We start from the raw sequence: 72,089 nt of genomic DNA, 5'->3' as shown, positions 1-72,089 counted from the left end.
ATTATTTCTTAAACCTTTATGCACATTATTCACCATCATGTAATTGAAATTATTTCCTAAAATCAAAAAGCTACGGGCACACACATTTCTCTTCTATTATTTATTAAACAACTAATTTGTTAGGCATATTTTCTTTTAACCATATTTTTGATTTGGTGTGATGTGGTTTTGCCTCGTCCCGTCATGCATTTTTTATTAGGTGTCGTGGGGCTTCGTCCCGGCCCAACCCGATGTTTTTTTTATTTGGTGTTGCGCAGCTTCGCCCCGTCGCGATGCCTTTTTGATTTGTTGTACGCCTCACCCCATCACTTCGGATTTTTGATTTGGTGTCGCGCGGCTTTGCCTTACCAGATTCCGCTACTTAAGATTTTACATAAACAATGAGTAAGAGTTTGGTATTCCCTCTAAGTCTCTAGCTGATTTGTTGATATAAAATGTGCATTCACGTAATTTACATCATCCGTAACCCCTATTCATTGTTTATGTAAAGTCCTAAGTGACGGGAACAAAAATATGAGGACGTTCTCAAAATATTATGGGATGATCATAAGCTTGTTGCACTTGTTACGGTTTGGTTTGCTCTTTTGTACAACTCTAATTTACATCTAAATCCAACCCAAATCACCAAGTTTGAGCCCATTAATCAATCCAAGGGATAGCCTGGTTTGTGCCCCATTTCTAACCTTATGAACGTCAAGCCAAAAGAAAGCATCATTTAAACCATGCTCATGTAGTCATCAAAAGACTAAGATATACAATTGCTTATTTTTACTCGACAATTTATTTCCCTCACGTATATAAGAGTTGTAGAAAACATAAATGGATTAAAAAATTTCCACAGCTTTTGGTGGATCACCTGTTTTTTTCATTTACACGTGCCCTTTGCGTTTCTTTTTTTAAGTTTTCCTGATAGTACCTATATATTTATCGTAGTCACCCTCGTCTCCTTGACTTCACCATCACTATTTTCAAACAATGTTTGCATTTCGTCATCGCTATCTTCAACCAACGATGACAATTCGTCATCAATCTCCTCACCGCGTCTTCATTTTCAAGACTCGCAGATAAGGATCAGCGTCGACCATCTCTTCGTGCCACTGGGTGCAGGTGTTTGCCAAGGTGCGCAACTCGTGCTATATATAGTTCATGCATGTTACGAATCAAAAACACTTTTATATCATACTTGGACAACATAATAACAGTATGCGCTCCAACTCAATTAAGAGGAAAAGAAGTATAGAAAACATCTCACTCACCAGGACACACTATAATCGGAAATACATGGTTAGAAAACCTTCAATTTTTTCCCTAATAAAATGGCTAGGAAAACCGAAAACACTTCCTTGCATGCACACAACACTAAAGCATAAAGAAAGCACCCAACAGAGCCTTTTAGCACAAACTCAAAGCCAAGTACAACTTGAAGGAGGTTTCTAACTAATATGAAGCTGCGAAGCAATCAACATTTAGGAGTTTCATTGTTGTTTCTACCCACATCCACACCGGAAGCAATTATCAAGCTCAACAAATTAAATCCAAGATTTTCGTCCTTCTTTCAGATTACGGCTCTTTTTTTTTCTCCCAGCACACAAATAAATTATCACCCAATTACTGAATGAAGTGAAACAAATTTATGCTGGATGTACTGCAGTATTTAGGGAACTGCAATTTTTGTTGAGAAAAAAGATAAGTTTTCCTGTCAATAATCTAAAGAATCCATCAAAATCGTTATACGACCTTCTAAGCTATAAAAAACAGACGTTCGCAGGCCGGACATATATATGAATAAGGTTAATTACAGATCATCTATCTTTTTTACGGTGCCTATTATGCATAATTTATAAGCATACCTATAAATATTCAGAATAGAGCCAGACCAGGATAGCACTTTATGTAGGAGGTGTAGGTGGAGGAAGGGAAAGAGGCACTTCGATGGCTGGATTGCTGGCTATAATACGGACCTGCCAATCTAGGTAAGGTAATAAGACCTCGAGAAGTTTAGGTTCTTGTTTGCCCATTGGACCTCATAACATAGACCAATGATCATGCCTAATCTCCACAATCAGACAATAAATCAATAAACTAACCGGTGCACACATAATATCTAAATATATTTTAAATGGCAAACTCAGGATCGTAACCCCATTAAGAAAAGAACAAACTGCACGCTTCTAAAATGGTTCAGGAGTTGAGACCTATTTTCTAACACTATAATGCTATAAGCAAATCTTTCCGAGTTATTCTTTAAACCTTGTGCGTAATTGTAAAACGATAAGGAGAGAAGTAAAACCTGATCAAAGTACTATTGCTTGTAGATTATGCTTATATTTCAGAAGAGAACATGTTGAAATCATCTCCATCAATTATCTCCCTTTTCTCCTTCTGGCACTTATCACTTTCCCTAACCCTGCACTTATCAATTTCATAAAAATAGAGAACCATTTTTCTGGATGGATCAACTCATGCTCAATCCTGACATACATATGAACAATTGAGAATGTAATTTTACTAATAGTCAACACCATGCATGGTCAGAAATCTAACTACTTTTATATAAGAAACTCTAATGATAAATTTTAGCAGGGTAGAATAAAATTTTAGAGTTTCTGAACTCCAGTTGATGAATATTCGGTTGTAAACATGTTTAGTTATATTCCGATTGTTTTTCATTCGGAAAAAATATGTGTCTTCTTACTTCCGAATTTGTACATTCGGGTTATAGATGTGCACTTTGTCTTCCGATTGTGTAGGATGGAAAATTTACAGCTTCTGAACTCCAATTGATGCATATTCGGTTGCAAATATGTTTAGTTAGCTTTCGATTGTTTTGTATTCGGGAACAATATGTGTCTTCTTACGTCCGAATGTGTATATTCGGGTTATATTTCCATACTTTGTTTTCTGATTGTATAGTTTGTAAATATTGTTCCTTTCTTTGTTGTTTAGACAAAGTCGAGAAGGGAGGAAGAAAGTGACAGCTAGTGCTAGGAGGGAAAGGAGTGCCAAAGATAATTCAAGTGCTCAACAAAGCGAACAAGAACAAAGCAGTCAACAAGAAGTGCAACCAAGTGTTGAACAAAGTGTAGAACAACAAGGCAGTGAACAACGGGTGCGACCAAGTGTAGAACAACAAGGCAGTGAACAAGGGGTGCGACCAAGTGTTGAACAAGCCGCTCAACAAAGTGCAGGACCAAGTGTTGAACCAGTTGATCCAGTGCCAAGAGTAGAAGAAGAAGGACAACCAAGTGGTACCCAAAAATCCAAAAAAGGAAAAGATGGTGTAAAGAAGGATATTGCTAAGAAAGCATCACATCTTGTCCCTCAGCACTTGAAGAAGAAGGGTATTCCAGCAGGCACAATCCTTGGGCTACCAGCGGATGGAGGAAAATTGCTATTTGGATACAAAGACTCATGGGCCAGAGAAATATACGAAACCGAGGTAATAAAATTACTATTTTTTATTAATGTATTGTCTATGTGTTATATCGTAATATTTGTATTAAGGATTTTTTTATGTACTTTAATAGGATCATCAAGATGTGGTACGTCTACTCAAACCTACCGCCGCACCAACAAAAATGCTTGTGTGGCCTTTATCCGGTGAATGTGAAAGGTTCAAGTCAATTGTTGCCAACTCGGGGTTAGCTAATGTCGTCGAGAATTCATTGTTGGAACATGATCATGTGGCCATATCGCCGTTCGTGGAGAGAATGTATCCTGAGCCCGATACTTTCCATATGCTGTTTGGGGAGATGACGATTACCCCGGATGATGTTGTGGAGATTCTTAACCTTCCCGACCAAGGGACAGCTGTGAAGTTTAACTACAAAAAGCAGTTAAGTTGGGCACAACTTTATTCTCTAACTAAAAAGTGCTTAGGTTTGGGATGAATAGACAACAACAGCAGAGTTTAGGAGGCATGCAAGTTACAGAACAAGACAGATCAACATTACAGCTTTGATGAATATGTTCCGAGGCACCTTGGAGAAGGAAAAGAATGGAACGTTAACTGATGAGCAAGTGAACCACGCTGCTACTGCATATCTCCTTTGTGTATTGGGATGTGGCATATTTCCCAATACTTCTGGCAACCGGATCGACGCCAACCTTATACAACTTTTGGATCCTTTCCATGAAGTCGGTGACTATTTTTGGGGCACGGCATGCCTAGCATTCTTGATGGAAGAGTTGAGAAAGGCTTCGAGGCTAGGAACCTGCCAAGTTGCCTGGAACGTGGTTCTATTGCAGGTTTTTTATTTAACTCTATAACTCACTCTATAGTTATTCGGTAGACAATACATATGATGCATATTCATAACTCCAAAGGACGCATATTCGGTAGGAATTGATCCATCTTATTTTCCGAATGTTGGTTATTCGGTGGCTAGGTACTTAATTTTTTTCCCGATTATATATAATCGGAAATATTCTTTTGATATTAGAACCGAATATACAGGCCAGAAAAACGATAGGTTACTGAACTCCAAATGACGCATATTCGGTAGGAAATGATCCATCTAATTTTCCGAATGTTTGTTATTCGGTAGCTAGGTAATTAGTTTTATTTCCGATTATATATAATCGGAAATATTCATTTGATATTAGAGCCGAATATACAGGCCAGAAAAACTATAGGTTACGGAACTCCAAATGACGCATATTCGGTAGGAAATGATCCATCTAATTTTCTGAATGTTTTTTATTCGGTGGCTAGGTACTTAGTTTTATTTCCGATTATATATAATCGGAAATATTCATTTGATATTAGAGCCGAATATACAGGCCAGAAAAACTATAGGTTACTGAACTCCAAATGACGCATATTCGGTAGGAAATGATCCATATCTATTTCCGAATGTTGGGTATTCGGTGGCTAGGTACTTAGTTTTATTTCCGATTATATATAATCGGAAATATTCATTTGATATTAGAGCCGAATATACAGGCCAGAAAAACTATAGGTTACTGAACTCCAAATGACGCATATTCGGTAGGAAATGATCCATCTAATTTTTCGAATGTTTGTTATTCAGTGTCTAGGTACTTAGTTTTATTTCTGATTATATATAATCGGAAATTATGTTTGGAAATTACTACCGAATATACACAATCTATTTACTAAAACTTGGTTTCTTATGTATATATGCATGGATTTATGACCACTTTCCTATCCTGAAGTTGGCCGGAGAGAACCCGGGGTGGTGCAAAGGTACTCCTAGAGGAACAAAGTATATATTTGAAGACAATCGTTCTAGGACAAAAGAGCAGCAGTTGATTCACATGAGGGAGATTTTGGACCAATTGAAGGCCTCGGACGTATGCTTTGATCCATACAAGGAAGATCGAGCCAGTGGGCATATAAATGTTCGGTCGGACTTGTCCCTTTTTTTGGACCATTGTGGCACCCCACAGGATATGTGATGTATAACCCCTCTAGGATGATGCGACAACACGGGTATATACAACATCAACCTCTGGAGAAAATGGGGGATTACTACAAATTGGAGTTGGAGTTGTGCTCTTCTAGTGGTGATAATCTTACGATTGTTCACACAAGCCCACCTACTGTTCTTGATAACTGGGATAAGAGGAATGACTTCATTATCGACACTGGTAGACGAACCACCCGAGGTGATGAAAATTCTCCAGACTATATGAGTTGGTATAACAAGGTATCACATCCTTTGGTTATCTGTGAAATCAAATCCAACACTACTGCGGCGGGTTCAAGTTATAATTGTATCATCAAAGACAAATCAGCTGGTTATGATAGACTGGTGCGTGTTCTTATATTTTTGTTCATTTTATATTATTCCTATAAATCTTAGGTAATTACCGTTTGATGTTATGTCATTACGTATAAAAAACAGGTGAATAGGTTCAAGCGTGTTTCCAAAAATGTTAACTGCATGCCCGAAGAGCGGAGATCCCATGCCAGCTGAGAAGATCAAAGAGGCTAGAGATCTAGTTGATAATATGGATAACGAAGATTATGCTGCCCAATTTGGGGAGAAAGTCACGAAGAGGCATCCTCCCAAGGTGGCAGTATCAAAGACGGGTAAAAGAACTCGAGCTTCATCGAGCGCTGAAGCTGCTCAAACCCGTGGTCGTGCAGGACTGGGAGGTAGTCACGGTCGTAAAGTAAAGAAGAGCAGATAAATGACAATGATTTTTGTTGTACATTCGGAAATTTGTTTGGGTAACTATGTTAGACAAGTTCAAATGACAATGATTTGTGTGGTATATTCGGAAGTTTTGGTAACTAAGTTAACTTCCGATTATTTCAATTTCAAAATTTGAAAAGTATCAGTTTTTTCCAAATTCTGATTTTTGGGCCATCCTACATTCGGGACATTACAAAAAACATTATCCTCCGAATATTACAAGTTCAAAACAAACCACGCCATGGCTCTAGGTGGTTCCAAGGGCCAATATAGAAGGTTAGACAGCCCATATTCGGAAGTTTTGGTAACTAAGTTAACTTCCGATTATTTCAATTTCAAAATTTGAAAAGTATCAGTTTTTCCCAAATTCTGATTTTTGAGCCATCGTACATTCGGGACATTACAAAAAACATTATCCTCCGAATATTACAAGTTCAAAACAAACCACGCCATGGCTCTAGTGGTTCCAATGGACAATATAGAAGGTTAGACAACCCATATTCGGAAGTTTTGGTAACTAAGTTATCTTCCGATTATTTCAATTTCAAAATTTGAAAAATATCAGTTTTTCCCAAATTCTGATTTTTGGGCCATCGTACATTCGGGACATTACAAAAAACATTATCCTCCGAATATTACAAGTTCAAAACAAACCACGCCATGGCTCTAGGTGGTTCCAAGGGCCAATATAGAAGGTTAGACAGCCCATATTCGGAAGTTTTGGTAACTAAGTTAACTTCCGATTATTTCAATTTCAAAATTTGAAAAGTATCAGTTTTTCCCAAATTCTGATTTTTGGGCCATCGTACATTCGGGACATTACAAAAAACATTATCCTCCGAATATTACAAGTTCAAAACAAACCACGCCATGGCTCTAGGTGGTTCCAAGGGCCAATATAGAAGGTTATACATCCCATATTCGGAAGTTTGGGTAACTAAGTTAACTTCCGATTATTTCAATTTCAAAATTTGAAAAGTATCAGTTTTTCCCAAATTCTGATTTTTGGGCCATCGTACATTAGGGACTTTACAAAAAAAATTATCCTCCGAATAATATAGTCGTGTTTAGAAATACCAACTTAATCGGTAGATAAAAATTTAAGTTTGCCACCGAATGTCTTATTCGGGGGGAATACGTGAAACCCACAATTTCCATCCCCATCAACCTCGTCGGTCGACAAAACAAATAAAACGATAAGTGGAGGGAGTTGTTCCAAATACTCTTTGTATATTGTATATGTGGATCGATTTGGTCTTCCATTAAGATCTCTAGAGCAACGAAGAGTACCTTTGTCCTCTTTTATAGTAAGAATTTCCAGTGGTTGGGTTTGTTGCGAGGCGTTCATTTGCTCAACAACTTCTTCGACAACATTGGGTTGACTTACTTGAGAAGGCTCTGTAGCGATCTTTGGCCTTACTTGTCGGGTGGTTGGTCCACTTTGATCATTTCTTGGACGACCTATTCGTCTTCCGTATGTACTTACTATTCTTTCCCTCGTGACTCTTTCGCGTCCCACCTCGCTCACAAATCATTTCAAATCGAGTGTCACTAACATGATTATTTTGAACTACCACGCACATGTTATCTTTTTCCTTGTTCATAATCCATTCCTTTGCCTCCTTCTTACTTCCAAATTTCTAAACGTGCATAAAACAAAACAAATCTAATAAGCATAACCATTTAAAATATAAATTTTGAAAAAAAGAAAAAAGTAGTAATGAGTATACCAAATCGTTTGCATAGTATAGGGAAGTGTCGGGCCTCAAATAGAAGTCATCAACAAACTCTTCAACGGCCTGATGAGTGCTAAAAAGTGCATATTTCTATATATTTTTCTTGGCATTTAACTCATCTTTTGTGCATTAATTCTACATTTTATCCCATATTCTGTATTTTCATTGTTTTCAAGAATAAATATTTTTATTAATTAATTTTGCATTTTTAGGTAATAAATAAAGTTTGGATGAATAGCTGAGCGAAAAGAGCAGAACAGTAGTGAAAAGCCGGGAGGAATTACACAAGGAAGCCGCGAAGAATGTTGTGCACAAGACCAAAAGGCTAGAAGTGGGCTTGAAGAGGAAGAATTGTTCTTAAAGAAGATATGGGCTTGGCATACCCAAGGCCCAAAACCCTCACCCAAAATCCATACCCGTTTTCCCTTTCTAGCCGTTAGATTGGATCATCTCAATATCCTACGGTCGCAGCATCGCCAGTACATCAAAGTCTGAAATTCCTGACCAACACTACATCACCTAACTCCATCTTGAGCCGTCAGTTTTGTTGTATCAGGCATCCGACGGTCGCTCCACATCCATTCACATCACGTCATTGGATCTTTCCCTCATCCTATCATCCTACGGATTCCCCTCACAAATCATCAAAATCCGCTACACCCGACCAACACTCTAGTACCTAATGCCTATACCTTAACCAAACATACCCTCCATCATTCCCATCGACTTCTTCTCTCCCATTCCTCTGCAGAAACACCTTCTCCCTCGCCAGTTCCATTAGCACCACCATACCTCTGCCACAACCACCAAAAGCCATCATGGCTCTCACCAATCGAAACCCATCATTATCCTACCCTTCTACCTACCTATTTCACCATTCTCTCTTCCTTTTCAGAAACCCTAGAGGAGAGATTAGTGAAATATGTCGAGCTAGAAACAGAAATTGAAGGCATGGGAAGGAGCAGAGAAGGGAGAAAAAGCATGGGTTGAAGACGGACTCGTCTTATCACGTTTGGTAAGTTCGAAAATCAAAACCCTAGTCTACTGTCAATTTGGGGGTTTTTTGTATATGAACCCTAATTCTGTTGAGAGAGAATTGGGAGGAGGAGAGTCAGTGAAATAGGGTAAGTAATTAAACCATTCCCCTAATTTGTCGAAACCCTAGGTCCACTGTGTATTTTGGGAATTTGGGGAAAACAGGGTCTAAACCCAAATTGGGATTTTTGGGTATAAATAGAACTGATGTAAGTGTTGTTGAGAATATCTCTGGACTAGCCAGTGTATCCCCATGAGGGCTGGACTAGCCAGTTCCTCTTGGGTAGATTTTTCTTCCCTGTTTTGTATTTGTAGATTTAATTTTAATTTTCAATTTTAATTCCAAATTCAGTTTTAGTTTATCTTGTTTCAATTCAGTTTGTTTTATGTTTTAATTCACATTTCATTCTAGTTCACATGTTAGTTTGTAGTTCTCTGTTTAGTAAATGTTTTGTTTTTGTTGTTGTTATGTGAGCTCACATGTGTATGTGTATAGCTAGGCTGAGATGATGCCTTAAGTCACTGTTAGTGGTGGAATGTTAGGTTATAATTCATGTAAATTGAGCTGATTGAGAAATGGAGGAATTTAGTGCTCAACTGTGCTTGTGATTGATTGTGCTGTCAAAAGACAGTCAATGCTAGGAGTAAACAGTTGAGCAAGCTTCTTCTCCTTCCATTCCATTTATGTATGCCCTGGAACATAGGCAGGCTTGAACCTTCACCTAGCTCCATTAGGGACAGGGATTTAACATAGAATTACACTATCTGGCTAGGTCACAAGGTGGATTCATAACCTAGTTGTGTTGTTTCTCTGTTTTGTATCTGTAGTTTTGCTCCCCTGCCATTGCCCTTGGCTTAGGCCTTGGTTTATTACACTGTCATTTTATTGTCTTTGCTTCACTGTTTATCTCCATTGTTGTTTGTTGTTTTATGCCTTTCTTATCGCTTGCTGTTCACTGTTACTTTGTTAGTTTATTCTTTTTCTTACTTGTTTCCACTTGTTCACTTGCTTCCACCTTGGCCTAGTGCCACTGCTACATTTAGTTTGCTCCACCTCCCCTACCATCTTCTTATTTCCCTGGCCTTGCTGCCAGTTCTGCTCAGTTGCCCTGCAACCCTGCCTGCTTACCTTCCTCCCCTGCTACTGCTGCTGCTTCTTCTCCAGCCCAGCCTTGTCTGCTGCTGCTCCAAACAGTTAGCTTAGAACCAAAGGCTAAAAGTCCAGATTCATTACAAAGCCCAGTTCAGTCTTGGGTTAATCTAGAAGCCCATTGACACTCAAAGCCCAGTGCACTTCAAAGGCCAAGCCTAGTGCACTTCAAGACCAACTGAGCCCAAGCTCAGTTCACTTCATTGTCAAACAAACCTATAATCCAAAGGTACCCAAAGCCCAAAAGGCTTCATAGTTAACCAACAACAATTTAGGAGCCCAAAATAGCTAGAAAACTGCAAAACACTCCCAGTCTCTGTGGATCGACCCGTACTTGCACGAGCTACAACCGACGACCGTGCACTTGCGGTATTACTGTAGGCCCGTTTTTATTACGCTTCATTTTTACACGTTTTTCCGGGCCCACCAAGTTTTTGGCGCCGTTGCCGGGGACTCGGGTTTGTTTCTCTAGTAGTTTTATTAGCTATTTTTGCATTTCACTGCATAGCATTTGCATCTGCATCTGCTTCACTTCATTTGCTGTTGGACCTGCTGTTCTGAACCAGTTTTTCCTCTGCTGGGACGCCACCAAGGAAAAGAACCAAAGCCCAACTGGGTTTTTGCAACAATATCAGAGCAGCTGGGCTGTGCTTAAAAGGTAACCCATTTAAGAGAACCCGAATTGTGGGCTTCCAAATTTTAATTGTGGGCTTGTAATAATTTTTGTTTCTATTTTGGTCTTGTAATAATTTTTACTTTATTTCTTTTTCCTTTTTATTTATTTATTATTTTGGGCTTGTAGTAATTTTTTTATTTCTTTTTTCTTTTTTTATGGGCATGTAATTATTTGTATTGTTATTTTTATTTTCTTTTGTGGGTTGTGATAATTTCTAATAGTTCAAATTTTTGAAAAAAAAAAAAGTTTTCCAAATGTTTCCCTAAAAACCAAAATTTTTCTTTTTCCCATCAAAACCAAATGTTTTTCTCCCATAAAAACCAAAGTTTTCCAAATGTTTCCCTAAAAACCAAAATTTTTCTTTTTCCCATCAAAACCAAATGTCTCCCGACAAAACCAAATTTTTCCCAAAAAGTCCAATCCCATTAAAAACCAAATTTTCTTGTAGATAATGTGTTAGTTAAATTTCCTTTTGTATATATTTTGTGCTCATCCATTGTGACTACGAATATGTTGGAGTTTTGCCTTGGATAACGGAATTTTTTTTCTGCTTTCGCCGAAATCGGGTATTCTCTTTCCTTTTTCTCTACTTAGCATGTTCCTCTTCATATGTTGCATTATAATTTTGTTATCTTTTGAAATATTGAGGACAATGTTTAGTTTAGGTTTGGGGGTATAGAGTAGATACCACGATAATATGCCATAATTGAAAACAAGAACTCCTTCTTTTTGAAAAAAATTAAAAAATTGAAAAAAAATAAAAAATAGAAAAATCATAAAAATGGAGCTCATTTACCTTGAAATGTTGACTCTTGTGCAAATATGTAATTTTTAGGAGTCTTAGTCTAGATATTTAGGCACCCTGATTGTAGCACAATTCACATAGTGATAAGAAATTTGCACGCGCACGATCTACCAATACATGTATAGCCTCGATCTTCAAGGTGTTTGATAGGAAGTTTGATTGCCAATCACTTTAGAATACTGAATGAGACTTGACTAGCTTGTTCTTTGGTTGGTTGGGATAGAAGTTGGAGGATACGTTAAGAAAAGCAACCATAGAATTTGACCGGATGCATTCGATAAGGGCCACCTCTTGCTAAGAGTCATGTAATTATGTTTTTCTTTTTGTTCATGTATCAAAAGTGTCACTATGTTGTAAAGATCAAAGTTATTTCTTACAAAAAAAAAAATCAAATCAAATCAAAAAAAAATCAAAAAAAAAAAGAAAAAGAAAAAAAAAATCAAGTATTATTCCATGTTTTGTCATGTTAAAGACAATGTTCTCTCTTGTTCCAAAAATAAAAGAGAGTAATCAATGTAAATAAGAGTCATGTAAAGAGTCATCTTTTTGTTGTAAATAGTCTTGTAATAAGCAAGGAGGGTTCAGCCATCGATGTATAACGCGGGTAAACTGAAATATCACCAACTCATTGGGTGAACATTCACAATTCTCGTAAAGCCGGACAGCTAGCTTGGCTTAGAATTCGGTTCTTAGCCTAAAAACTATCTCTTGGTGGTTAGTAGTCATAACTTCAGGTCATTCTAGAAACATGTGTAGATACACTTTACACTCTTATCACATGTCTTTTTTTTTGTTATCAGTGCTAGGATTGTGCCTTTGATAGCTAGATTGACATCTCCATTTTGCTGTGAGCTTAAACTGTCTTGCACATGTCACATTTGATGGAATATGAGCTTATATTTTGACCTAGAACTTTGTAGGTACGTTCTAAGCAAACCTTCACGAGACTTAACTCGTCCACTAGGGACACTTAGTGGTTTAAAAGGCTTAGTGCATACGCTAAATGCATTCGAGAGACCAGCGACAGTGGTATAGGTAGGATTTCCTTAGTTTTGTTTTACTTGAGGACAAGTAAAATTCAGGTTTGGGGGTATTTGATGAGTGCTAAAAAGTGCATATTTCTATATATTTTTCTTGGCATTTAACTCATCTTTTGTGCATTAATTCTACATTTTATCCCATATTCTGTATTTTCATTGTTTTCAAGAATAAATATTTTTATTAATTAATTTTGCATTTTTAGGTAATAAATAAAGTTTGGATGAATAGCTGAGCGAAAAGAGCAGAAAAGTAGTGAAAAGCCGGGAGGAATTACACAAGGAAGCCGCGAAGAATGTTGTGCACAAGACCAAAAGGCTAGAAGTGGGCTTGAAGAGGAAGAATTGTTCTTAAAGAAGATATGGGCTTGGCATACCCAAGGCCCAAAACCCTCACCCAAAATCCATACCCGTTTTCCCTTTCTAGCCGTCAGATTGGATCATCTCAACATCCTACGGTCGCAGCATCGCCAGTACATCAAAGTCTGAAATTCCTGACCAACACTACAGCACCTAACTCCATCTTGAGCCGTCAGTTTTGTTGTATCAGGCATCCGACGGTCGCTCCACATCCATTCACATCACGTCATTGGATCTTTCCCTCATCCTATCATCCTACGGATTCCCCTCACAAATCATCAAAATCCGCTACACCCGACCAACACTCTAGTACCTAATGCCTATACCTTAACCAAACATACCCTCCATCATTCCCATCGACTTCTTCTCTCACATTCCTCTGCAGAAACACCTTCTCCCTCGCCAGTTCCATTAGCACCACCATACCTCTGCCACAACCACCAAAAGCCATCATGGCTCTCACCAATCGAAACCCATCATTATCCTACCCTTCTACCTACCTATTTCACCATTATCTCTTCCTTTTCAGAAACCCTAGAGGAGAGATTAGTGAAATATGTCGAGCTAGAAAGAGAAATTGAAGGCATGGGAAGGAGCAGAGAAGGGAGAAGAAGCATGGGTTGAAGACGGACTCGTCTTATCACGTTTGGTAAGTTCGAAAATCAAAACCCTAGTCTACTGTCAATTTGGGGGTTTTTTGTATATGAACCCTAATTCTGTTGAGAGAGAATTGGGAGGAGGAGAGTCAGTGAAATAGGGTAAGTAATTAAACCATTCCCCTAATTTGTCGAAACCCTAGGTCCACTGTGTATTTTGGGAATTTGGGGAAAACAGAGTCTAAACCCAAATTGGGATTTTTGGGTATAAATAGAACTGATGTAAGTGTTGTTGAGAATATCTCTGGACTAGCCAGTGTATCCCCATGAGGGCTGGACTAGCCAGTTCCTCTTGGGTAGATTTTTCTTCCCTGTTTTGTATTTGTAGATTTAATTTTAATTTTTAATTTTAATTCCAAATTCAGTTTTAGTTTATCTTGTTTCAATTCAGTTTGTTTTATGTTTTAATTCACATTTCATTCTAGTTCACATGTTAGTTTGTAGTTCTCTGTTTAGTAAATGTTTTGTTTTTGTTGCTGTTATGTGAGCTCACATGTGTATGTGTATAGCTAGGCTGAGATGATGCCTTAAGTCAATGTTAGTGGTGGAATGTTAGGTTATAATTCATGTAAATTGAGCTGATTGAGAAATGGAGGAATTTAGTGCTCAACTGTGCTTGTGATTGATTGTGCTGTCAAAAGACAGTCAATGCTAGGAGTAAACAGTTGAGCAAGCTTCTTCTCCTTCCATTCCATTTATGTATGCCCTGGAACATAGGCAGGCTTGAACCTTCACCTAGCTCCATTAGGGACAGGGATTTAACATAGAATTACACTATCTGGCTAGGTCACAAGGTGGATTCATAACCTAGTTGTGTTGTTTCTCTGTTTTGTATCTGTAGTTTTGCTCCCCTGCCATTGCCCTTGGCTTAGGCCTTGGTTTATTACACTGTCATTTTATTGTCTTTGCTTCACTGTTTATCTCCATTGTTGTTTGTTGTTTTATGCCTTTCTTATCGCTTGCTGTTCACTGTTACTTTGTTAGTTTATTCTTTTTCTTACTTGTTTCCACTTGTTCACTTGCTTCCACCTTGGCCTAGTGCCACTGCTACATTTAGTTTGCTCCACCTCCCCTACCATCTTCTTATTTCCCTGGCCTTGCTGCCAGTTCTGCTCAGTTGCCCTGCAACCCTGCCTGCTTACCTTCCTCCCCTGCTGCTGCTGCTGCTTCTTCTCCAGCCCAGCCTTGTCTGCTGCTGCTCCAAACAGTTAGCTTAGGACCAAAGGCTAAAAGCCCAAATTCATTACAAAGCCCAGTTCAGTCTTGGGTTAATCTAGAATCCCATTGACACTCAAAGCCCAGTGCACTTCAAAGGCCAAGCCTAGTGCACTTCAAGACCAACTGAGCCCAAGCTCAGTTCACTTCATTGTCAAACAAGCCTATAATCCAAAGGTACCCAAATCCCAAAAGGCTTCATAGTTAACCAACAACAATTTAGGACCCCAAAATAGCTAGAAAACTCCAAAACACTCCCAGTCTCTGTGGATCGACTTTTACTTGCACGAGCTACAACTGACGACCGTGCACTTGCGGTATTACTGTAGGCCCGTTTTTATTGCGCTTAATTTTCACACATCTCCGGGCCCACCACGGCCTGCATATGAAGGCAACAAATTATTATACAATAATCAGAGGTTATAAAATAAGTCAAACTTCCGAATATTCTATATTCGGAATCCTATCGGTTACCCAAAACACCCGATTTATGCAAATGAATGTACACAGTTTACTGAGTGCAAAAAATGATATAATCGGAAGCTAAAATATATAGTAAACCAGCCGAATATAAATAACCGGAAGATAACTTTAATTGATAAACATCCGATTTTCAAGTTTTCGGAAATTTTATTTTGAGGCCACTGTTATATTCGGCAGTCAAATAATGTTAAACTATTACCGATTGTAAAGGATAAGAATACTGAGTTTTGAAATTTTCTGAGGAATTCGTTTTTGGAGCCATTCGGGGGGAAATAACTCTACATAACTACCGAATGTATATATTTTTGGAAAACCAGTTTGGGGTTTTTTCTCATATTCGGCAGTAAACTAGTATCTTGAAACTACCGAATATACATATTTGGTACTCAGTGTGTTATATTCGTAAGTTTATTCTAGAAATTATCTACCGAATCTGGGTAGTTCATGGCATTCAATGCATGCAATAATCGGTTTTTCTTATTTACAAAAGCATGCAAATCGAGTATTTGAGTTTCTTAACACAATACCTGTGTTTTACATGCATCGTTAGCTTCAATATCGGGCGATTCTCCATTTTCTTCCATGAAAGGGTCGTCTAGGTTTTCCTCTCCACAAAAGTTTGGATCATTCAACATATACCCCAAATCGTCTTCTCTAAACGGTCGTGAACCCTCAACATTTTGTTCTTCGCCATGATTCTCACCTTCTTCTTCATATCCATCCATTTTTGTAGTGATAAAATGGGTTTTCCCTTTTTTACTTCACCTTCTTCTCTATAACTCTAACAACTCAAAAATGAAAAAGAAATGGAAAAAATGAAACATAAATCATTCTAATACTGCACCGACTACAATCGGAAGTCTGGGTAATATTTTGGCTTCCGATTGCAATCGTAGGATAACAATGTTATCATATCCTCCGAATATGTAAGGGTAAATTCGTCATTACGAATTACGCGAGATAAGGGCTGGCTACATTTTCCCTTTGGGTGACCTTTTTTGTTTTATTGTTGGCCCCTAAATCCTTTTGAGTGGCCCCTAAAAACGCCAGGTAAAAAATACCAAGTTTTAAGAAAGTTCTAAAAATTGTCTTTGTGGATGCTTCACAAAAAAAAGCTCCCATTACGAAGAAGGGATTAAAGGAGAATCAAAAGATGTTGTATTTGTAGTTAGGGTTTTAGGTCGTCAGAATGAAAAAGTTTAAGTATCGGAAGATAGGATTATGATTGGTTAGCCCAAAATTATAACTCGATTTATAGAGAGAAAACCCATATATTTTGGGAACTGGATTAGCGAGATTGAATAGCAGAAGAAAAACTCAAGAAAAAGAGAACAGACCGAGGAAGAGGAGCGACAGAAGATTAGGGTTATAACCCTTGACCAATAGAGTATTTCCAAGTGTCCTCTTCAGGTCTCTCAGCGATTGTGTCCCTCTCAAAATCTCTTCTCTCAGTGATTGTGGAAACTATTCTCTCAGCGGTTGTGGCCCTCTCGAAATCTCTTCTCTCAGTGAATGTGGAAACTATTCTCTCTTTGGTGAGCGTCACTGTTCAACATGGGGCTCGTATGATTTAGGATTTTAGAGGAGTAGAACCTGATCGAAGTACTATTGGTTGTATATTCTTCTTATATTCAAGAAGATAACATGTTGAAATCATCTCCATCAATTATCTCCCTTTTATCCTTCTGGCACTTATCACTTTCCCTAACCCTGCACTTATCAATTTCATAAAAATAGAGAACCATTTTTTCTGGATGGATCAACTCATGCTCAATCCTGACATACATATGAACGATTCAGAATGTAATTTTACTAATAGTCAACACCATGCATGGTCAGAAATCTAACTACTTTTGTATGAGAAACTCTAATGATAAATTTGAGTAGTTAGAGCTTATTTTTGCTATAACCACTACCAGATTTAAAACTCCCATTACAAATACAGGGGAACAAAATACCAAGTTTTAAGAAAGTTCTAACAATTATCTTGGTGGATGCTTCACAAAAAAAAGCTCCCATTACGAAGATGAGATTAAAGGAGAATCAACAGATGTTGCAGTTGTAGTTAGGGTTTTAGGTCTTGAGGGAATGAAAAAGTTTTTGTATCTGAAGATGGAGTTATGATTGGTTCTCGCAAAATTATAACTCGATTTATAGAGAGAAAATCATATTTTAGGGAACTGGATTAGCGGGATTGAATAGCAGAAGAAAAACTCAAGAGAAAGAGAACGGACAGAGCAAGAGGAGCCACATAAGATTAGGGATATAAACCCTTGACCAATAGAGTATCGCCAAGTGTCCTCTTCAGGTTTAACGTGAGAACTCTTCTCTCAGCGATTGTGGCCCTCTCGAAATCTCTTCTCTCTGTGATTGTGGAAACTATTCTCTCAGCGATTGTGGCCCTCTCGAAATATCTTCTCTCAGTGAATGTGGAAACTATTCTCTCGTTGAATGGTGAGCGTCACCGTTCAACATGGGGGCTCATATGAGTTAGGATTTTAAAGGAGCTAGATAAAATGATGATATCCTAAAAGAAAAACCCATTTAGGTTTGGTAGCAAATGTTTCTAAATAATGAGAACCCTGTGACCAGCACAATGGAGTCTCATCCTTCTCTTCATAGGGGAGACCCGGGATCATTTCCCGTTGTAAACACAAAACAGGTGCAGTTGGAATATAGTTGGGGTTTAGGTGGTCCGGGCTGGCAGTGGGGTCATCCCGTCTGGCTAGGCCTAACCGAGGGGTGAGGCCCAGCTTTCACTGATAAAAAAAAAATGTTTCTAAATGATGTTAGTATGTCACCACGTTTTTTTTTGAAGCGCGATTGGGGATATGGAAACTAATTGGGGGATATGAATTACTTCCCCCAACCAAAGGTGTCTGCTAAGGGGTGTTCTTTGGGGAGAAAACACTAAAACACCTTAGATTAATTAAAAAACATTATGAAAAGGCTGTTATACCCTTTCTACTTAAATTTAAAATCTAAAAACCAAATCATTTATCCCCCATGCTCTCTCAGTTCCGGAACCGTTCTTCATCGACGATTAATCGTTCAATCAAAAATTTCTTCGTCGATTAAAACCAACCCATAAGATGCCTCCACAAAATAAATCAGAATTGATTACTCAATAAAAACAAGAAAAGAGGATTGCTTTGATTGCTCAAGAGCAAGAACACGAAGAAAAAGAGTTATCGGACGATCAACTACTCAGAAATATGGCTTATGTGAGAAGGTAAGTCATTTAAAACTGTTTAATTAGTGTTTCAATTGATTTGTAGATATGGGTTTAGGTCAAAATCGCGAAACCCTAACTGGAAGTGTTGAGTTTTAGTGGTTCCGGCATTCAGTTTAGTATGAATGCCACGCCGTAACTATGTAACGGCCTTCAATTTAGGATGAAGACCACACCGGAACTTTCGGCATTCGATTTAGGATAAAGACCACACCGGAACTATGTTTCAGCATTCGATTTAGGATGAAGACCACACTGGAAACTTGTTACGGCCGTTAAAATTAGGTTGAATACCATGCCGGTATAACTTCTTAATACTTTACACGGAAGCCCCAATGAAGACATGTCGGGACAAATACACACATCACCTGGTTTGCCGTAGTTTATCTCTTTTTCCATTTTTCTAATCATATGTTGTATTTCCCAATGCATGACGTTGAATTCTATTCCTTGGAGAAAATTACCATATCGAAAATTTGATGCCATCCTTTCCATTGAGCTTTTCTCAAAGGCCTTCTTGATCCCATCGATATCAGTCTTAAAGTATTGCTCCATTACCTCGGTGACCGTAACCACGTTTCCTGGGACGGACTGGATGAGATCTTTAAATCTCCCATGAGCGGACTCCGCTATGCTAGTTGCTTCATTCCCGTAGTGTCTATACCGATTTTTCCATGCGCACACAAATTTTTCCTTGAACTTATCAAACAATTTATCCCGACAATATGAGACGGCACTTGGATACACTTCGTTATATTTGGCAACAAACATGTTCAATCTCTTTTCATATATATCCTCGGTAAGAGACTAATAAACTTTCTCCCAATTGTTTAGAAATTCCAAACACCTTTTATTATTTTCATCGTGTTCTTTTTCCAGTCGCTCTTTAATCTTTCCTCTTTCATCTTCTTCTTCTTCGGGTGATAGTTTCTTCTTGCAAACATCTTCCTCTAGTTGAGCAACCATTCTCTTCTTAATATCCTCCTTAGAGGGTTCAAACAAAGCATGACAATGTTTTATCACATTTTGACCTATATGATATGTACATAGGAAATTTTGTGCATCCGGAAATACGTCGGATATAACATTCATTAGTGCGTCATCTTGATCGGTTATGATGACCCTCAGAAATTGATTTTCCGAGAACAATAATTTCCCAATGATAATTGTGATCCCTCTCGTTTTCCATTAAACACCAAGCCAGTGTGAATGATACGTTGTCTGATGTTTTTCCTACGATGTTGAACAACGACATGTTGTATTTGTTTGTCTTGTAGGTGCAACCCATCATAAGAACACCAGAACATGTATGAGACAATTGTGAAAGCAAAGGATGCGCAATGAATATTTGAAGGGTCTTTTCATTTGGCCCTCTTTTAATGATACGCGTGTAGTTGTGATCCTAAACTATCTTCTCAAATTATTGCATAACGGTCCTCCCTTCCCATTCCACCCTTCTAATGGTTGCTTGTGCACTGTAAATTGTACTTACGGAAGAAACGTTCCGATTATCCTTTTCCTTGAAGCCTCTGAGAATCACTCTTGGTTTGATATATGCTTTGGTCATTATCTTTACATCCTAGAATTCACGAGGTTTTAGCTTCGCAACTAGGGAGTAACCAACAAAATCTTTCGGATCCCGGTGGTTATGACGGCCAAACCACACCGTACAATCTCATTCCTTTTCTTTGTCTCTTAGATAGAATACAAGCTTAAAGGGGCAATTATACTTCCTCGTATGAGTCTTGTATACCCTATTAGTCTTCTTCAGATATACATAACCCTTTCTCTTATGGCTATCTTTCTTCTTGTATTGCCCACTTCTCTCACAAACCATCTCAAAACGATTATCTAAACGTTGGGTATTCCTCGCCAACACACACATGTTCTTAAGAGCCGTCTCTTTTTCCCAAGCAATTGCTTCCTCTAGAGTTTTTATGCCCTACATAAGGACAACAAAGGGAGATTATAAGGTTAATTACAAGCAATCCCCACATAAAGTTCTAAAAACTAGGTATTTGGTAACATAACGGAGGCATTTTATAGTATTCGGATGTATCCGGACCAAGCTTGGAATTTGTTGGATCAATGTATGTCACAATATAAGGAATGCATGAAAAGAAAACTGAATTAGTTCCAAATAAAATTAAACTATTATGCCGGGCACTAGTTCCGGCATGCTCGACGACCGTATCGCCAAAACAATCGAAGCCGGAAATATGTGACGGCATTCTCGATTAATGTTCCGGCATTCCGGAATTGCACTTGAAAAAGAGGATCTAATTTTTAACAGTACTGGCATTGTATTTTTTTGAACATTAATGTCGGGATTCGCCACGCCGGCTTGCTCGATATGTAAGGTTCCAAGCCAGTACTTTGTGCCGGCTTTGTCCGTAGTTTACATGTACCGGCGTGTTCGATAATTTAATTACCACGCCAGTATTTAAGTTCAAAAATCTTTAACTCCTGGATGTTTTTCTTTGTGCACTTTATGTGACGCAAGGTTAGTCTCCCTTCCACCGTCAAATCATACACCTCCCGATCCATGAACCATGGTCAACCAGTGTTAAAAGAACAAATGAGGATATATTGACAACTGGCCCATAGACCGCCTCCTAGTTAAACTTAAAACACTCCATGTGTAGTTCTTGTTACGCCCCTTAACATCCTGTCAATAAGTGTTAAAAGAACAGATGAGGATAATATTGACAAATCGTCATTTGTCTTAACCAAAACAGACTACTACCTTTTTTTTTTTCCTTCCGTCTCCCTTCCCTTCTCTAAACTTTGTTGTGCAGTCTTCTCTACCGCTTCATTAATAATAATTTTTTCCAGCTTTCAGCCACACAGATTGTCTACATCGTTTAGTATGTTATCATGGTGAGGAAGAGATTGAGAACCAACTCATGCTCCTTAATTTCATTGTAACTACTGGAAATCCAGTAGTACACCCAAAGGAAAGTATAACCAAAATCTAGGACATTGTAAGTTGTATAAAGTAGAAAATCTTTATTGATGAATTAACCAAAGAAACAAAATACAATTTCTTGAATATAAGGAAACCCTAATCTCACTCTCTAAGCTAAGCTCTCTTCTCTCCAAAATCCGATCCTTCATGCCTTGCCCAAGGACCTCTATTTATAGGCCAATTAACCCTAATGGAGTACAGCTTATTTTACTTCCTCATTGAGAATCTTCGTCAGTGACTTGTCAAATCAAGTCAGAATCACCATCGTTGACTAATTGGCGAAGTAAAAATCATGTGCGAGATAATGTCTCTTGACGAAGTAACCCATTAGGAGAATATGATCTACGAAGGATCAATGGAGTATCCAACAAGATATCAACGACGAAACTGAAAGGGAGAAGTACGGTAACTTGGTTGAAAAGATAAATCGCGAAGTAAATATATTGGGAGCAAGAAAAGAGACAGGTGTCCCAACAAACCCATGTGAAGGCAGCGAAAGAAGGGGAAAAAACTTTATGGAAAATGCCCTGGGAGAAGTATAAAGCGCTCCCGAGAGAACTTGGAGAAGTAAAATGAGATGTACTCCATTAGGGTTGATTGGCCTATAAATAGAGGTCCTTGGGCAAGGCATGAAGGATCGGATTTTGGAGAGAAGATAGCTTAGCTTAGAGAGTGAGATTAGTGTTTCCTTGTAGTCAAGAACTTGTATTTTGTTTCTTTGGTTAATTCATCAATAAAGATTTTCTAGTTTATACAACTTAACATTTCCTAGATCTTGGTTACTTTCCTTTTGGGTGTACTACTGGATTTCCAATAGTTACATTTTGGCATCCAGAAACAGGGAACTTAGATTGGGGATTCATCCTCGTCTAAGAGTTTGAGAGAAAGAAAAACCATTTAGAGATCATAATAGCTTGAGATCCAGGCGAGTTGTTTTGTGCAGAAAAGTTCAGTAGATTTGGTAACTTATTCGTGTCTGAGATCTAAGATCCGGAAGAGAAAGTTGGTGAGGCGGCAGACGAAAAACCAGATTCAACAAGGATCGAACGATGGCAGGAAAACCAAGACAAGCGAAACCCCAAACGGTGGTGAGAAGGAGCAAGCGGTTGGAGGCTCATAAGGGAGGAGAGAAAGGAGAGGTGTCCATAGCAGATGAAAGACGAGAAGTCATAAGGAAACAAAAAGGCAAGCTGAGCGTAGAAGGTGAATCCATGATGGAACCAATCTGAATCGTGAAAGCCGGGACTATTACGGAAGGGGAAGAGAATCGAGAAGAGGTGGAGAAGAACGGTGGTGATAAGGACATGATATCGAAAGAACCAAGTAAGACACTACGTCGAGAGAAGAGGCAAGAAGGAATGGAAAAACGAGGCAGTCAGGCGAAACGAGAGAAATACGAACGTGGCAGCAAAATGGAGGTTGGATTCTCACAAGAAGAAAACGCTAATTCAGAAATGATAACAGCTTCGTCTCGGATAAGGACTTTATATCGGAAGCAAAGTCCTTATTAAAATTACGAGGAAGAGGACGAACGAGGATTGCAGAAAAGAAGGTTGCTAGAAGGACACAACCGGGAAAGAGATCTAAGGAGGCTGCTAGTGGAGGCGAGAGATGAAAATCATAAGATAAGATACGAAGAAGAAGAAAGGAGACGCGAGGATGAAAGAAAACGCAAGGGGCGATAAAGAGACATTGACGAATCAGCAAGAGGGATTATGGAGCATGAAATCTTACATGAGCTATGAAGATTGAGAATTCAGATGGGAAATTCGCAAAGGACAGATAAATTGCAACGGATGGATGAAAAGGTCATGTTGACCTCTATGATTCATGCAGGGATGAAAGCAACGCCAAGAGGAGAGCTGAGGCGGGTTTTCCGAAAGCAGGAAAAGTCATTACGAAAGGATCGAAAGACACGAAGTGATAAAGCCGGAGGACACCAGCAGAAGAGCTTAAAGTCAATAAAGCAGGGAGTAAACGCATGGACAGAGTTAGAACTCCCAAGGCTTAACACGAATGTGGAAAGGATATGGGAGGAAGTGATACTGACTGAGGAAGTCCCTACACCACCAAATTTGGGAATATAACCAGCTCATGGAAATAAGAGTCACGAGTTCTGTAGATATCATAGTTTTCACGAACATTATACAAACAATTGCAGGAGCGTCAAGGAGATCTTAATTCACCTCATGGAACAAGGGAAACTCACACATTATATAGAGGACCGGGAATTAACACCACCGCCATGACATTATGGGGACCTGGCAGAACAGCACCAAGTCAAAGAAAACCAGGGAGGGAAGCCGTTTGGCTGCAATTTTGCAGTACATTTGAAGGAAGATTTTCTCAACTTCCAGGATAACGTTCTCTCAAGGATACACAAGGTGGACTATGAAGGGAACGTGATATTGCCGGTAGAAAAGAAAGAGCCACTAGAAGAATGGCAAAAGAGAGACATATCTTTTTCAGCACAGGATGCACCAGAAAGAGGAATTCAACATATTGACTCATTGGTCATCACCCTAATCGTTTGTAAACATTCGTTAAGGGAAGAAAGACTACGACTTAAAGGAATAGCATGGGTCGTGGACAAGATATTGGTAGACATGGGGAGTTCAGTAGATGTCCTCTTTTATCATACGTTCAAAGTTTTGGGGTACGAGGATTCTGACATGGAGCCTTCGGCATATACATTATACGGATTCAATGGGGTGGCGACAAAACCAAAAGGCGAGATACGTGTGAGGATATTTGCAGGAGAATTAGAGAGAACGGTTACCGTTTATGTGGTTGACGTGGAGTCACCCTATAATTACCTCATGGGAAGACGATGGATCCATGGGATAAAAGGAGTCGCATCAACTTACCATCAATTGTTGCGGTTTCCAAGCCTAGTGGGATCGGAGAAATACGTGGAAATGGCGCGGACACGGAGGAAATCAACAAGAAGGATATAAGAATTACGAAGGAAGGTTGAAAAGAAAGAAGGAACGAAAGAGGAAAATACTTGAGTTGGAAAAAGAGTAAGACCTGAGGGTATAAATGGCAAGAGCTAAAGAAGGATGAGCAATACCCAACGAGATACCCGAAGAGGAGGGAGAGCTTGCGAAATCAGTAAAGGAACCAACACCACTAGGAGAGCCGGTCTTGAACTTTACCGTGGTGGAACCAAAAAACGATATAAACTTGGGGAGTGATGATGAACCTAAGATTATAAAAATTGGGATGAAAATGGAAGAAGAAGCAAGGCTAGTTGAATTGCAAAAAGAATATGGTGACATATTTGAGTGGAGCATGGAGGAAATTCCGGGAATTGATCCACGAGTGGCATGTCATAGACTGGAGCTAGACCCGACAATCAAGCTGATAAGACAACGATAAGGAATATCACAACGACTTATCATGAGCAAATGGTAAGGAACTTCAGAAAATGATGGATGCAGGAATCATTAGGCCAGCGAAGTATCCAGATTGGATTGCGAACATGGTAATCGTGCCCCAAAAGAATGGTGGTATAAGAATATGTATTGATTTTAGCCACCTGAATATCGCATTCCCCAAAGATAGCTTTCCCTTGCCAAACATCCCACAGATGGTAGAACCGGAATCTGGATACAGAAGGTTGTCGTCCATGGATGGATATTGTGGATACAATCAAATACCTTTGACCGAGGAAGACCAGGAGCACACAACTTTTCTTCACTCCCAGAGGGCTGTATTGCTACACATGAATGCCATTTGGACTAAAAAACACAGGGGAAACTTACCAACGGATGGTGGAGAAAATATTCGCAAAATGGGTACACACGAAGTTGGAAGTTTATGTAGATGACATGTTTGTTAAAACAAAGGATTCGGGGGATCATGTGGACGATTTGAAAGAAATTTTCAAACAGATGAGGAAATACAAAATGAAGGTGAATCCAATAAAATGCATCTTTGGGGTTGAATCGGCGAAATTCTTGGGCCACATAGTTTCGCGAAAAGGCATAGAAGTTGATCCAGCAAAGGTCCAATCCATATTAGAAATGCCCTCACTCGCCACCATCAAGGATGTGCAGAAGTTAAACGGACAGTTGGCAGCATTGGGAAGGTTTATCTCGCGGTCGTCGGATAAATATAAACACTTCTTTGACATTTTGAACAAGGAGTAAAGTTTGCATGGACTCAAGAGTGTGAAGAGGCATTAAAGGGCATAAAGGAGAACCTTATTAAATTTTCAATCTTACAGAAACCAGAACCCTGGGAGGAGTTGTTGGTTTGTCTTGCGGCAACATCAAATGCTCTTAGTGCAGTTCTACTTCGAAACGAAGAAGGGGTAGAAAAGCCAATCTTTTACGTCAGCAAAACCTTCAACTCTGCAGAGAGGAATTACCAAAGATTGAAAAATTAATACTGGCATTGTTTTACGCATCACAAAAGTTACAGACTTATTTCCAAACCCACAAAATTAAAGTCCTTACCAGAATCCCCATAGAATCAGTCTTGAAGAATTCGAAGAGAGTCGAAAGAGTAGAGAGATGGAATACCCAGATTGATCAGTTTGGGTTAAAGTATGAAGTACAGACTTCTACGAAGTAACACATAATCGCAGAGTTTCTCGCCGAATTTTCTTCGGAAGAAGATGAGGGCATAGAGGAAATGATGGATGTAGCAGGAGAGTCATCTCAGGAGGAGGGAAATATTCGTCGACGGAGCCTCAAACAGTTGTGGAGGAGGTGTAGGGATAATATTCACTTCGCCCACAGGGACCAGGATAGTGTTCTGCTTCCGGTTGGAGTACAAAGCAACAAATAACGAAACTGAGTACGAAGCAGTGACACAAGCTTTAAGGATTGCGATATAAATGGGGTTAGACGAAGTACGAATTACCAGTGACTCACAGCTAGTGGTTCGTCAAATCGAAGGAAGATATAATGCAGTTGATCCGGTGATGCAAAGTTATCAACAACTCGTGAAGAAATATTCAACGAAGATACAAAGAATTATTTAGAGAAACATAGGCCGAGACAATGACAGACATGCGGAATCCCTTTCTTTTATAGCTTCAATGATTGAGGATTCAAAAATCGGGCATATCTTGATTGAGCGGTTAATGCAACCCTCAGTAAGCAGAGAGGAAAAGGATCCCAAGGTGATGATCATAGAAGAAGGGGATATGGAAATAAGCAATGATGATTGGCGAGCCCCCGTCTATAAATATTTGATGAAAGGATATCTCCCACGAGATAGGCAAGAAGCAAATAAAATTAAAAGTAAGTCCACGAATTACGAGTTGCGTGAAGGAATCCTGTACAAGAGATCGTACTTGGGTCCGATGATGAGATGATTTTCGCGGAAAGAGGGGATAGAAATCATGAAATCAATACACTATGGGGACGCTGGTAACCGTAGCAGAACCAGGTCACTAGCTCTCAAAACCAGGATACAAGGGTACTTTTGGCCATACATGCACAAAGACGCGAAAGATATCTCCACGAGGTGTGAAGCATGTCAGAGATTTGGGAAAAGAATACATGCACCATCCACAAGCTTAAACTCTGTGTTGAGTGTATGGCCCTTCACCATGTGGGTAATAGATATCATGGGACCATTTGTAACCGGGACAAAGCAAAGGAGGTATCTGATAGTAGTAATAAATTATTTCACGAAATGGCCCTAGATCTTGGTTACTTTCCTTTTGGGTGTACTACTGGATTTCCAATAGTTACATTCATTACGATGGAGATGAGTGTGAGAGTAAGTTGATGCCTAATTCTAGTATCTATTGCACTAATTTTGGGCTAATTAATCGGGTGCGGTTTTGACCTGACCCGGTTCATCATCTCTTACACCCGCGATTACCGGGACGTGACCTGACCTGAAATCCCTGTACTTTACTGTTTACCTTTGTTTCTTTCCAGATTTGTTTTTCTTTATTTTATTTACTTACCTCAGAGAAATGATGTTTGGATTTTTGGGTTATTTGTTGTTGTTTCCTTAGATTTGATAGATATATAAATTGCTCAAATTGATCATTTTTTGAACTTTGAATTTTTTATATTTTGTGAAATTCTTAGATTTAACAATTCAAGTTAAAGTCAGAGTTGTTGTTTCTCGCTCAACCAATTGATAGTGGTGGTGCTGGTTTCTTTGAATTGAAGGAGTGATAGAGGTGGTGTTGCATCGGTGACGGTGTTCTACGCGGTAAATCTGGACGAACGACTCATTGATAATTAAGTATGGTAATTAGGTTAGGGTTTTGATAATGATTTGTGTATGATGTTTTAGGTGGCGGTGCCGGTTACGGCGGAGGTGGTGGTGAATGAATGGCGTCGCGGAGGTGGTGGCGAAGGAATTACAAAGAAATCTGAGAAGAGGAGGAAGAAGAAGAAAAAAATAGGATTTTGATGGATTTGATTCCACATTTTCGAATAAAGGGATGGTGCACAAACATGAAAATTCTCAAAAAATTCAACAGAGGCTTTTAAGGCTTGTGAATTGGGGTAAAAGTAATGTGGTATTCATCGAATATGTCAAGAAGTGATCTCAACTACCAAAAACTTTGGACATCACCGGAAATTAACTAAGGGACAAAATCCACCAAAATATCATACAAAAGACCAACCAAAACGCATCAACTTAGCAAATAATCCAAACTATGATAGCAAGATTACCCGACAAAATTGGAGAAGAGATATGATTTTATTCCGCTCAAACCCATATTTTATAGATTTTACTTCAATACCTAGATTTTATTCCTTTTAAATAATTAAAGATAATATCTTTTTATGGCAATCATTCCATTATTCCATTTTTATACCACGACGTTTAAGAACTAAAAAAATGGAAGAAAATAACATTTGCTTGCAATTCCTCAACAAATAATGCCATAATCGGCAATAAATAGAATATATTCAAACCATTACAACTTCCTCCATCCCGCAGTTAATACATTAAAACCATAAATACATTCAAACCATAAGATACTACTCCCTCCGCGCCATATACTGAACTTATTATCAACCTCTCATGTACTTGGATCTAACGGTACAGAGATTTAGTCAAAGATTAACTACCGGATTTTCAGTCAGGAGATCAATTTCATTAATCAATATATTTATTATCAAAATACTATAATTAATGAATAAGATATTATACCAAAATTTTCTATACATATCTATATATACATAATCTTATGACCAGTCTTCTACATCAACCTTATTACATTTGTGCGTTTCATTGGATAATAATGTCTAAATTTATCGACTTAGCATGTTGGGTTCTCATATTAACAATTTTCATAAATGGAGAATTACTAGAAGGAAGAGCGGTTTCGAATGTGGTCGACAGATCAATAGTAAAAACCATTAAGGTAAAGTGTATTGTTTTTAGTTACAGTAATGTACGGTGTACATACACATTTGATCTATGTAGGTACTCAATAACATTAACATATGGTAATACTTACCTTATTGTTTTTTTTTTATATTATAGGCCGGAAAGAATGAGATCATCGACTGTTATGATATTTACAGACAACCTAGTCTTAATCATCCTTTGCTTTATAATCATACAATACAGGTTATACTTACTGTTCTCTTACATACATTATCTTATACTATATGTTTTCAAACTCTATTAATGTTGATTATTTCATTTTTATTATTATAAACAGATGACCCCAAGTTCGTACCCAAAAGGAATGAAATCGAATAATTTTGGGACACTTCAACTTACACAAACTTGGCAGAAATATGGATCATGTCCTCAAGGATCCATCCCTATTCGGAGGAAAGGAAAAGATCACCTTTTGCATAATTATCGCCATCCAAAATCATCACCACATAAGATAACTAATGCATTGCAACCAAACCTCATCCCTGCACAGATCCATGAGGTATTATATTCAGATATCTTTATTTAAATACTTGTGTAAATGTACAGTGATAATTTAAAAATAATTGTCTTTATATACATTATACAGTATGCGTCGATTAGTGTGCATGGCAACCTATTAGGAGCACAAGCAAAAATAAATTTATGGAGACCGGTTCTTGAAATACCTGCTGAATTTAGTATATCCCAAATTTGGGTTATCGGTGCAAGAGAAAACATTTTCGATACAGTTGAAGCCGGATGGATAGTAAGTATTCATCAAAAACTATATGTAAACAAATCTACATTCTCTTTGTACGTTAATTTTTTTTCTTTGTTTTTAATTAGGTGGGTCGCGGTGACAACCTTACTAGATTTTTCATATATTTTACGGTAAGTATTATTAATTCTTTTGTTATATGGAATGGCCTATTAGATCAGCAAAAACACATTTATTTTTGTAAGAATGATATTATCTCAAGAAAATCGAACCATTCGATAATATTATATCTTTCAGGCGGACGGATACGGTTCAACAGGTTGTTACAATCTTAACTGTGATGGTTTTGTACAAACATCATCAAGTATTGCTCCTGATTGCAGTTTCACTGAGTTATCCACTTTCAAAGGTAGTCAAAAAGATGCCACCTTCGGTATTCACAAGGTAAGAAAATAAAAATGATCAATTTTACATATTGTATTATCAACTTACTCCAACAACAAACGTTGATATTTGACAGGATCAAAGTAGTGGAAATTGGTGGGTACAAATACAAGGTACTCAGGTCGGTTACTACCCAAGTTCTCTCTTCAAACAGTTATCAAATATGGCAACAACTGTATCTTGGGGTGGAGAAATCACTAATTGGAAAGATCAAAGACGACATACTAAGACTCAAATGGGTAGCGGTCATTTACCTTCCGAAGGTCATTTAGGAACATCAAGTTATTTTAATTGGGTTCAACTATTTGACCAAAATAACACGGCCAAAAACCCGGAAAACATTGAGAAACTTATTACGAATCCAACCTGCTATGATTTGGAGATTGATGATACTCATCTTGATACAAATGGTTATGGTTTTTATTATGGGGGTCCCGGTTATAGTGATAAATGTCAATAATCCAATACAATGAATTGGAAAGTAATTCTTCATTTTCTAAAAATTTCATACATTTATAATAATGAAGGGGAGGGTGGATTCACTATCAACACTATTATTTGTAGGATCTCATGTTTTATTTACAAATGGATTTGTTTTCCGGGTGACCAAAAATTCAATTTTGTTTTTTTCTTTGTGTTTCAGTCGTATTTATTGGGTTGAGTTATGAATATAAACTGCTAGTGATGATTATCATTTTTTTTTCTTTCAAAAGTAAGGTTGAAATTGTATAAAAGAAAAATGTAATAGGACCTAAAAGATCCCCATTTTGAAAGTTACAGAGTTACATTCTATCGATCATAACTTTCGAATGAGTGACTAAGTCTTTAAAAGAGTAACCCTGGAACTATTTTCAACATTCCCCCAATGGAATATGAATGCCTTTACCTCATGATACAAATGGTTATGGTTTTTACTAATGATTTCCCAATTATAATGATATATATCAATGGTTGAATGCGTAGCATTTAAAAAATATCTCTTTCATTTTATTTGTTTTGAAAATTTCATACATCAAGGTTATTAATATTTACAAAGTTCATTTATCAATGCATGCATGAGACGAGTAATAATATAAGGCAACTGATACAACATTAGCATCAATTATTATCAATTTGATTACAGGGAAGGAAACAATTAGCATTTTTCGTTTGACTAACCAACTCTGCAAGTGTTGATAAATAAGTCATCAAAACAGTCCAGGAAACATAGGATCAATGTTTTCAGGAAGGATATTAAATCGAGCATTCTTTTATACAATAAAGAAGCTTACAACGGTGAAATTGTTACAAAATCAAATTTTATACATCCAATGGACATATGAAAACGGAGACGTACAAACTAATAGCAGAGTTAGATCCGTATGTTCTTCGAAGAACAAAACCATCCAAGGTGTTGGGAAACAACATCGGAACTTAGTGCTTTCAAACATTAAATCAACCAAGTCCTTGTCTCAGCTTAATATCTCTACTGCTTTTATAAATTCGCAATGCATTTGTATGCAGCTACCAACAAAAGACAAACCCAATCAAAAGTAATTCAATGCAGGCACTCATCCTTTACTCATGAGGATTCAGATAAAAGAAATAAAATCCAACCAACTAGCAGAGAATCAACTCAGCATCATCCCTGAGACAGTACTGATAATCACTGAATTCACACTCTTAGACAGTTGAGACCAAAGTATAAATACAATTTCATAAAACAAATAGGATTAATGAGAGGGATCTCCTCGACGCTAGTCTCACTGAAACATCCATATACAATTCTTTTTAAGAAACGAGAGGGATTTGAGATCATAGGTTAAAGATTCATTCACTTGTAGGAAATCAAAAATGAGAAATTTCTGATGAGAAGCTCATGGTCGTCAATCTGGAAGACACTTAAGAACTGGGAAAGACAGAATATTAAATCTATGAAGAGAGCCACTGTATAATTCAACATAATTTACCGAAGGCCTTTTAACTGATTGCACAAAAACAATATGGATATAAGAGATATATTCATCCGAAGTGAGATTATAAAAAAAGAAACGCGGAGAGAATACCTGTTACTTGTGCATCAATTTAATTAGCTCTTCAACGTCATAAGGATCTCCTTGTGTCTCGTCTCTTTGAATAAAATCAATGTAGAGTTCTTTAAGGAAGTGGAGGGATTTCAAATCATAAGACAACGACCCATACAATTGAGCGCAATACTAATTTACCAATAAAAGTGCATCCTCGTAAATCTCGCAGAAACTTTAGAACTGGGCAGTCCACCAAAACCAATGTATAGTTCCCGGAAGCCTTGAAATTGATTGAACTATTTCATTGACAACATTTGAAGATTACAATTGTTGTGGGGTATTCTTAGTGGGAAGACTACAAGCTCCTCTATATTTTCCAAAAAAAAAAAAGAGATGTAAGAGAGATTCGGCATTTTCCAATTTAGTTCAATAATTTTCTGACGATTTTTTCCAATTTTAGGAAAGGAAAGAATTTCAAACAAGTTGTTGCATCCATTGACGTTTCGATATTGAATGAAAGGATTCGAATAACATAACTCTTTTAGAAGGAACATATCAGTAAGACTGAGTTGAAGTAACGAAGAAAATCCACCAGTATCCAAACTCGTCAAAGACATTCTTATAAAAGTAACAAACCTAAGATGTTGGAGCTTCCCAATAAGTGTTGTAAGTTGTTTAATTTCTCTGCAGTTTCCAAATTCAATGTATTACAACTTTGGAAGAAAAGATGAAACACACATCCATGTGGTAAGTTCACACCCCATGAAGTTAAGAATATTCAACCTTCTCAAACTATTGTTACGCTAGAAAGCTTCAAATACTTGAAAACTGCACGACTTACTCCCATGTCATCCGCAACATTTATTCATACCAACGTAGTTGCAATACAAAAAGTTTTTGTTTTCCTTTCAAGTTTGGTCTCTCAGCATTTACTGGGTATTTTACGTTCTGAAGATGATCAATAAATACTGCCTCAAGAAAGTTTAGATTTCCTAAATCTGCAATCCCCCATTACTGCATTCTGGTTGTTCATTAAATTTTCAGGAACTTTATAAGATAAACCTTGAAGCAACACTAATTTCTCTATACAAGTGGGTGTTTCTTTCTTAAAGTAGAAAAACATTCTAAGGTTTTTCCAATGTCTGCAGATTATACAACTTATGGATGGACTTATCATTTGTGACTTCACTGAGGTCAAAAGAAGAAAGGTGAAGGTACCTTAAATGCCTCAGTTAAACACTGGAATACCGCAATTTTGATAAATCTCCGCCCAGACTACCAAAATGTAACACATGTAAATGCTTATTACTTGAGAACCTTCTAAGGTCCAAACAACTGCTTGGTTTAAGGATGATAATATTCCGCAACATCTTCACACTAGTCTAGGTTTCTGGAAATGTTGTTGATAGCTCATCATCAAATATTAACTTTAAACGACAACCTTTAAAATCATTTTTAAACTCAGTTTGCTTGACAATTGCAAATTGAAAAGCCGGGGTCTGATAGACACATATTTGTGTTTTAATTAATCCTGATAATATATATTGTTGGTGCTCATTTTTGTACTAATTTACGTTATTATTTTGTTTTTGTAGGTAAATGAATAAAATGGGCTGGCGAGAAAAACAACTAAAATTGAGCTTACATGCAGAGAATATGAGTTATTGGATACCGTGAAGAAAATGGACCCAAACTTGAATGTCAACATCATTTTCTAATAATATTTTTTTCTAAAAATAAAAGTGAAAGAATGTTAAATGCCAACTTCATTCACAAAGATGCTCGAGTGGGACACATGCACATGCGTCAGAGAATTATGGAAGTTTGAAATACAAAATAGAAAGAAGATTAATTAAACATAAAGAGAATAAAACATAATTTTCGTGGGTCCCACGGAAATATCATTTCTTTCCTTTGGAGATCAATCTCCATGCATGTGACATTATGAGCCATATAAACAAAATAAGTGAGAATATTTTGTGGAGTAAAATCAAATATATTATGTGTGACATAGATGACGTGGCATATTCTTATTGTCAATTTTTGTTGCTACTTGCCACATGGAAAAATTCTATTGGGTTGATGATGTAATAATGAGAATTAAAATGGTAGGTAGGATTCTTCTGGACCTATATATACGGTGATATTCAATCAAGGAAGGGTAGGCCGGAGTCAGAGCACAGTAGAATAGTTTAAGATTTTATTTCTTTTGGTTGTTCTTCTTTGTAATCGATAGTTAATTCTCTCTACTAGGGTTTTGGAAGAAGCCTTATTATGTAGGAGGAGTTTTAACTTCTTTTCTATAATAAATTTTTTTAGTCCTTATTCTCGATTTGTCACGACAAGAAAAGGTTCATACCATGGTGATCCCAATTACTATTCACACGTGCACAAGTCATACGAATGGGTAAATGAGCAATATTATAATTGCCAAAATGCAAGTTCTCCGTCTTTGGAGGATTTAATGAAACAGTTGCAATAAAATAATTCTTATGATCCTAGTCTTTCTTTAGAAGATTCACTCAAGCAGTTGACTGAAAATTTAAATAGGAGAGACATACTAAGGGAACAATTTTATGAAGAGTCACTCAGGTATAACTTAGATACGAAGGAAAGAATTGCAGCTTTAAGTATTGCTCTAAATGAACTTAATTACAAATTAGATAAGGTTCAACCATCTTCATATGATGATGATGAGGATAGTGTCGATGAAGAGTTTGAAATATGTAGTCATAATGACGAGGAAATTGTTACACCAATTGAGCCTTATGATGATAATGTTATTTCTAGTTCAAATCCTAATAATATTAATGATTATTCACCTATTCAAAAGGATGGGGATTTGTCTAAGGATACAATTGTTTTAGACGGTGTAGTATGTCATTGTGATTATGAAGCTGATGATGGTTTAGAGAAAAGAGTTTATCCCGATACTAGTATTTTAGGGTCTAGCGATTCAGAAATAATAGTCTCTGCTAAGGATAATAAAAATGTAGAACCACATGATTACAACCTAGAACAAATAAAATACCATTTCCAAAATCTGATAATTTAGAAATTAAGGAAATTGTGACTAGTTTATCCAAGGATATTGACAACTCTAGGTTTGGGGGTAAATATCAGTTTCCCCGTGGTTTACCCGTGACTCTTGTAAAGTCCCCTAACTTGGGACTTGACGTATGTTCCTCTACTATATTAAAAGACTATCTTCATGCACGTTTTCCCGAATGTAATTATGTCCAAAAAGAAGCTCAGTTGATAGAACCCCATCCTCTGGTTGATGTGGTTAATCCGGTCCATGATACCATAATTGACTTTGTTGTCCCACCACAATTTTATTTACCAAATGCGGGAGTATCTCAATTTGAAATGTGTCATTATATAGTTTTTGGAACTAAACCTAATTATTTTAGGAAATTAGAATCGTCGACACATTTTATTAAAAATGGCCACCACTTTCATTGTGGTCAATTGTGTGAGTCAAATCTAATTGACTTAGAAGATCCCCAATTATTCAGGTTATTATTACGTGTTTCTAAGTTTTTATTTGAGTTTTTCCAGACTCTTAAACATGAACTTTTGGATCTTAGATATGAGGAAATGTATCCCATGAAAATATTTTATCTAGACCTTTTCATAGAGCCTGAACCTGAACCACAACTAGATGTAGTGGTCTTAAACAGGAAACTAGACAAGGGTATGCTTAATTTGTTCAATTCATGTTTCAGATTCCTTTTATTTGTGGTAGCTTTATTTGGTTTTAATGACCCGCATATGTTTCGGCTACTACTTTATGATTTTATGTGGTGACTAATTTATCCCATGTCTGGCGGAAGACTTTAAACTTAGCACTTCTTGGGAGGTAACCCATGCTCATGCAACAAGGTAATATCTTTCCTTATCTCCTCATTTCTTTGAAAGTGATAACAGTTTCTCCGTGTCCATGCTTTTAATTTTATTTTTAGAACATTGAGGACAATGTTAGAATTAAGTTTGGGGGTATAGGAGAAACTTTTTAGTTGCATTATTAAACTTCTAGTGTCACATAGTATTCAGTTAGCTAAGTTTACATACTGTTTCTCACTGAAAAGATGGAAATTCGAATTGCTAGTGATAACATTCTAGTGAGACATTAGAGAAAAAGACATTGAGATCATTGACACTCAGGAGAGAAAATTTACCTTTTAGAGGGTAATCGTGATGGACCTAACCATCCATGATGGGAAGACAATTAGGTCAGAAGGAAATGCCAGAAAGACAAAGAAACCTCGCAATGTAGTCTTAATTACTGGATTACGACTCTCTCTCAGTAGAAACTTATCATCATCAACAAGCGAAGCGACATCAAAATCTATGAAGAAAGTTTAAGGTTTATAAGCAACAATAGAAAGAAAAGCAAAATTCAAAATCAAAGTTGAAGACTTAGAACAAAGAAAATCAAACGATGTGAGTTGTTGAAGTTCATGATACCAAGATATTACAAGTTGTGAAGATCCAAGTGCAAAAGTCCTTGTCTCATGGCCATGTAGATATTAGTCTTGTTATTACTGTGTTTCAAAAAAAAAAAATGTTGTTAGTTTTGTTCAATAAGGCCATAGGGAATTAGAAATCAATAAGGAAGTTTCAAGCAAGAAATCGAAGGCAAGAGTTAATTGTCAAGGTTCTACGAAGTTCAAGAGTTTATCATCAACAGTTGAGGCCGAAGAAGACGTTGTTTTTACCGAGCATTATGAGAGAGTCAAAGAGAGATGCATATTGGTTGCTTTGTTAGTCCGCTTTCCATCTGGCGCAAGATGTTTCTAACACTGGTTCAGCTTGTCACACGTAATTTGTCCAGCTGTGTAGCAGATGTCCCTCTCATCTTTATCTCTCTCCTAATCTTATCCAGCTGTAAAGCGGATGCATCTCATAATGTTTATCTAGCTGTGTAGCGGATATCTTTTTATCTAGCAGTATAGAAGATGTGTAGCGGATATCTCTCCCCTTTTCTTTATTCAGCTTTTGAGCGGATACCTTTAATTTCTTTAGCATTCTAGTTACTTGGTGATAGATTGAGAATATGTATGTCATCATACCTTTTTGAATACTTGTGACCAATTTGGAGTAAAAGGTTTTGTGGGTAACCTCTAATAAACCCTCTCGAGACTATAACTCGGCCACTAGGGACACCTAGGGATTTAAAGGCTCGTTGCACATGCTAAGTGCAACCGCGATGCCTGCGACAGTGAGTTAGGATTCTTATTTTCATTTTATTTTTTCTCGAGGACTAGTAAAATATAGGTTTGAGAGTATTTGATAGACACGTATTTTTGTCTTAATTAATCCTGATAATATATATTGTTGGTGCTCATTTTTGTACTAATTTGCATTATTATTTTGTTTTTGTTGGTAAATGAATAAAATGGGCTCTGGCGAGAAAAACAGCTAAAATTGAGCTTACATGCAGAGAATACGAGTTATTGGATACCGGGAAGAAAATGGACCCAAACTTGAATGTCAAATGGAAGAATGTTAAATGCGAACTTCATTCACAAAGATGCTCGACTGGGACACATGCACATGCGTAAGAGAATTATGGAAGTTTGAAATACAAAATAGGAAAGAAGATTAATTAAACATAAAGAGAATAAAACAGAATTTTTGTGGTCCCGTAGAAATATCATTTCTTTCCTTTGGAGATCAATGTCCATGCATGTGACATTATGAGCCATATAAACAAAATAAGTGAGAATATTTTGTGGAGTAAAATCAAATATATTATGTGTGGCATAGATGACGTGGCATATTCTTATTGGTGATTTTTGTTGCTACTTGCCACATGGAAAAATTCTATTGGGTTAATGATGTAATAATGAGAATTAAAATGGTAGGTAGGATTCTTGTGGACCTATATATACCGTGATATTCAATCAAGGAAGGGGAGGCCGGAGTCAGAGCACAATAAAATAGTTTAAGATTTTATTTCTTTTGGTTGTTCTTCTTTGTAATGGATAGTTAATTCTCTCTATTAGGGTTTTGGAAGAAGCCTTATTATGTACGCGGAGTTTTAACTTCTTTTCTATAATAAATTATTTTAGTCCTTATTCTCGATTTTTCACGATAACAAAAGGTTCATACCATGGTGATCCCAATTACTATTCACACGTGCACAGGTCATACGAATGGGTAAACCTTAGGTTTTGTTCCGTCTTAAGATATGAAATCAAGGTGAACAAGAACCAATTGATAATTCGGTCTTATATTCCGAAGAACAGCCTAGATTAATCAATCGCCTCTCTACAATCCTTCCGAACTACACAGGCGGTTTGTCGAGGAATCACAAACAGTGATACGAAGATGTTTGTGACTTCTTTATCTTGCCTATCGGAGAACTCTCACGATCTCAAGCCAATCAATCGATTATACTCGTACGATAGAAGATGCAAGATCAGATCACACAACTACGATAAAAGTAGTATCGGTTAAGTCGTTAACCTGGTTTTAGAGAAGAAAACCAAAGGTTTAAGGAGAATCGACTCTAGCGAGCGCACTAGTATCACACAGAGGTGCGGGGATTAGTTTTTCCCAATGCTAGATGTCTCCTTTATATAGCCTTCAAATCAGGGTTTTGCCTTAGTTACAAAGCAATCCATATTCACTGTTAGATGAAAACCTGATTTAGAATCAAGCTAATATTTCTCAACCGTTAGATCGAAAACTTAGATTGTCACACACACTTGGGTAGACGTTTACTGGGTTTGCGAAAACCATGCCCAAACGTGTACGTGTATGTTGGTTCAACATAGTAACCCAAAAGGTTAACCATATGAGCATTTTATATTAACCTTGTTCTTCTTCACCATAACTAGTTCAAGTGACTCAAATGAACTAGTTAAAGAGTTGTTCAATTGTTCTGAGATCTTATGTAACTACACAAGACAAAATTGAAACAAAAATGATTCGATTCGATTAGAATCGGCTCATGAAAATTATATCCACGGTTTGCATAAATTCCTTAGTAATTTAATATTTCATGTTCAGAGCACATCTTTAGATCATAACCTCTTAAGTTCACAAACAAGTTCGCGGACTTAAGTAACCCGGTTGAGTTTTCCAAACTCAACAGAAATTCTCGGAAACAGAACTTCCGCCAGTTCGCAGATTGGGTTCGCGGACTGAGTTCGCGAACTTAGCACACAAACGAGTTTTGGAAAATCCAGCAGAAATTCTCGGTCGAGAACTTCCGACAGTTCGCGAACTGAGTCTGCGGACTGGGTTCGCGGACTTGGCAAGCCAATTCCACAATCCTTCTGATTTCTCTTGATCAACAAAGTTCGAAAAGTTCGGTTCAAGGAATACATGGTTATATAATCTAAACTCTCATTTCAATCATTGAGACATTCTCAGAGGATGCTATGTAGCCGTTATTCACAGACCGATTCACGTCAGAGCAATTCTCAAAGTGATTGAAACTTTTCATGACTTTCGTCACTAGGTGAAGATAAACTTGATCAAAGAGAAACGCTTTACCAACACACGATTTCGAGAATAAAATAAGAAATGAATGCTCAGCTCTTAATGTCAAATGTGTATGATCTAGTCTATATAGCATACAACTTTTTGTCTCATAAGAAGTAGAAGATAGAAGAGATAGACTTTTGAGTGATAGATAAGTTCAAGTCTCCACATACCTTTTTGTTGATGAAGTTCCACGGTTCCTTGAGTAGATCTTCGTTGTTGTATGATGAATCTCCATGAAGTCCTTGAGCTCAACTACATTTTTTATCCTAGTCCAAGACTTAGCTATGTAGGCTAGAAATCAAGACTCATAGTTTTGATCACTAACATTGACAAACATGCTTGAGATAGAAACGCATGCGAGGTCTACCGAGCTATGCTCTAACACAAATTCATGACTTCCAACAACAGCTTTTGCAAGATCATGGACTAGATCATGCATCTTGCATGCCGTGATGTCATCCAACAGATTCCTTTTCACTCCTTCAAAAAATAAACTCGAAGCCAAACTTTCAAAACATCCATCTCCAATGTCTTCCATCGAACTTCAGTTTCCCATGTTAGAAAAATACAGATTTCCTTCGGCTAATCGCAGTTGAATCATATTTTATCTGTTTATCTTCCAATATTTTGGGAATGATGGAGCAGTAGGATAAGCATCATTTCAGTTGAGACGAAAAGTTATCATATAGCTCAATTTCAGTATTGATATGAATTTTCTTTATCTTTCTGGTGTGTATTCCAAACATCATTTCCTTTATAGAAAACCAATCACATTCTTTATTTCTTGAGTGCATTAGACTTCCAAGGAATTTTGCAACAAGTGGTAAAATGAAAACGCGGGGGTATAACAACCACACTCAATATTTCGTTCGGAAATATGTATGGAGTAAACTTTAATATAATTTCGAGAGCACCAACATAAATGTGAGACTCAATCGAGAAAGATATCAAAGAGCTTTTATCTCTTCATCAATACAATTTAGTAAATCAGAAAGACAGAAATCCGTGAGACTGATTGATATGAGAATAACTTGGATGGTACCAGATACCAATGCCCTAGTATAAATCAATTTCTATCCAACAATCAAGATCGTATTTATCAACTGATTGAACTAGGCACAACCTGTGATATTTCAATTATATAACAAAACATAATGCGGAAAAGAAATGACACAAACACCAGAAATTTTGTTAACGAGGAAATCGCAAAAGCAGAAAAACTTTGGGACCTAGTCTAGAGTGAACACCAGAATATATTAAAATGTTACAGACACTATCCTACTACAAGTTAACTTCGGAATGGATTGTAGTTGAGCCCTAACCAAGTCTCACACCAATTTAGGTACAGTGGCGTTCATTACGCCTCTAGAACCACGCCGGAGTCTGAGCACTTGATTCCCTTAGATGATCTCACCCATAACTAAGAGTTGCTAAGACCCAAAGTCGAAGACTTATAAACAAATTTGTCTTCTACAGATATGTCTATTCTTTATTCTTTTTGTTTCGTATTTTGATACAAAGATCAAGGTGAACATGAACCAACTAATAATATGGTCTTATACTCCCGAAGAGCAGCCTATAATATTAGTCACTTCAAAATAACCAACTAATAATTTGGTCTTACATGTTAGAGCACTTCTCGGTCGAACTCGCAAGCGTTGTTATCTCAAGATTTTTTTCAAGTTTAGGTGATCAAAACTATATACTTGATTTCTAGTCTACTTATAACTATGTCTCGGATTAGGATAGAATGTGTAGTTGAGCTTTAAACTTCACGACATTCACCAATTGAAGACGAAGATCTACTGAAGAGCTTGGAGTAACTTCATCAACAAAAGGTATATGGAGACTAAAACTTATCTATCACTCAAAAGTCTATTTTATTTTATCTTCTAATGAGACTAAGTCGTATAGCTATATATATTTTTAAATTATACACATTTGATATTTTGAGCCGAGTTTATCTCGCTTATCTATTTCTATAAATATGTGTTGGAAGCTTTTGATTTAGATATTTTCATCATATTCTTGAAGAGTTCAGTTGGAAATATTTTATTTGTTGGAAACTAAATATTAAGTCAAAAGATGATCATGTGAAAATTACCTTGAACATCTTATATGACTTGTGTGAGACAATCATTTGATGTTATCTTGGGAAGTTTCTTATGGATCATTCGATCACTTAAAAGCTAATGGTATGTGTGATACACCCATTGTCGTCTTTTAAGGAAGTTTCAACGATTGAAATGAGAGTTTAGAACAACTAACTAAGTCTGGATACAACAAGGTATGCATACCTAGTGTGTGAACTGTACTGTGATGATTCAGGTCCCGAACTCTTGTTTGCGTACCTAGTATGCGAACGGATTTACCTGACAAGGTACGAAACTCTTGTTTGCGTACCTAGTATGCGAACGGATTTACCTGAGTTGGGTCCGCAATGATTGTTTGCGAACCGGTTTTTCGAACAGCTAGTCAAGGCCAAGGTCCGGAGCTGCTGTTTGCGTACCCAGTTTTTGATCATAGTGGTTAAGTTCGAGAATCGGTATTGTATGATTCACATAATCATGAACTAAAACATTTATGATCTAAGGAATACAAAGTTTGCAAACCGTGGCTTAATGTTCATGAATTGATTCTTGTATAAGTACTTTGTACGATTACGAATCAAACCGATTTCGATTCAATTGGTTCATAAACATTTATATGAAATGGTGAACAATTGAATAACTCTATTTGAAACGCAATTAGATTCATTTGATTATCATGCATGATTGATTGATCATCATTTTTTATCTAGAAATATTATATGAATATTGTTAAGATGAAAGTGTTGGTGTGGCTAACTTCGGTTAACTATTATCGAGACAACTCAGTATACACGTTTAGGTACGGTAACCCATATCTAAATGAAAGTATATTTCATTTGCGTATAACAAGATAAGACCATCTAACGGTGGAGAATGATTGCTTATTTTCTAAGCAGACTTGGCTTGAATCTTAAATCAGAAGTTCATCTAATTGTGAATATAAATTTCTTTATTACTAAGCTATCTTAGTTTTGGTTGTAAGCAACCCTTATTTTAGGACTATATAAGGGAGAACTCTAGCAACTGGAAAACCTAATCCTCACACTTTTGCGTGTTACCAGTTGCGCACTAGAGTCGATTCTCCTTTAACCTAGGTTTTTCCTAAAACAATTATAGGTTAATGACTTAAAGACTTCATTAGGATTCATGAAGCCAGATCCAACTATTTTCTCTGTAGTTGCGTATCTGATCTTACTTGTTCTATGGTATTGAGTTTTATCATCTCTAAGATTTCCTCGAGATTTATCTCCGATATGTAAGATATAAAAAGTAATCACAACAGTTCTTCATCTTAGACTCTTGTGATTCTGCAGTAACTTCTTCTACCATCGTATATATAAGTTATTGTGAGGTGACTGATATTCTAGATTGTTCTTCGGGAATATAAGACCGGATTATCAATTGGTTCCTGTTCACCTTGATTTATCAAAATATGGAACAAAAACCGTATAAGAATAGACATATCTATGGGAGACAGATTTGTTTATAAGTCTTCGACTTTGGGACATAGAAACTCTTAGTTGTGAGTGAGATCAGCTAAGTGAATCAAGTGCGCAGAATCCGGCGTGGTTTTAGAGGCGTAAGGAACGCGACTGTACATTATTCGGTGTGAGACTTGGTTAGGGATCAACTACATTCCATTCCGAAGTGAACTTGTAGTAGGCTAGTGTCTGTAGCGGCTTAATATAGTGTGGTGTTCATTCTGGAATAGGTCCCGAGGTTTTCTGCATTTACGGTTTCCTCGTTAAAAAAATTCTAGTGTCTGTGTTATTTCTTTTCCGCATTATATTTGTTTATATGATTGAAATATTACAGGTTGTGCGTAGTTCAATCAATTGATAAATCCGACCTTGATTGTTGTGTAGGAATTGATTGACACTTGGACATTGGTTTTTGGTACCGTCCAAGTTATTATCATACCAATCAGTTCACGGATTCCATCCTGTTGATTTGCTCATTGATTTGAGAAAGAGATATAACTCTTGGATATCTTTCCTTGATTGAGAGTCTGACCGTCTAGTTGATTCTCTTGAAATTATATTGGAGTTTGGTCCATACAGATTTTCGAACGAAATATTGGGTGTGGTTATTATATCCCCGCTTTTTTAATTGGTATCAGAGCCGAAAAAAACGTTAAGACCTCATAATTATGTGTTTGTAGCAATCTGACTCTATCGACAGAAGTGTTATCTCTATAAACGTACCGCCAGTCTTCGATGGCTCGAATTACTTATGATGGAAAATTGCTATGCGTGCCTTTCTACAAGCACGTGATTTTCAATCATGGATTCGTGTTGTAAATGTCTATAATCCTCCATAATTACATTTGGTGACTCCATTAAAGAGTTTTTGTGGATCTCTAGATCTAAGTGGTGGTGGAGGATGAAAGAGAAGAAGAAAAAATAATAATGTGTATCCTAAGTTGTACAATGTATGTATCCTTGTTTCTCTCTCCTTGGTTCTTTCTTTACATATGATCTTACGTAGTGGATGACAGCTACTAAAGTAGTTTCTTCTCGTACAAACTCGGCTAAAACCTCTCTCCGATGTCTGTCTTCTTTAGCGAGCATTGGATATCGTGTTGAGATCACACATTCCATGTGAGTTTCCTCCTCATTGCACTTCTACCTTCGAGATCTTGTCCATGTCTTCATGGAACTCCTTTCTTATCATGCTTCCTTATTTGTAAATCATTATCGTTGTTTCATTATCGTGCTACCTTCTCTTTGTCGCGCTCTTAACTTTCTGAAATATAGCGAGACGATATTTCGTTCCCACAGTTAAGGTAAAGGTGTGTGTTATCCTTTGATACCAAGTTGCTTCTATTCTAAGATGACGCCAATCGTTCGAGTGAGATATTTTGTATCCACAATATTACTTGGTGTAGTTTGCAACTGAATCCTAAACATATATGTTTGTTAATTTCATCTAAACTCCGGTTGACATCTTTAGTTTGCTTTGTTATCTTAATATGAAATGCAAACGGGCTGGATGATGAAAACAAATCACGAACCTCGTATTTCAAGCTGTCCCTTTCGCCCCGACACATTGTTTCGTAGGAGATCTCATCCATCACATAATCAGCAACATCTTTTAGCCTTCTCAACCTAAGATTTCCAGCTGCATCAACCACTTGCCTCCTCTCAGCCTCAACTGGCTATCATAGTAAGAATCATCCCTAAACTTCTTCAAAGCTTTTTCAACTCATCTTTAACACCCCATGCCAGACTTATCTCATGAGAAACAATAGGAATTAACCTGTTTAGTATTTCTTTTACGCCATTAACGAGAATTCCTTCAACCTCCATTAGAATAGAAGATTACGAAATCATAAGCACAAAATTAAGAAACTAAAATCCTTGAAAGAGTAAAGTGGATATTCATTCACTTGTTATGGTCCGTACAAAGATATTTTTCTCCACAAAGCAATAATGCACCCAACTCATTCCAAAATTCAATCCCCGCGTGCCTACCTTGAGTTTATTTCATATATCAACAAGGGAAAATTGGGGATATGCCCCAAAATCGAATGTCATCTTGGGGATATACTCCGGGATTCCAGTTTCTGGGAATATGCTCAAAGCAACGGTTTTCTTCAAGGAATCGATAAATAGTCGATTTATCGTAAATTTGTATGAACTTCTAATTTCTTCGAGGTTTTTCTGTCTGAATATGTTCTTGAATCTTGTAAAGGAGTTAGTATATAGGATATTTGTCTTTTAATTCGCATATGTAATCCCAAATGTATGCGAATATTGACTATTTAACGGTTTTGGATGACATTTTGAACGACTGGGGCATATCCCCAAGATAACTGTCGAGTTTGCGGCATATTCGTCCATAGTACTCTTGTAGTTGGGATCGAACCCTTGAAGTTGGAGGAAGATAAGCATTCACACCTTTAGTTCCTCCAATGTCTACAATCAAGCCCCAACAAGTATCATTTCTTCCTAATGGATTCAATCAAGCCTCTGGTATTTGCTTTACTTAAAAACATGACATTTGACCATCTGATCGCTCTAATTTTTTATGTATTCTGAAGAAAAAAATGTTCTTATTACAGGAAATGGACATTGATATACTTGTCCTGCAATTACAATCTCCGGATGATTCCACCTACTGACTTTCTTTTTGTTATACAGGAAATGGACACTCATATGTATATATACAGTTCTAAGTCACAAGTGAGCATAAGGGAAGTCTACAGGTTATTCTGTTTTCTGACTTTTAAACTGTTCAAGGCCTGTTAGATAAGTTTTCAAGAGTAAATATTCGTGTTGTATCTTCTCCAAACAAGTCTCGACCATAAGCATTTCATCTTTGAGATGGTAAACTCGCTTCTCTAACCAAGCTACAGCTTCTGCTTTATCTCGACCATTGTTTCCAAAACTGTTCATGTAATCCATTTGAGATATCACATGGACTTGGGGAGGTCTTGCTAAAAGGACGATTATGCTCAGCTGCTCAACCAAAAGAGAAGTAACTTAAACTGTCAGATAATCAGAAAGCAAAATAAATAATTAGCTGATACAACTAGCACTTCTCCTAAATCAAGTGATTGTACAAAAAAGCATTCCAGGATTATGAATATGCTAGCGCGCAGTACGCACCTGCATCAGAATGAGGATCGAGATAGAAGCTATAACCAAAATCAGTGGAAGGCGGTTTTGATTTTTCATATACACACAAAATCTCGACAGTATGTCTCCTCGTAAAGATTGGTTGATGACGCTTTACTTCCATCTTTACCGTCAGGACTCTCTCGTCTACGACTGCGATTCCTTGAGTGCTTGGAGTTAGTTTTCGCATGTGTGGTGATTTCAAGATCGTTGTCATTTAACTCTGAAGATCCCACGGTTTCTTATTGAAACTCAGCATTTGGAATTGCATTTAAACTAGGATTAACACTGCACTGGAAACGCCACTTTCTAGTTTAGAAAGGGCCTTTTGCTTTACTAATTCAAGTTCCTGAAGTAAGTTCATCATATTAAGGTTTAGTCCTAGAATTTACAATGAGGCTGAAACAAGAAAATCACATGAAAGAAAAACTGGGTTGATGCGTATATCAACTGATATTACGATCTGAGTTGCAAATCAACCCGCATCATGGCGTCCACTTTTTTTTAATCCAGCTGCTTTTAATACTATTATAGTATTATGCAAGCGGATTGATATTACATAGGGTTGCACAGGTGTTTACTGCCTAATTTCACTCAGCTGCACAACCACTTCAAAAACAACTCGCAGTATGCATGCATCTGCAGGTAAACTGCAGCAGAAACAAATTGAAACGAAAACCTAAAAAGGTAATATCAAGGTATGTATATGCATGTATTTGTAAGGAAGAGAAATGATGGGGTGAGACGAAAAATAAGATGGCTAGTAGAGAGAAATTTATCCAATATGAGATTATGATGAAAGAAAGTGAGAGTACCTGATGGATCAAATTAAATAGCTCAGCTCTTCAAAAGAAGTCCTCCCTAGTCTCCAAATTTTGTATTCAGAGTCCCATATTGGTGCCAAAACCAAAATCCCAAACAGTAATAGCTCTTTTAGAAGCACACAAACCAAACCAAGATGCTCTCTCCTTGCCGTGATTCTCCAAAAAAATAAAAAATAAAATCAACGGAGGCTTTTAAGGCTTGTGAATTGGGAAAAGTAAGATGGGTTTTCATCAAATATGTAAAGAACTGATTTCAACAAACAAAAACTTGGGACGTTTAAAGATCTTTACTTCAAAACCAAGATTTTATTCGTTTTACATGATTACAGATAAAATCTTGTTCTTGCAATCAAATGTTCCATTTTTATACTGCGACAATTAATAACTAAAACAATGGAAGAAAATAACTTCGAAAATAACTTTTGCATGCACTTCCTCGACAATGCCAGAATTGGCAATAATTAGATCCGCAATTAATGTATTCAAACGATTATATACTACGCACTCGCTCCATCGCGCAATTAATCACATTACACATTCAAATTTCAAACGATTAGATACTAATGCCTCCGCGCCATATACGCATGGAGCATATAAACGAAGATAAAGATATTATACGGAAAGGAAATTATAGAAGAAACTTATTATCAACCACTCGTGCATTTGCATCTAACGGTACAAGAAGTTTAGTAAAAAAATTAGCTAACGTATTTTAAGTCAACAGATCAATTTTGTTAATTAATATATTTATATGATCAAATACTACATAAATGAATAAGATATTATACCAAAAACAAATTATACTAATCTATATATATATATGTATAATCTTATGATCAAATCTTCTCCATCAACCATATTTCATTTGTGCGTTTTATTGGATAAGAATGGCAAAAATTATTGACTTAGCATATTGGGTTCTCATATTAACAATTTTCATGAGTGGAGAATTACTCCAAGGAAGAACGATTTCGAATGCCGTTGACAAAGCAATAGTAAAAACCATTAAGGTAAAATGTATTATTTTAGTGTAGGTGAAGTGTTGTTTTTAGTTACACCAATGTGTATATGTACATTTGATCTTCGTAGGATTAATTCATATAGCACGTACTTATCTTATTGTTTTTTATTTTGTAGGCTGGAACAGATGAGATCATCGATTGTTATGATATTCACATACAACCTAGTCTTAATCATCCTTTGCTTTATAATCATACAATACAGGTTATACTTATTGTTTATTTACATACATTTTTTTATGCTATATGTTTTCAAACTCCATTGATGCTGATTATTTTATTTTTATTATTATAAACAGACAACCCCAAGTTCGTCCCCAAAAGAAATAAAATCAAATAACTATGGGACACTTCAACTTACACAAACTTGGCATAAGTATGGATCATGTCCTCAAGGATCCGTCCCTATTCGAAGGAAAGGAAAAGACAATAACCCCGCTCTTTTGCATAATTATCATCATCCAAAATCATCACCATATAAGATAACAAATGCGTCACAACCAAATTCCCTCGGTGCAAACAACCATGAGGTACGTATAATCACATATCATTGATAATGTTCATTTATTTTCTATATATGTGTAAATATATAATGGTGATTATTTAAAATAAATCATCACCAAATTGATCATTTTCTATATTGTATGTAAACATTACAGTATGCGGCGATTAAGGCACATGGCAACTTTTTAGGAGCACAAGCTAAAATAAATCTCTGGAAACCGGTTCTTGAAATACCTGCTGAATTTAGTGTATCCCAAATTTGGGTTGTTGGTGAAGGAGACGGCCCTCTCAATTCAGTTGAAGCTGGATGGATAGTAAGTATTCATCAAAAAGTGCATGGAAAAGAATTTATATTCTCTTTCGTAGTACTATTAATTTTTATTCTTTGTTTTTAATTAGGTGGGTCGCGCTGACAACCTTACTAAATTTTTCATATATTTTACGGTAAGTATTATTACTTCTTTGTTATATAGAATGGCCCGGCGATAAGGATTTCTAAGAAGACCATCTATTATTATTAGTATATTATCTCTAAAAAATCAAACCATTCAATTATATTATTTTTTCCAGGCGGACGGATACGGATCAACAGGTTGCTACAATCTAGACTGTAATGGTTTTGTACAAACATCGTCAAGTATTGTCCCTGATTGCAGTTTTACTGAGATGTCCACTTTCAAAGGTGGTCAAAAAGATGCCACATTCAGTATTCACAAGGTAAGAAAATTAAAATGATCAATTTTACATATTGTATTATCAACTTAGTCCAAAAACAAACGTTGATAATTTGGCAGGACCAAAGTAGTGGAAATTGGTGGGTAGAAGTACAAGGTACTCAGGTCGGTTATTATCCAAGTTCTCTCTTCAAACAATTATCAAATATGGCAACAACTGTATCTTGGGGTGGAGAAATTCTTAATTGGAAAGATCAAAGACGACATACTTCGACTCAAATGGGTAGTGGTCATTTACCTTCAGAAGGTGGTTTAGGAATATCAAGTTATTTTAATTGGGTTCAAGTGTTTGACGCAAATAACACGGCCAAAAACCCGGAAAATGTTGAGAAATTTATTACGAATCCAAACTGCTATGATTTGGAGATTGATGACCACCATCTTGATACAAATGGTTATGGTTTTTATTATGGGGGTCCCGGTTATAGCAATAAATGTCAATAATCCGATATACTTGGCTTTGGAAATAATTCTTTCAATTTTTAGAAATTCCCTATATCTAGAATAATGAATGGGATGGTGGATTCACTGTCAACACTATTATTTGTAGAGTACACGTCTTTATTTATAAATGGATTTGTTTTCGGGGCTACCTTTGTTTTTCTTTCTTTCTTTTTCGGTCGTATTTATTGGGTTGAGTTATGAATACAAACTGGTAATGACACCATTATGATACAAATGCCTACAGTTTTTTACTATTGAAATCCTGATTATAATGATTATATCAATGGTTCAATACGTAAGGTTTAAAAAGTCTCTCTTTCGTTTTAAAGATTACTAATATTAACAAAGTTCATTTATCAACGCATACATGAGACTAGGACAAGGCAACTAACTCAACTAAGAATTAGCAACAATTATTATCAATTGGATTACAAGGAAACAGATGACATTTCATTTAACTGACCAACTCTCCAAGTGTTGATGAAAAAATCATCCAAACTGACAGTCCAGGAAACATAGGATTAATGTTTTATTCGGACTACAAAGCTGCTTATAACAGTGAAAATGTTACAAAACCAAAAATTATATATCCAATGGACATCTGAAAACGGAGACGTACCAACTAATAAATTGAAGAGTTAGATCCAAATGTTTTGGGAAAAACAAAACCATCCAAGGTGTTCGGAAACCATTCATGGTCGTCAATCTGGCAGACACTTAAGAACTGGGCAAGTCAGAATATTAAATCTATGAAGAGAGCCACTGCAGAGTTCAACATCATTTACCCGAAATCCTTTTAACTGATTGCAGAGAAACAAGATGGCTATAAGAGAGATACTCATCCAAAGTGAGATTTTAAAGAAAGAAAGAGAGAGAGAGAGTACCTGCTACTTGTGCATCAAATTAATTAGCTCTTCAACATCAGAAGGATCTTCTTGCTGCTCGTCTTTTTGAATAAAATCAACAAAGAGTTCCTTAAGGAAATGGAGGGATTTCAAATCATAATCCAACGACCCCTTCAATCGAGGTCAATGGAAGACGACTAATTTACAAAGAGATGTCCATGCTAGTAAATCTGGCAGAAACTTTAGAACTGGGCAATCTACAAAAACCAATGTCTGAAGAGAAGTATTATGGAGTTTAGGGCCAAGCAGAGCAACCATGTTGCCATTTTCATCATCATTTACCTGGAAGCCATGAAACCGATTGCACTCTTTAATCAGCGGCGTTTGAATATTACGATTGTTGTGAAGTATGCTTAGTGGGAAGAATACAAGCTCCTATATTTTCTAAGAAAAGAGATGTAAGAGAGGTTTGGCATTTCCCAATGGAGTTCAATAATTTTCTGCCAATCTTTTCTAGTTTCAACTGCTTCAGTTTAGGGAAGGTATCTCAAATAAGCTGTTGCATCCATTGATGTTCAGATACTGAAGGGAAGGATGGGAATAACACAACTCTTTTAGAAGGAACATATCAGTAAGACTGAGTTGAAGTAACGAAGAAAATCCGCCAATATCTAAACTAATCAAAGACATTCTTCTGAGAGTAAGAAACCTAAGATGTTGAAGCTGCCCAATAGCTGCTGGAAGTTGTTTGATTTCTCTGCAGTTTCCAAATTCCAAGTTATCCAACTTTGGAAGACAAGATGAAACACACATCCATGTTGGAAGTTCACACCCCATGAAGTTAAGAATATTCAACCTTCTCAAACTAGTGTTAGGCTGGAGAGCTTCGAATACTCGGAAACTACACGAATTTCTGTCCCATGTCATGCCCAACATTTCTTCATCCCAACGTAGTTGCAACATACGAAGGTTTTGTTCTCCCTTCAAGTTTGCTCTCTCAGCATCTACTGGGTCTTTCACATTCTGAAGATGATTAATAAATAGCTCCTCAAGGAAGTTCAGATTTCTTAAATCTGCAATCCCATTATTGCATTCTGGTTTGTTCTTCACATTTTCAGGCACTTTATAAGATAAACCTTGAAGCAACACTAGTTTCACTATACCCGTTGGTGTTTCATTCTTAAAGTATAAAAACTCTCCAAGGTTTGTCCAATTTTTTGCCTCTTTCGGAAGCTCACACCAGGAAAGATGCACAAACTCAAGATTGCTGAGGTTAGAACAAGACTCAGGTAATACTTTGATCTCAGTACCATTTAGGCTAAGGTATCTTAAATGAGTTAAAGCTCCAAGATCTTTGGGTAAGGCTTCTAGTAATGGGCAGGCTTTAAAATCAAATATCCTCACATCAGCAAGACCAGAAACATACTCCGGTAAGGCTTTTAATCTGCTGCAGCTACTGACATCTAGAGTCTGCAAATTGTGGAGGCTAGTGACAAAATTAGGTACTGTTTCTATAGGTGTAAAAGACATGTCAAGAAATCTTAGGAATTTCAAACCAGTGACAGAGGTGGGAAAAGCGATTAAGCTATTGCAGTGATTGAGATCCAACCACTGCAAATTACAGAGGCTAGTGACAGAATCGGGTAGTTCTTTTATGGCTGTGAACTAGATATCAAGGTGTTTCAGATTTGCTGAGAATCCTATGTTCTGAAGAAAATTTACATAGGAACAATTACTTAATACCAACGTCTGCAGATTATAAAATTTATGGATGGACTTATCATTTGTTACTTCACTGAGATCAAAAGAGGAAAGGTGAAGGTACCTTAAATGTCTGAGCCTAGCACTGGAATGCGGCAACTTTGATAAATCTGCACCTGGAAAACCAAAATGTAGCACACGTAAACGCTTATTACTTGAGAATTTATTGAGATCCAAACAACTGCTTGGTTTAAGAATGATAATTGTCCGCAACTTCTTCAAACTACTCAAGGTTTCTGGAAATGTTGTTGATAGCTCATCATCAAATATAAACTGTAAACGGCGACCTTTAAAATCATTCTTCAACTCACTTACCTTGACAATTGCACATTCATGACTTCCGACAACAGCTTGTGCAAGATCATGGACCAGATCATGCATCTTGCATGTCATGATGTCATCCAACAGATTCCTTTGCACCGCCTCCAAAAATGAACTCCAAACCAAACTTTCAAAACATTCACCTCCAATGTCGTGTTAGAAATGTCCAGAAATCCTTCGGCTATCCACGGTTGAATCAGAGTTTCTCTGTTTATCTCCCAATCTTTGGGGAAGATGGAGCAGTAGGAGAAACATCGTTTCAATTGAGAGGACAAGTTATCATAGCTCCATCTTAGTATTCGTATGAGTTTGCTTTGGCTTTCTGGTGTATTCCAAACATCATTTCCTTTAATAGACAACCAATCACCTTCTTTATTTGTTGAGTGCGTTAGACTTGCAAGGAATTTTGCTGCAAGTAGTAAATCACTGCACTTTTTTGTTATCTCTTGTCCAATACTTTTCATGTTTGTTGTCTTCAGCGCTCCATCACATAATCAACATCATAGGCAACATCCTTCAGCCTTCTCAACCAAAGATTTACAGCTGCATCACTTGCCTCCTCTCAGCATCAGCTATCACAGCAAGAATCATCTCCAAGGTTCTTTGAAGCCTTTTCAACTCATCTTTGACACCCATGCCAAACTGATCTCTTGAGCAAAAATAGGAACCAACCTGTTTAGTATTTCTGTTACACCGTTAACCAGAATTTCTTCGATCGCTATTAGAGTAGAATATTGCGAGTTCAGAAGCACAAAATTAAGAAACTATAATCCTTGAAAGAGTAAAGTGGATATTCATTTACTTGTTCTGGTCCATACAAAGGTATTTTTCTCCTTATTGACAACAAATATGAGTCCATACTAGCTTGCAGTTGGGCTCGAACCCTTAAAGCTGGAGAAAGATAAGAACGATTTTTTGGGGACCATGGTTTTTTTTGGGACCATGATTTTATTTTGGGTAAAGGCATTAGAAGTAATTTTAGGTCACCCCATATCTAGTTATTTATATAATACCTAATATACCCTCTTAATTAATTTTAGGTTATGATTAGTGAATGATTTACTTAAAAATAATTAGTGAGATTAAATTAAAAGATGGGTTTATTATTAGTTGAGTAGAATTATTGAGAGAGTAGAGTTAGAGAAGATGAAGGAGAAGAACATGGAAAATAAAAAAAAATTCCAATTCACTAAGTTTGAGTATTCAAATGATGAAAACTCATTTGATTCTTCATCTTCATCCTCTCCTAGAATATTTGTTAATCTTCAAAATGATCCAAATTTGAACTGGATTTTGAACAGTTCGGTTACTTTATATGAAGAACAAGTAACCGAACTCATCTGAAGTTGTAGTTCGGTTACCCCGTGAGATGAACAAGTAACCGAACTCATCTGAAAGTGTAGTTCGGTTACTTGTTCCAAACACGCAGGTTACCGAACTCTCAAATAATAGAATTTCTAGGAGTTACAGCGTTATGTTCGGTTGGTTCTCAACTAACCGAACTTTGGTTGGTTCGCAAACTGCATGCACTTTTGATCTAACCGAACTTTACGTAATATAAGAGTATATAAGTTTACAAAGTTCGGTTCTTTCGCAAACTTGAACCTAACAGCTAACCAACCGAACTCTGAGTTCGGTTTCTGCGATAAAATTGTGAAGTTACCGAACTTCACAAACAAAAAAATGTGAAGTTCCAGCGTCTATTGGCTAAGTTCGGTTACTTTGTAGTTTTAAAAGTTTTTGAGAACAAACCGAACTCTATTGGCTAAGTTCGGTTATTTTGGAACTCAACATAGTGGCCACAACAACACAGTTCGGTTAGACTGGATTTGTTTTTTTTTTTCGGTTCTAAGGGTGGAGTTCGGTTACTTTGTAGTTTTAAAAATTTTTGCGAAACAACCGAACAGAGAGTTCGGTGACTTAGTTTTAAATCCAATAGAACCGAACTGTTCTTCGTGTTCTTCATTTTCAAGAAGTTCGGTTAGTAAACTAGGATTTTTTGGAAAATCGGCCTAACCGAACATGGCTCTGTAACTCCTATTAAAACCCTATTTTGATGATTTCTATTTGATTGAAGCAATCAAAATCAAATTAAAGTGAAGGGTTTGTTGGAAAATACCTCCGGAGTGGTCCCATGGCAGAATCAGGTTGCGGCTGGCGTCTTTTGTACTCGATAAAATTATTATGTAACAGAACTTAATTGTGATTGCATTGATGTTGTTACATTTCTTAAATAAGCGGTGGTGGTGGGAGGAGGTGGTGGTAATCAGTGGTTGGTGGTGGTGATAATCGGAGGTGGGCGGTGGTGGTGGGAGAAGGTGGTGGTTATATAGATGGTTATTAGGTTGGTTTTAAATTAAATTAGATTAAGGGTAGGTTAGTCATTCCAACGTTTTAGGACACCCCTTATCACTATAGGGAAGGTGGCTTAATAAAACCATGGTCCCCTCAAAAAAACCATGATCCCTAAAAAATCATTCAAAGATAAAGCATTCATCATTTAGTTCCTCCAATGTGTACAATCAAGCCCAGCAAGTATCATCTCTTTCAATTTTCAAATTTTACAGGAAGGATGGCAGCGAGGCCTCTGGTATCTGCTTTAGTTAAAAGCATGACACTGGACCATCAGATCGCTAAATTTTTTTATGTAATCTGAAGAAAAAATGTTCTCATTACAGGAAATGGACATTGATATGCTTGTCCTGTAATTACAAATCTCTGGCTGATTCCATCTACCAACTTTCTTTTTGTTATACAGGAAATGGACACTCATATGTATATATACAGTTCTAGGTCACAAGTAAAAAAAAGGAAGTCTACAGCTTATTCTGTTTTACGACTTTTAAACTGTTCAAGGCCTGTTAGATAAGTTTTCAAGAGTAAATGCTCGTGTCGCATCTTCTCCAGACGAGTCTCGACCATAAGCATTTCATCTTTGAGGTGGTGAATACGCTTCTCTAACCAAGCTACAGCTTCTGCTTTATCTCCACCGTTGTTCCCAAAACTGTTCATGTAATCCACTTGAGATATCACATGGACTTGGGGAGGTCTTGCTAAAAGGACGATTATGCTCAGCTGGACAACCAAAAGAGAAGCAACTAAAAGCGTCAGACAATCACAAACGAAAGTAAATAGTTAGCTGATACCTAAATCAAGTGATTGCGCAAAGAAAACATTCCAGGATTATGAATATGTAATCAGTACCCACCTGCATCAGAATAAGTATCGAGATAGAAGCTATCACCAAAATCAGTGGAAGGCGGTTTTGATTTTTCATAAACACACAAAACCTCTCCAGTATCTCTCTAAGTAGAGATGTGGTTGATGATGCATCACTTGCATCTCTACGCACAGGACTCTCTCGTCTACGACTGCGATTCCTCGAGTGCTTGCTGTTAGTTGCCGCATGTGTGGTAATTTCGAGACTGTTATCATTTAGCTCTGAAGGTCCCACAGTTTCTAACTGAGCCTCATCATTTGGAGTTGCATTCAAACTAGGATTAACACTTGAACTGGAAACGCCACTTTCTAGTTTAGAAAGAGCCTTTTGCTTCACTAATTCAAGTGCCTGAAGTAATTTCAGCATATTAAGGTCTAACCAAAATAAACACAAATGAACTCGAAAACATAAGATTAAAGAAAAGAATAATACATTTTCCATCCATATAGCATAGGCATCACGGCACTCATCAATGGTGTTAGATTCTATTTTCCCTGTAACACCAACATGAACAACACATGAGTTTCAACACAAGAATAAATGAACCAAGAACAACTTTGGAAGCTGAAAAAACTGCTAGTGTAGCATATGTAACAAAGGTGAAACACCATGTTTAGAGAAAATTGCCAGAGAGGTAATCTACCACTGTTTTGCAAAACACAAGAAGATATTTTAGTCGACCAAGGAAAGTTAAAAATACCTTTCCACATGGTTTTCTTAGAAAATGCCACATTAACATAAACTCGCACGAGGCACAAATTTGTCTCATTGCCAACTTTTTTCACATCCCAAAGGCCCTGATGTTTTAGACAGCAGAACAGAGTAATTGTAAATTAAATATAAAAACAAAGACACCTTATCACATTCCACATAACCAAATTACAATCAGATACAGATAATATGATACCTGAACACGGAAATAATCTGCGTAAGGAACATCACCAACTTCTTGTGATGTCTCTATCACCAAATGGCTGGTTGAGGATAAAAACCTTCACGGTCAGATAGCTAAGAAGCAAACATACAGCAATGCTCGATAAATGATTGATAAAGACTTAAGCTCAAAAAAATAATCACAAAATTAAGCTAGCCACAAAGATATCATATCCTGCAGTTACAAATATAACTCTGTTCATCCTGCTTTGAGGTTGGACTGGATTGGAAATTTTTCTTCACTCTTAGACAAGCCCAGAATCATCTGACCCAGAAGAGTTGACAGATATAATGTGAAAAATTGGACTCTTGACCCCCGTGATTTTGAGTATACGATTTTCACCAACATTAAAAAAGGCTGTGTTGGGTTGTTGTCCAATATAACTCTAGGTAGGAGCACAGAAAATAAATTTTCGATAAAGACCAACATCATGAGATTTCAAAACTACGTTACCTGTTTCTGTAAACTCGGAACTTCTGGACTTCTTGACACTGCCCAAATTTTGCACCTTGAATGCAATAAATCATCAATTAAATTAAATTTCCAACTAAAACTGTACAGGTATATAGATTTATAGTGGACCTCCTTGAAAATTGGCTTACCTAAATATAACTTAATTGGATGCAAAAATGACACATCACGTGCATGCCCAATTGTTTCATGCTCATACCAAGAGGAGCACCTAAAATCTGAAAAATATAAGAATCACATACACAGGAAAACGAATGTACAGGGCGTTCCATATTAAATCTGGATACTACGCAGCTAAACTCGAAATCAGCTGCTAGCATCTGGTTGTACAAGTTCACCATCACCAATCACGCATATCCATTACGTAAATGATACATGTTATTCTGATTACCTTGTAAATTCGTTACTTCTATATATACTCCCACATTCTCAACATTTTACTTCTTTTTTTTTTTTTTTTTTTTGTAGTTAGACACTATCTCAAGTTAAACTTACTTTCTTCCCTACCTCCTACTAGTTTAGTCCAGAAATAGAGAAAGACGATTAGGCAAATACCAATTGTCACCGAAAAATGGGTTTCACCCCTGCTATGTCCTCACCACACTGGGTGACTCAGATGATCAATTAAACAGTTAATTGGCCCAATGCCAAGTAGAGCTTTTCATCACATCAATGGAAGTTTATCTTCAATGTAAACCAACTAGCAAAATGAATAGCTAGCTTACGACAAGTTTAATAGCAGTTTAAGTCATTCTACCTTTGTCACCGCACTTTTTATGAAAGGACTCAACAAAATCAACAGCCGCATCCGAGAAGAAGTGATTGAAAAACTTTTCTACTTGAATCTGGGGGAACAACATGAACTTTTACTTCAGATGTAGCTTTTCACGTTGCAGAAATTTCATACTCTGAACAAAGATAAAAGTGCATATTTTGATACACCAGCAGCAAAGAAGACAACATTACCTCAAACTTCGACTCAGCAACCTTAGTGAAGAATTCCGGTACTGTAAAGGGAAAGATATTCATCGATTTAAGAGTACAACTTTGACCAAAATATACAAATTCAAAATAAGCAACATCCTAAGGAGACAGGTATCCATAACTTTAGCAACAGTAACAATTGGCTCATGTGATGGTATGCCAGCTACATGCCTACAATCATACGTGCAGATCTTGAAAATGAAACTCTTACAATGTGCACTTTTCAGGGGAAACATACTCGATTTGCAATCATTTCAACCATAATAATTGCAAATAGTTTGAAGTAGAATGCAAAACTTTATCAAAAGTTGTCTTTAATTTAGAAATAAAAGAGTCGACTAACCTTGAGGAGCATCAGCATCCTCAGGAGTCCACCTCAAAGACTGTAATGAAGATGAAGGATCAGCAGCTACAACTGGCTCTGTATGTTCAACAATTTCTTCTACTTCTGAAGGTCTTTCTGCTGCAATATTCACGTCAACAATTCCGTTACTACCACCAAACGAGAGTTCATGTCCTTGTAGAAGAGCATCAGTGTTCCTGGTGCACAACAGAGTTGCAAGTATGATAAACCCCTCTCTTGTTAAAAGTTATGAGAATCATGCTCGGTAAACAAAATTCCCACCATGATACCTGTCTGGAGTAGAAAGTCCGTTGTCTGGGGTTCTTTCAGGAGTAGCAGGAAAACTGTCTAGAAGAAGTTTGATCTCACACTTTGAATCCTAATGTACAAACAACACAAAACTAATTAACGGCTAAAAAACATCGAGTCAGCTTCATTTCAACTATTGACTACCAAGTGACACCAAATAAATTTATTATTCAAGATTACAGACTTCACATAATTGAATGGTTCACATCACTGGAACGAGGATCAATAGGTTAAAATTCTATATGAATACTGTTAGTGTACGCAATGTTACAAGGACAACTAAACGAAGTGTAAAGTATCTGGGCTGGAAAACACAACTAATTTATTTCACACAGAGTCCAAGCCAGAAATTAGATTAGATACAGTTCTCAAATGTCAATAACCTACTACATACTTTTCATCAGCAAATTTCATACCTGTCGATCTATGCGGTCCTCAATACCATCACAATGTTGTGCCCATCCATCAACAATGGCCCGATAAGCTTCATCACGTGACAGAAAGGATGCAAAAAAATACTGCCAAAAATAGGAGTAAGACAATGATTTATTAGGACCAATTCCTAACTTAGTTGTATGAATGGTGCAAAAACACTAACACTGTAGACATAGATCCTACAATAACATGCTGTGAACCCAGAATCTTCAATTGTGGTATTTAGTGAACATCAAATAAAAAAATGTAATAGTGCGTGCAAATAAAATGACAAATAGCATACCCTTTTCCCCCCAGCAATTATATCAATGGCATTAGGAAAGATCCCTGCTGTCTTTGCTTTCCGAATACATGTTACTTCATTGAAGGGGATTGCTTTCTGCATAATGAATAAATGTTACACATTTCCTGCTAAAAAAATCTAAATATGAGATGATGTCACTGAGTAGTTTAAGCACTTACCTTAGTCTCGTAACCAAATATGTTTGAGTAAAAGCAAATATGGCGAACAAACAGATACATATGACCCTGAAATCCAAAATGCAGCAAATAGCAACTGGAAATCGTCAAATAGCAGCACCCATAATTGTTCGTTTGAGATACAACATCAAGTAGCTCATAGATTAAGTACCTGAAGAAGAATATTCTCTTGGAATGCACAGTTGAAATCTTGTACAAGAACCTACAGAATAATCAAAACAGAACTTTAATTAGGAAAAAAAAACCAAGTTCTTTGCTCTGCATTAGCAAGTATACAACAGTTGAGTGACTCGACCACTACGTACTAGGAAGTTGTATTGGAAAGGCAATGGGGGCATTTTTCTTTCATTACACCTAGTAGGCCCTAAATTTCAATGTTGAAGTGATGGTGGTGGTGGCGATCGGTGATAGTTGGACCTCCATGGATAACAACTACTCACCACAAACACCCATTTAAACTCACCACCATCACAACCACCAAGAACAACATCAAGCTTGTGGGTGAATTCCAGTGCTACTTGTTTGGCTATGGGCGCATTATTCTTTCTTAAGACCTACTAGTCTGACCAACATCACCAGCACTACCACTCACCAACAACAACACCCACCAAAAAACTTGTTGGCAGATTGAGGTTGTTTATATTTCTCGGTTACTAGCTTTTGGACCACCGGGTTTCTCCCGAAAGATAAGCCTCTGTTCATAATCACAACCCGAAATATATTTTTCCATTCCGGCAACAGGTGGCTATTATTATTATTAGATCCATAATTGATCCATCGTATAATATTCACAGGGTTTAAATAGTTGTTGACTAGCAACAGATAAAAGAAGTGAATTTATAATAGGTGGTATTGTGAAACAAGGAAGTGGGAGTGAATTAATTCTTGATAATAAATATAAGGATACTGAAAAAGGGTTTTGCACAGGGTTTAAATAGTTGTTGACTGGCAACAGATAAAAGAACTGGATTTCTAATAGGGGGTGTTGTGAAACAAGGAAGTGGGAGTGAATTAATTCTTGATAATAAATATATAAGGATACTGGAAAAGGGTTTTGCGATGTTAAAACCTACTAGCACAGATGGAGGTTTGGCATTTAGAGTTCTTGATGTGGGTTTAGTGATGTTAAAACCTATTAGCACAGATGGAGATTTGGCATTCAGAGTTCTTGAAATGAGTTTTGTGATGTTAAAACCCGCTTCAAGAACTCCAACAAACCGTCTTTTCTCTGCACCGTCATATTTTTATCAAGAACTAAATCACTCACTTCTTGGTTTCATCAGCACCACCTATAAAACATTCAGTTCTTTTGTCTTTGCCATTCAACAAATATTGAAACTATGTATATCTTGTGTGAATATTATACGATGGATCAATTCTGAATCTAACAATGGTGATGGTCCTCCTATTGCCGGAATGGAAAAATATATTATGGGTTGTGATCGACATTGGCATACCTTTATGAAGGAACCTGGTAGTTCAGGAGCTGGTAAACAAGAAATAATCGGTTGTTATGTGAAAACCCTAGCTACGGTTCTTGAATAGGTAAAATTGAAAAATAAATTCATAAATTGGATTGTTCATTGCATTTTTTCTCTAAAATTTGGCTCCATGGGGTTGAGCTGTTGTGCTGTTTGTTTTCCTATTAGGGTCTATAACTATGCAATTTCTTCTAACACTCGCCACCAATGGGGTTGTGCTGTTGTTCTTTTTTTTAACGTTGATGGTGGTGGTAGTGGTGAGAATTCATGGCAAGTGGTGGTGATGGGTAGTTGTATTTGCCTGCATGGACCACCACCAACATCCATTAACACTCACCACCACCAATACCACTACCCTCACAACATCAAATTTGGGAGAAAATTGGGGTGTTACTTGTTTGATTAGGAAGGAATTTTTCTTTCTTTACACCTACTGGCCGTAAATATCAATGGTGGTGGTAGTTGTTCATGGTGGGTGGTGGTGATGGGTGATAGCCACCACTCCCACCAACAACACCACCCCGCCACCAAACTTGTGGTTGAATTGGGTTATCAATCTCACAAGGAAAATTTTGCTTAATTACAGGACATGCAATTGAAAATCCAACAAAGAAAACAAAACCCCTAATTTCCAGAAACTATTAATCATCGAATTCAAATTGAATTGACTTACTTCATCAGAAGGTAATCGAAACAATAGTCTATACTCTTCACTCTTCAAATACCCAGGTGAAGAAGGTGAAAACTGCACCAACACAAACAAAAAATCAAAATCAAAATTGAGCTAAAATCATGAGAAATTACAAAAACACCATGAAATATAACTCAAAAAAACTTACTAGAATATCAACATCATCAGAAGAAGCTTCAGCTTCAGAACGATTACCACCACCACCGTCAGCAGCACCAGCAGATTTTGTAATCAGTGGTGATGAAGATGGTGTTGAAGTAACTGAATTAGAGTTACTGTTACTGCTATTGTTGTTATCCTGAACTACAATCGATGATGAAATCAGGGTTTCCATGACTGACTGAACTTCGATTCAGAGAGATCTAGGGTTTTCTTTTCTTTTTTTTCTGTTGACGGAAAAGAATTAAGAGTAGAAAAATGGGGAAGGACTTGGGAGAGTCAACTGAGATGAATCTGATGATGAAGAAAGGTTTCTTGTTTTCTTGCTTTTGTCTAAAAAAAACAAAACAGGGTTCAGATGAGATTGATGTCGGTTAGATTTAGAGAGACTTAAAAGGAAGAAACTGAAGCAGTAAATGAAGTGAAAATTGCAGCTCAACTCCCTTTAACTCCCTTTCCATGCGGAGGAGTTGAATTCGGGAAAACTGGTTTTTTTTTATGTTGACCAGGCATGTGATTTAACTGTTTTGCCCGAAAACAAGAAACTTTTACTTCTAAAAATCCAAAAAATAATTTCTTTATTGATATCCAAACAAGCAATAACTTTCAAAGAAAATAAGTCTTATAAATCACCCGCAAGAAATTTTTACTTCTAAAAATCGAAAAATTACTTCTTTAGTAATTTCCAAGCAAGAAATAACTTTCCAAGAGAGTGAGTCACCCGCAAGCACGTTAAATTCGCGTTGCTGATCGCTCATTGTGGCGGACAGTTAATATCTGTTTAAACACATCTTCTGGATGTTGCTGATTGCTATTTGTGGCTGGTAGTTACAAGTGCTTAAAAAACACGTCTTCTTGATGGAAATTAAAGAACAAAAAAATTGCGGCCACAAACATTGATCTGGCCGATGGCACAGTTGCCGGTGCCGTAACTTTAGGTGAAAGGGTGTGAAGTACGTCTAGCTTCATTTTTTACGTGTTTGTAATGTAATGTGTGAATTAGTGGAAAGATTTGTTGAAGTGAATCGGGATATTTTTGTTTTATTGTTTGTTTGGCATGTCGACAAGACATGATTTGGATTATAAGGAGAAAAAGTGAAGTGCATGCACAACTAATCCCATCAACAACAACATTCGACAAAATTGGGATTGACCTTTGGTGATGGTAGAGAGGTCCAGAGTCCGATTCCTTCACCTTTCAGAACAAAACACAAGAAAAAGAAAAATGAGCCAGGTTCAGATCAATAAATCTCCGATGAATCGGGCACGCATCGACGGTGCGTCAGGGACCCCAAACTAACCTGGAGGAGTTGCAGCTGCGTAAAAAGTTGCATTACCTGTAACATGCCGGACTAGCTACGTGTTTTTTTTTTATTATCAGGATTTAAGGCTGATGCAAAGGTCAAAAGGGGCCATGTCTTGGGTTAGGTTTGAATAGTGGATAATAATGAAGAAATTAAATTCCATTATCCTAAACATGGTTAACCCCACACCATAATTTGACGACAACAACTTACCAAACCTGACAACCTGTATGATGGACTGCACCACCAACCAACCTTTTAAAAAAAAAGTGAAGTCCAACATGAAATTGTTAACTGTCTGCATTAAAGTGATTGTGAACAAATACGATACCTTTCGCTCTGCAGAGAATTGAAAAGAGACTGCAATTTGAAAACTAACACAAGAAGATTACAACCAAGCATATATATACTAGAAACAAACTTCATCATAACCAACCAGAACTAATTTCACCACATTGACCATAACAGCGTGTTGTATTGTATTCCTTCCAATGCCCAACAAGAGTACCACGAAAAGTTACAGAGGATCTTTTAACACATTCTGCATGATTCCCGACAATGATACACCCATAGCAACAAACTATGTTTCAATTCTCTTTTGATGTGTTAATATTTTGACTTAATAAAGAGCAAGAAACCAGTTCATTATGACTCTATGTAAACATGAGAGCCATTTGAAGACATGGTTTCTATTTCTATCCTACATAATTTACATGAGAAGGAGCAAACCAATCAATTCCGGAGGATTAAGAGAATCTGACACATAAGGCCAATCTTCAGATACGTTTTTCACCAATAACACGTCTGGTATAATTTTCTTTTGAGCAAGTTGATCACATACCAGAGTCGAGGGCATGAGAGGACTACTTTTATTGAACTCCACTCAGTACTCAGCTATGTGGTTCTGGAAGTTTATCGGCTTCCCCAGCTACCTGCAAAGGTTTGTAAGGATACAACTACAAGTTTTAGGACCTTTTAATATTAGAAAAGGTTGTCCAAGTTTAAGGAGCAAATTTAGGAGAACATTGAGAGCTTTCACATCTAGATAGGAAAGAAATGCCTACTTAAAGAAGGGCGGGGACTTTCTAATGAGTTTCTAAGGGATACCTCTGCATGACAATTAACAAGTAGAGACGAAAGTATAAGCAAAGTAGTTAATATCGTGTATCGATATCGTATAGGCTTGGTCTGATACACCTATACAAAAGATTATATCGGTTTTTACAGGTGATACATCATTAAGACCAAGAATTTTAAATATTTATAAATTTTTCAATCTAAAATTTTTGGTGTCATATGATGCATTAATTCTCAAGATTAAAAGCTTCGCTGTACACATTCAATCATATTCCAACATCATTACTGAATCAGATTGAGTTTTCAAGGGTATAGAGGAAGGATATAATTATGAGGAAAGGTTCTGTTTATAAATTTTAATATATAAATAATTTATTCTACCAAATTACTCTTGCCGATATTATCAGTGTACAGGTGAACCCGATATATCGGTTTGTATCGGCCGATACGAGCGTTTTTATCGTTCCATCCTTGTATCGCCGATATTTTAGATATCGTACAGTTTTTTTCCGATACACGATAAAAACCTATAATATCGGCCGAAACAACCGATATTGACTACCTTGAGTATAAGGTTAGATGGAATCATACATTTTGAGGCTGATGCACACGAAGGGATTGCTGAAGCTGGGTGCTTTCCATGGTTGACAGTAACTGTGTCACAGTCTTCAAATGAGGAACGCTGAGATTGACACACAAGAAATAAATGAAAGCCCAAAAAATCAGATGATACAGCTAAGGCTAAAATTGGGAAAGTTTCGCAACAAAGATGATTAAAACATTAAACAAGAGCAAATTGGTAGTTGTGTCGGACAAGTTCTTCACCGAATCTTCAGAATGACTATTGACATATGATAACAAGTAATACAGGACACAATTGCATGATATCATATAGTTCAGGCCTGAAATGTATGTGAAAATAAGTGATAGTTTAGGAAACTCACTAGAGGAGTCGCTAACAATATCTAAAGAAAATCTTAGGTCCCACAAGCTTTCTTGCTTGTTTCTAGGCTGTTTACATAGACTCTACTACACTCAATTGAATAATACTGATTAGCTTCCACCTAAATGTGAAGTCAGTCATGGTCCTTGGGCAATCATTCGTAAACTAATTTGTAGCCTTTATAGATAGAAGGCACCAGACAATTACTATCTTGCAACTAGTACATCTGGAACATAGGACCGATGCAAAATAGTATTACCTCCGTCCCAGAAAAAGTGATACTTTCACTCTTTCATTTCTGGCTAAAAAAATAGGCCAAATTGAAAAGGTGAAAGTAACACATTTCCCGGGACGGAGGTAGTAGTAACTGCCTGTTTATGGTCTTTCAACTATACATTTAACACGAAATTTCTGTGAAGTTTATGAAGTAGTCTGGCAACTTGGTTATGGCTGAAGTGAACCGCAGGCGGCCACCCAATCCACCAGTAAATAGACATTTACAAGAGCGTGATACTAGCCAACACAAAGATACTTGAACTGAACTCACATGTAATGCAGACATCATAGGATGCTAACAACTAGCCTAGCATTACATTAACACATTTATAATCCTATTTCAATTCATTCAACAAAGACTAGCATTCCTCTCAAGTACTTCACACAGAGACGAGGTAGTACTGACCTCTGTAGTCCACTTTCCATATGGGCATCCAGCGCTGAAATGACTCGAGGCATCTGTTCTAGTACCTGCGTATATAACCACATCAAAGGGAAACAAAAGAGTCATCAAGATTCTATCTACACGATGAGGTTCAATTTGCGCCACGAAAAAAAAATAATTGAATACCAGGAAGACAGGAACAACATACTTGTGCTGTATTCTTAATTGTAGCTGTTTTCGCCAATAAATTTTTCGGAAGCTTTAACAAATGAGCCTGCAAATGAAACATTAGAATTTAAGCAATCAAAAGGAAATCTCCAAATGGGTAATCTGGGGACAGTTTCCCCACAGCAGGACTGGGTATAACCCACCACCACCCAAAATACCCAAATGGGATTGGTATACAGCAAAATACTCAATAATTCCCTAAAAAATTCTACGAAATGAATGAAATTTGAACATGGGTTTTGTAAAAGACCCAATTTTGATCATAAAAATTGAAACTTTATCAAATCCCTTTATCCAATTTCAAATCAATAGAAATTAATTGTGTTCACAAAGAACGAAAATAAACAAACCCTAGATTGAAATTTCCAAGGAAAAAACCCATGATTGAATCTGAGAAGGAGAGGGTGATGATACCTGAGAAGGAGAAGATTGTTGCATGAGTTGTAAGAGATTAGAAGTAGATTGAACAGCTTGAGATATATGATCATTTACTGTTGCTTTAGCTGTACCTTCTCTTGTTGTTGAAGATGAAACCCTAATTCTACTTGAAGAAGCTGAAGGTAGTGATGATGTTGATGATGATGATCTCAATAATGGTGATGCCATCTTTGATTTTTTTTTTCTGTATTGATATTATTAGAACCAGAAACAGAGAGAGAGGAAGAAGAGCTGGAGAAACTGATTCTCGCGGTTGGACCTTGCTAGAACAACACGCGATGGACCGATGGTGCCAACACCCACCAGAAATAAAACGGTAAAAATACGGTTTAGTCTAAAAACGCATGAAAAAGTATGATTTAGTCCATTCCGAGTTAACTAGGTATAAATTGGTCCAAAAATTATTTAGAATAAGAAAAATACATAAATAACCTTCCTCATTTATAACTTAGTCCAAATATTTACAGTTTAGTCCAAAATGACTCATAATGATGTCAACAACTTTAAATAATATAAAATTAATTAAAAATCTATTTATCTTTTGAACCGCTCGTCCAAAATTCACAAACTTTACATATTCGGAAAGCTCTTTCTGAGATCTACAAAAAGAGTACCCATATGACTATGTAATTTTCAGGTTTTAATTTATTTTAATTTACACCGGTGTACATCTACGTACACATGCAAAAATCCAGAAAATCTAACATCCTTGGTAGCCAACAACCACTCTAGTCTATACAGATTAACAAAACTATCAACCACGCCAAGCTCTAGTTGCTTAATAGCCGGATTTGCAGATGTTGGTTTAGCATTTAACCTGCATCAAAGACAAAACGATAAAACATAAGAATTCGAAGCTTGAAAAAGAAGTGATTAACCTTTGACCCACAACTACATAAGAAACAAAGCAAGTAAAAATTTAGTCAGTTACTGACTTAAAGAGACACAATCCCTTTGGGCCTAACTGCACAAACTTAATATGGCTACAAAACATCGCAGTACAATGATTTATAAACAATTGCGCAATTCTAATACTTATACAGAATAGTCAATATATCCATGAGACGGGACAATGGTGTACAACTATGAACACATCTACAAAAACCTAGAAAATATAACATCCATACCCATCGTACATGCCACATATCAGTGAGACAGGACAATGGTGTACAACTATGTACACATCTACAAAAACCTTGAAAATACAACATCCATAACCATAGAACATGTCATATATCAATGAGACAGGACAATGTGCACAACTATATCCACATCTACAAAAACCTAGAAAATACAATATTCATACCCATAAAACAGGTCGTATATCAATGAGACATGATAATGGTGTACAACTATGTACACATCTACCAAATCCTAGAAAATCCAACATCCAAATCCATAAAACATGCCATATATCAAAGAGACATGACAATGGTGTACAACTAGCACACATCTACCAAAACCTAGCAAATATAACATTTATAGTTACAAAAACGTGCAATATATTCGGGAGATGGACAATGGTGTACAACTATGTACACATCTACAAAATCCAGAAAATCCAACATACATACCCAGAAAACAGGCCATTCATGATTAAAGACAAGGTCACCAGTTTGTACACACATATAACTTGAATAGTCTATAAAAACACCAATAAAGCTACCCATATTGAATAAACATAACATATAAACTCAAATGGATTTGAAACACCAACCTCCGCAAACCTTGTGATAGGCTTGCACGCTCTACCCTTTTGAGCTTATGAGTCCCTAAATTTAATACATATAAAACCAAATTATACCTAAAATGTCTGAAGGATGACATATCATCAACTCGAATATCATCTACATCACTACTAAGGTCAATTATACTCCGAATTAGGTTTAGAGTTCAACTGCGAAGGTTTTTCTTGTGAGCTCACTTGAATGCCAAATAATTTGTCTTAACTGAATTCCCTAGTAGAAATCAAACAATGAAGATACTAAACTTAAACACAATGAAACTTACGCTAGGGATATCCATCATTTATAAATAGATTAATCAAAAGGTAATCATCTCTGTGGCATACCCATGTTCAACAGTCTTCATTAACTGCGACCAAGTCTTTCATGCATCTGTTACAGAAAAATATTGATGTCAAAGGTGTATCAAGGTCTAATACGGTTCTGTACCATTAACAACCAAAAGGTGTACAACAATGTACACATTAAGAATCAATGTACAACAATGTACACATTAAGAATCAATAAGTGTACAACTATATACACATTAATAATCAATATGTGTACATGTGTACAACTTAATTTGAACACCCCATACATGTGTACAACTATGATCACACCTGCAAGTTTGAACATGTGTACCATTATGTGCGCATTACCAATCAACATATGTACAATTATGTGTATATTAAGTATCATGTGTACCACTGCGTGCACGTTAACAATTCAAAATCAAAATCTTCACAAACTGGTAAGGCAAGTTTTAAGAGGATTTTTCCAGGATCATAAATTTTAAAAATAATTTTGAATATAATTAAATTGGTTATCCAGGTCAAATTATTGTGGTAAAAACATTTAAAAGCGCCTCCGATAAAATTCTGGACACTGTATAAGTGGATTACCAATCTACATTTAATATTAAACATAAAAGCCGAAATTTGGTATTATATTTTGAATTCCCGAAGCATTTCATTCTAATTACAGATGCAAATTTATGAAATGACATACTTACCATGGGAATCGTGGGCTTAACATGGTAAGAAAGATCTTGCTTAATAGGCCTGCCAATGTGGAACTCATCACTTGGTGTGGCTTTCCAAAAGCCAACAGGTGGTTTAGTGCATATCGAACCACGAACCTTGTTATCTTTACTTTCAAGCTGAGTACTGATAGTACTTGTCGTCAACCTGCTCAATGTAGAATAGTGTGATTAGTTAATACTTAATAGCACTTTTATAATCATTGTCAGGGAAATGAAGTACAGAAACTTGGAGGTCCATAGTACGAGTATTTTGTTATCAATAAATTAGCATAGAACCATGTGCACATTAGCACTCAAAAAGTGTACAACTATATGCACATTGAAAAACTTTAAAAATCAACAAGTGTACAACTATGTACACCTAAATAATCAACATGTGTAAAAATATGTACACATTAGGAATCAACATATGTGTACAATAAATGACGGGCATGTTCCACAATAACTGATTTATTGTTCCTTGGAATTTCAGTTGGGTAATACATTTTCTTAGGCTTACCGTACACAATACCCTATGGAATAGGCCTCTTGTGACCACCACGTCTAACATGTATACAATGAATGACGTATCCCTGCAAAGTAAGACATCCCACAAATATTTGCAATTTAAAACAGGAAATGTATGCCGCAACGGCATAGCACGTAACAAATGATTCCATGACTCAAAAATACTTATAAACATAAATAGCAAAGCAACAATATCTGCATGTGTAGAGACCCCAATAACATGTATAAAAACAAATAAAGAACTCGCATCGATAATCCGAACCCATGATAGGGGGTTCCGATTAAAAATACGTGCTTGATATGATACAATTAACTGTCACTTTTAGCAAAAGAACATGACGTTCTAAAGACATACACATCATTAGCTTAGTGCATACATTTTTAAAGTCTACTACTAATAACAGGTGAACTGATGCCTAACATGCATCATTCAAACATTGCAAATGAACAAAGAAGAGGGAAATTTATTCATATATAGCTTCATGAAAATCACGCAATCCACAACCTAACTAACAATTTATTCAAAATGACCTAAATTCAAAACACGGACAATTCAAATTTAAACCTATTTAAAAATCAGGATTGCATAATATTTAGCATAGCATTTTGCTATCTAATTGCACCGTTTCATAAGCTTCGGCACAATGTGGATATCAAATGTACCGAAAACAACAAGTAAAGGTGAGATATAAGATATTTCACAACCCTAACCTGTTTGGCCTTGTAACCTCCATCCCATCGGATTGTTTCTTCCTCCGTAACTTTGACATGTACTTGTAAGCACCTACCAAAAATACCACCAGCCATTACAAACATTAATCTCAAAACCTTAACCACGCTAAACATAAAATATTTTGGTAAGGACTGACCATACTAAAATTCGTTGAGATTTTTAACCTCATAGACTTTATATCTGACTACATGATTCCTTAAAAACTGCATTGATAAAGCTAAGAATAGAAGCAATTGAATCCAAAATGCTAAGGAAACACTAACGATTTCAAGACAAATGTTTGAAGAGACTAAATTGTTTTCTTCCTAAGACCTTTGAATTTTTGGATCAAGGTGATAAACAGATCCATGAAGATCCATATTAGTCCCAAATAACACTTTTCTATATGTTGCTGGTCATCGTTCATTTCAAGGGTGAAGAAAATTTCTTATGGAAACTGTTTACTGCACCCTATCCACCCAATACAGACTGTGTTGATTTGGTGCATCTTTCTCAAGGAATTTGCTAACACTATACAGTAACGTAGGGATTATAACATAACAAATAGGAAACAAAAAAAATCTTCGAATCAAAATAAAAAACAGAAAAAACAAAAGTCAGATTCAACATTTTGGTCTTAAAATTAAACTCAAAAACAAAAATGAACAAAAACGCATCACAAGTTTATCATCTACGAATCATAGCTGAAAAATACGGATCAAAAATTTATTATCAAATCGAAAAACATATCAAACCTAGAAATTTGAAGAGGCGCCAAAGAAGAAATTAATCAGATAATCATAAAATGGAAAGATAAAACGCTAACAGGGAGTACGAATCTCTGCTTAAGAACAACAACACTAAATCGCATCTGAATCTCTCTCTCTCCAAAAATAAATAAATCTAAGATCTAAAAATGAATTCGGAAACATGAAAGGCTAATACCAGAATAAGAAAAAAATATTATTTTCTGAATCGGATGAATTTTGGACTAACTCGTACAGATGTGGACTATACTGTTAGCGTGTTTAGAAATTAGGTCTAACCAGTACTAGGCCTCCGAGGCTTGGACTAGAGCGTCCAAAGCCCAATAATTTTGGGACTAAACGTCAATTTTTACAAATAAAACACCCTATGGGCTATGGCATATGGGGTGAAGAGTTCGTCCAATGATTTGTTTTTAGTATTTTTTTTTAAAGAGGAACCTTTTCATAATCGGTAGGGGCGACACACAAAACAAA

At 36.7% G+C, this 72,089-nt stretch overlaps 5 protein-coding genes and 1 long non-coding RNA gene across 6 annotated transcripts; 2 read left to right on the top strand and 4 right to left on the bottom strand.

The window, feature by feature from the left end:
* Positions 1-28,734: 28,734 nt before the first annotated feature.
* On the top strand, positions 28,735-30,637 carry LOC113339368. The gene is made up of 7 exons (XM_026584658.1): positions 28,735-28,871; positions 28,994-29,080; positions 29,175-29,396; positions 29,484-29,642; positions 29,723-29,767; positions 29,892-30,038; positions 30,115-30,637. Exons 1-7 carry the CDS (start codon positions 28,749-28,751, stop codon positions 30,496-30,498), a joined length of 1,167 nt encoding a protein of 388 aa, XP_026440443.1. The 5' UTR covers positions 28,735-28,748; the 3' UTR covers positions 30,499-30,637.
* A 15,017-nt stretch (positions 30,638-45,654) lies between these two features.
* LOC113339361 lies at positions 45,655-47,400 on the bottom strand. The gene is made up of 3 exons (XR_003355052.1): positions 47,069-47,400; positions 46,245-46,602; positions 45,655-46,094 (listed from the first exon to the last, which is right to left on the bottom strand). It is a non-coding gene; the product is annotated as an uncharacterized LOC113339361 (long non-coding RNA).
* A 564-nt stretch (positions 47,401-47,964) lies between these two features.
* On the top strand, positions 47,965-49,778 carry LOC113274290. The gene is made up of 7 exons (XM_026523723.1): positions 47,965-48,087; positions 48,215-48,301; positions 48,396-48,626; positions 48,756-48,914; positions 49,000-49,044; positions 49,171-49,317; positions 49,395-49,778. Exons 1-7 carry the CDS (start codon positions 47,965-47,967, stop codon positions 49,776-49,778), a joined length of 1,176 nt encoding a protein of 391 aa, XP_026379508.1.
* A 1,373-nt stretch (positions 49,779-51,151) lies between these two features.
* LOC113274282 (putative disease resistance protein At3g14460) lies at positions 51,152-52,765 on the bottom strand. Its single transcript, XM_026523717.1, has 2 exons — positions 52,367-52,765; positions 51,152-52,234 (listed from the first exon to the last, which is right to left on the bottom strand). The coding sequence occupies exons 1-2, from the start codon at positions 52,763-52,765 to the stop codon at positions 51,152-51,154; spliced, it is 1,482 nt and encodes a 493-aa protein (XP_026379502.1).
* Positions 52,766-55,220: 2,455 nt separating this feature from the next.
* Positions 55,221-62,712, bottom strand: LOC113321459 (protein VASCULAR ASSOCIATED DEATH 1, chloroplastic-like). The gene is made up of 17 exons (XM_026569371.1): positions 62,202-62,712; positions 62,036-62,107; positions 60,033-60,083; positions 59,864-59,929; positions 59,685-59,780; positions 59,383-59,484; positions 58,948-59,036; positions 58,658-58,854; positions 58,297-58,337; positions 58,088-58,175; positions 57,462-57,548; positions 57,313-57,367; positions 56,833-56,899; positions 56,626-56,722; positions 56,358-56,419; positions 55,914-56,273; positions 55,221-55,780 (listed from the first exon to the last, which is right to left on the bottom strand). The coding sequence occupies exons 1-17, from the start codon at positions 62,385-62,387 to the stop codon at positions 55,529-55,531; spliced, it is 1,968 nt and encodes a 655-aa protein (XP_026425156.1). The 5' UTR covers positions 62,388-62,712; the 3' UTR covers positions 55,221-55,528.
* Positions 62,713-63,660: 948 nt separating this feature from the next.
* Positions 63,661-67,150, bottom strand: LOC113321451 (tobamovirus multiplication protein 2B-like). The gene is made up of 5 exons (XM_026569363.1): positions 66,840-67,150; positions 66,406-66,471; positions 66,219-66,283; positions 65,185-65,275; positions 63,661-64,448 (listed from the first exon to the last, which is right to left on the bottom strand). The coding sequence occupies exons 1-5, from the start codon at positions 67,029-67,031 to the stop codon at positions 64,407-64,409; spliced, it is 456 nt and encodes a 151-aa protein (XP_026425148.1). The 5' UTR covers positions 67,032-67,150; the 3' UTR covers positions 63,661-64,406.
* Positions 67,151-72,089: the final 4,939 nt, after the last annotated feature.

Source organism: Papaver somniferum, chromosome 1 (assembly GCF_003573695.1).
Source record: "Papaver somniferum cultivar HN1 chromosome 1, ASM357369v1, whole genome shotgun sequence".
NCBI classification, from domain to species: domain Eukaryota; kingdom Viridiplantae; phylum Streptophyta; class Magnoliopsida; order Ranunculales; family Papaveraceae; genus Papaver; species Papaver somniferum.
Note: the sequence above shows the minus strand (reverse complement) of the source record. Positions and strands in the feature narration are given on the sequence as shown.

What these genes read in the sequence shown, in the direction of transcription:
- LOC113274290 (XM_026523723.1), top strand. Translation starts at nt 47,965, where the DNA reads ATGGCAAAAATTATTGACTTAGCATATTGGGTTCTCATATTAACAATT. An exon ending in TCGGTGCAAACAACCATGAG is followed by an intron (nt 48,627 to 48,755) that starts GTACGTATAATC and finishes TAAACATTACAG; the next exon opens with TATGCGGCGATTAAGGCACA. An exon ending in CAGTTGAAGCTGGATGGATA is followed by an intron (nt 48,915 to 48,999) that starts GTAAGTATTCAT and finishes GTTTTTAATTAG; the next exon opens with GTGGGTCGCGCTGACAACCT.
- LOC113339368 (XM_026584658.1), top strand. Translation starts at nt 28,749, where the DNA reads ATGTCTAAATTTATCGACTTAGCATGTTGGGTTCTCATATTAACAATT. An exon ending in TTTATAATCATACAATACAG is followed by an intron (nt 29,081 to 29,174) that starts GTTATACTTACT and finishes TATTATAAACAG; the next exon opens with ATGACCCCAAGTTCGTACCC. An exon ending in TCCCTGCACAGATCCATGAG is followed by an intron (nt 29,397 to 29,483) that starts GTATTATATTCA and finishes TACATTATACAG; the next exon opens with TATGCGTCGATTAGTGTGCA.
- LOC113274282 (XM_026523717.1), bottom strand. Translation starts at nt 52,765, where the DNA reads ATGCATGATCTGGTCCATGATCTTGCACAAGCTGTTGTCGGAAGTCAT. An exon ending in TTTATAATCTGCAGACGTTG is followed by an intron (nt 52,235 to 52,366) that starts GTATTAAGTAAT and finishes TGTAATTTGCAG; the next exon opens with TGGTTGGATCTCAATCACTG.
- LOC113321459 (XM_026569371.1), bottom strand. Translation starts at nt 62,387, where the DNA reads ATGGAAACCCTGATTTCATCATCGATTGTAGTTCAGGATAACAACAAT. An exon ending in TCCAATTAAGTTATATTTAG is followed by an intron (nt 57,368 to 57,461) that starts GTAAGCCAATTT and finishes ATTGCATTCAAG; the next exon opens with GTGCAAAATTTGGGCAGTGT. An exon ending in TTCCGAGTTTACAGAAACAG is followed by an intron (nt 56,900 to 57,312) that starts GTAACGTAGTTT and finishes ATCCTCAACCAG; the next exon opens with CCATTTGGTGATAGAGACAT.
- LOC113321451 (XM_026569363.1), bottom strand. Translation starts at nt 67,031, where the DNA reads ATGGCATCACCATTATTGAGATCATCATCATCAACATCATCACTACCT. An exon ending in AACAATCTTCTCCTTCTCAG is followed by an intron (nt 66,472 to 66,839) that starts GTATCATCACCC and finishes TTTCATTTGCAG; the next exon opens with GCTCATTTGTTAAAGCTTCC. An exon ending in GTGTGCATCAGCCTCAAAAT is followed by an intron (nt 64,449 to 65,184) that starts GTATGATTCCAT and finishes AAACCTTTGCAG; the next exon opens with GTAGCTGGGGAAGCCGATAA.